Consider the following 50,794-nt stretch of genomic DNA (forward strand, 5'->3'; position numbering starts at 1 on the left):
TTCAGATGTCAAGTGGAGTACTCATCTCCTCTTAAATGCAATGCAAACTACAAAGCAAAGCTTAGTGGCTGGATTGTGGCTTATTTCTCAAGAGACTCTGATAATTACAAGTGAAAAAATCATGGACTGTTCTCATGATAGAAGGTTTTGGAAAGAAATATACCAATGCACAAGTGTTGCCTAGCAACATGGTTTTCATAAGGAAAAGCCAATTTTTGAACCTTTCAGAAAGTCATCACTGAGGATACCATATTCCTATTCCTTTAGTGAAAGGGTGGGAGAATTAGATAGAGGACTAGGTCCTTTTTGACCCCACTCTCAATGCTGAACTAGTGACGCTTACACATGAAGTTCCAATATTTATTTCCTTATGCAATAATTCACATTTTATGGGACATCTGTTACAAACTAAGCATGTACTTCAGTGTGTGATGTCAACCCCTCACCCCACCAGAACATCATCCACTATCTCTTGAAGAAGTAGAAAATTACAAGGAAAATGATCACTATATCAGAGTATTTCCGTATTACTTAATGGTTATAAAGTTGGCAAGGAGAGTAATATTGCAGGGATCATTATTTAAAACACTGACTGGGCTCTCCTGAATAAATAAATAAAACATTTTAAAAAAAAAGGGGGGCGCCTGGGTGGCTCAGATGGTTAAAACACTGACTGGGGAGCCTTTTCTAATTACAAATGCAATGTAATAAATATTAATGAAATATCTACTATATGATTAAAAAAAACTGGGCTAGATGTTGTATTAGATTTTTAACGAAGGTAATACTCAAATGGTGGGAAATAAACATGCATGAGTAGCCATGATACCAGGAGAAAAATGGTAAGTACCATCTCATCAAGCAGAGGGACTCTTCCGAGAGGGTGAAACTATGAAGAGGCTGAGAGTCTAGCATTTCAAAATATAAAAACAGAGCAATGTCCCAAACAAAAGCAAAGGTATATCAAAGCATGGCGTTAAGAGGAAATTAATGAACAACTTGGAGTGTGGTAAGAAATGAATCTGCAAAAGCAGTTTGGGACCAAATCAAAGACTCTTCTGTGAAAGAACTGTACTGAATGAAAAGCAGACAGAGCTAAGTCCTGGTTTCAGAAACCATTAGGCATGTATCCTTGGACATGTTATTTGTTTTCTCCTGTCTTGGGTACCTACCACAAAGAGTTGTGAGAATTAAGTAAGATACTTCATGCAAAGACCAGACTCTATAAGCACCCAGTAATGATAGCCCCGCAGTTTATGTAAATGAGTATGAGAGAGCCACAAGAAAGGATTCAGGACATCTTATTTCAAATGCTATCGTAGGTCACATTTGGTTTGTTTTGTCTTCACATAGACACAATTTGTTAGTGTATTCAATATGTAGACATAGTCTTCTTTCACAAGGAAATATGCTCTTTTGTATTTTTTTAAAACATACAGCCCTCTCTTGGGGCATGTGGGTGGCTCCGTTGGTTAAGCATCTGACTCTTGATTTCGGCTCAGGTCATGACGTGGGCTTTGTGCTCAGTGGGGAGTCTGCTTGAGGATTCTCTCCCTCTCCTTCTGCCTCTCCCCACAGCTCATGCTCTTTTTAGTTAACTGAGTGATGGGAGGGGTTAGACTAAAGCCAGAGGCAAGAAGGGGACAGACACCTGGCATTACTTTGCCAAGGGCAAACCAGTAATCAGTTAGTTTCTATGCTAAAATCAGCACTGGCACGATTGTCTTGGATTATTATTGATTTAATTACTTAACCTGGTAATGCCACTGGAATGTAAGGTCTTTGGGGTCAGGAATCTTCTCGGCCTCATTCACCACTCTGTACCCAGCACTTGCCTGACATAATCAGTTAAAGGGTGTTGACTGATTGGCTCACTGATGCAGAAGTCCTTTCTGACTCACCTGCTCTAGGGTTCTACTCGCATTGTATTTCCTTAATTGGATTCTAAGTATCTTAATGGTGGGAGGTGTTGACTTTTAATTCTTTTGGTTTCCCACAGTTCCTTTGAATACATGTGATACTTTTAAAAGTTCTCAAGAAAGGTGGGTGGCAATTAGTTTAAATTACAGCTTTTCATCTGATAAGGGTGTATTATCAGAATATTTTTAAAGGCCTACTTTTCAGGCATCCAGTTACTTCTGGTTGTACTAGATGCTTAGCCATGGAAAAGACTCCAATTCAATGTTTGAGAATTAATGGCTAAAATTATGTTAAACAATTTCTTTAAAAAAGATAAAAGATTTCCAAAATTAAAGTATTTTATAAGATTTATAACATATAAATAGGTTTTCCTCACCACCAACTTGTAGGAAATTCAACTAAATATTAATGCATGTGACATATTCCTGCCAGCAATTTCATTAATGTGATAGATTGATCCAATTCATCATATCTAGATGTCACACCCACTAATAACCCTTTATGGGTTAGATTACCAGGTGATACACTCTATCTCAGACCACTGTCTAAAAACGAATTCAGCAGAATGACTATCATCTGTTATTCTGGAAACTTCAGTCAGGTCTTCGAGGGCTCCCTTTAGCTTCTCTCCGGCAATCTTCCTATCCAAGCCACTTTATCTATTGTCTTCCTAGTACCTTTCAAGATAGTTCCCAATTCCGCAGTGACTGCTGTGATTCTTTCCACAGTGCCACTGTCTACCAGTGTTGTGGTCAGTCCCTGTATTTCCAGCCCTGACTTTCTCCCTCTCCCATCCTTGGCAAAGAACTTATAACAGATCTTGGGATTCTAAGAGTGGGTTCTACCATCTGGGCAGAGGTTCCCTGGGGTTTCCATCATTGAGTTATTAACACCTGTGATATCTCACCATGTGGAGAAACTGGTCACCTGTGACTGATTCAGAAGCATCCAGGACCTATCACTGAATTTGCAGGAATTCTCAATCAATGCCCTGGCCTTCTTTCGAGAAGTCTTCCAGTCATGAATACTAGTAACCTGCAAAGTCTCCATTTTGAGGAAATTGCAATGCAATATCTTTGTGAAAGTAATAAATATCTTCAATAATACAATAGATGGTGCTCATGAGATAATGCATGTGTATTAAAGTCCATATAAACTGTAAAACGATACAAACATTAAACTTTGTTGAGTATTACTTAAAAGAATTCAAGCTTGAATATCTACTTAATATCTTTCTTAGATCACTAATATAAGTAGAGATATATGTGGGTTATTTTTAAAAACATTGATTTAAACTTGTGTCAATATACTTTCTAATTGTTACTTATCCCTTTTAGGGTAAAGTCTCTGATTTTGTCTTAACTATCTTTCAATCCAAGGTTTGCAATTTCATCTAATTAAAAAGTGTCCAGAAATCTAAAATTTCTTCAGTGGACGTCTAGTGACCTGTGGTTGAACCACGGTTTACTAGGAATTTTGTTCCACTTACTGGGGGGAGAGACAGTGGGCAGTTATATAAAGGAATGGAAACTTTTTGAGATCATTTCAAGCAGGAAGACACGGAATTAGCTGCTTTAATAACTCCCATGTGGGTAATCTCAATACCAAAAGTTTCCAGTATCTGAATCTTGTATCATTAGTGGGTCACAAAATCTATTTATTGATGATCAGTACTTCTTTGAATGATAACTAATAGAATGGGATGGGGTGGGATGAGAGAGGATAGAAAATGGTAGAGTCATCTTACACTTTTTTTTCTGAAAGTTTGGTTCTTAGGAAAGAGTAAGAGAGAGAGAGAAATACAGAGAGAGAAAAGAGAGAGACAAATAAGTTCCAAAGTAAAATGTGTTTCTCTGTATGGGTCAGGGTCACACAAATTTTAAAGCCTCTGCTCTACCAGAATCTTCCTTGGCACCCATTCCTATGGTGTGGACACTCCGCAGTAGAGCTGTTCTGGATACAGTTTTAAAGACTCACATACATAGAGGGAGAAGTAATAAAACTCCTACAGCAAGTGTCCATTTGAATTGTACAGCATTTGAAAACAATTTTCTTCTTTAGCTAGATAAAACTTGTTTCTAATGCACTTAAATACACATGGGGATTTTCTTACTACTACTTTTTTTCTTTTTTAACTGCCCTGTAGGTTGTTTGAGGGTAAGAGCTATCTTCTCATCTTAGTAAACCCAAGGACAGTGAAGTGACCACCACACAGTTGACATTCGGTAAATGTTTATTCACTATCCACTGAAGAAATCTCCATGGTTGAGGACATGTAAATTAAAACTAGTAAAATAATAGCGGATAGAATCTAACATTTATCAGCTGCCTTCCATTACATAGCAAGTGTTTTTTTTTTTTTTTTTTTATGTAATGTCTCCTTTAAATCCTTAGACTAATCCTACCATATAGATGATTTTATCCAATTGTAAAAATGAAGAAATTGAGGAATTGAGGCTAGGATGTGAGTCACCCCAAGTTACCAGCTCATGGGCCAGAAAAAAACTTAAACTAAGTTTAAAGGGAAAAAAAGCTTAAGTAGATTTCTCAAGAATGCGTGGAAACTAAGTGGTGGAATCTTAAGTCATCTTTCTACCACATTCCAACTCAGAGGACACTCAGGCTCTTAGCCTATCAATAAATACCTCTCTCTCGCTCTCTCTGTCTCTATCTGTCTCTATCTCTCTCTCTTTGGTTACTTAGTCTTATTGAATTTATTTTTTTTAAAGATTTATTTATGTGAGAGAGAGACAGAGTGAGTTGGGGGTGGGAGAGGAGGGAGAGGAGGGGCAGAGGAAGAAAGAGAATCTCAAGTAGACTCCACAATGAGCATGGAGCCCAGCAAGAGGCTGGATCTCACAACCCTGAGATCATGACCTGAGATGAAATCAAGAGTCAGGCGCTAAACAAACTGAGCCACCCGGGTGCCCCACTCTATTGGTTTTAGAAAACACTTTTAAAAAAGGGAAACATTTTTATTCTTAATAGAGCTCATGTCAGGGTGCCTGGGGGGCTCAGTGGGTTAAGCATCTGCCTTCAGCTCAGGTCATGATCCCAGGGTCCTGGGATCAAGTGTCACATCAGTCTCTCTGCTCAGTAGGGAGTCTGCTTCTCCCTCTCCCTCTGCCTGCCACTCCCCCTGTCTGTGGCCTCTCTCTCTCTCTCAAATAAATAAAATCTTTTAAAAAAATAGAGCTCATGTCGAGTTTTATTCTTAATAGAGCCCATTTTATATATCAAATACAACATGGTTGTGTACATAAAATGGTTATATATGCAACAGAATAAAAATATAAATAAATATTGAATAGTTATGTGTACCCATTGAAATACAGGGTATCTTTGGAGGTTACGGGGAACAATGGGCAAACTAAATAAATCCTAATTTCTCATAAAAGAATCTGTACAAAATTGGCATATTTCGTGATTTTTAAGGAAATAGAATGAATTTACAATTAATTGACCACAGCTTCACAGTAGCCTGGTACTATGAGCTTGAGCAATTTAGAATTTATCATTATAGACTTTCATTACTTTGTTTCAATATGCAGCAAAAATATTCTGAGCATGACATATGAAAGAACAAAATTAAAATGTTCCATATTCTTAATTTTCTTGCTGGTTCTTTTTGTGTTCCCTCTATAATTATGTAAAATCCAATTACTTAAGTCAATATCATAATAGTTAGAAATCTCTAATTTAGTAGTTATGAGAATTTAGTAGCCAATGGTTTTATTGGGAATGTACTGTATCTTATACAAGAAAGCCTGCTCTTTACTTAGGTCTTCTGCATGAACACTCCTGTTTTTGTGCAAATATGTAAATCTAGGTAGGATCTTTCTCCAACTGTATGTAATACCATCCAATTCTCTAGACTATTTCATATTGTCATTCTTCAATTTGCACCTCACTTGCTCAAATAAATATTCTTAAATATTTCATCATATGTCCTGCCATATCTATTTAGAATTTTTTTAGCATTCATTTACCTTTTGTAGAGATTCATAAAATGAACTTGTGGAAATGCAATTTGTTAATGGCACAGATTCCTAATAACTAAATTCGACATTATCCAGGATCTTTGAAAAAAAGTAGTGCTCACTATTTCCTTGATATCAAATGCTTGGAAACGTTATTAAGTCAAATAGACATTTTATTACCTAGAATATTGTGACAGTGCTCTCTTGTTTATTTATTTATTTTTACTCATTGTGTACGATTATATGATTTTTTTAAAAATAGTTTTAAAAGTAGAACTGAGTTTATAATATAATACTGACTAGCTATGTGATTTTGGACAAATAAACCTCTCTGTACCTGAGATGTCTTATTAAAAAAAACAAACAAATAAAACCAAATACACAACCCAACTCTTTGTACTGCTCTATGGATTATAAAAATACATTGCTATAGCATGTGTAGTTAAAAATAAAAGCCCACAAAATTTTCACAACTGCTTTTAAAAATAACATAAAAGTGAACAGACTGATGATCTCAATTTTCACAACTAATTTTTATTTTTAGGTATAATGATGAATCAGTTGTTAACATTTTATTAAATGATACTCTGAAAGTAACAAATTATGTAGAAGATCACATTCTTGTCTTAAGGGTTCCTTTCAGATAAGCAGGCAAGAGTTGGAAAGTAGGATATAGCCCATAACCACAAAAATATTTCCAGTACCTTCTGGCCAGGATCCCAATGACAAAACAATGAAATAGAAATATCATTGTAAATGAAATATTGACTGAAACATCAAATAAAAGTTCTTATTTAAAAATATGTCTCCCAAAAGCATATTAAATTTAGGTGACAGAAGGAAATTCTAGAATTACTACACAGAAATTTCCACTGTTCTCCAGGTCCTTTCATAATATAATCAAAATTTGTTAGCACAATATCCATGGCCAAATAGCCTTTCTAGTTCAAGCTCTTTTCCAAATGCAAAGGGAAAGGGAGGGTCCTTGCCCTTCCTCAAACAAGTGCTTTGCATACTGTACTTGTCCTACTTCCTTTCCTGTAACTTTACTCTGCCTGTCCAAATGCATTATCCTCAAGGTCTTAACTTGAGCTTTACTTCTTCTGGAAAAGGTCCTCCGATCTTCATTTTTTTTCTCGTGAAACTGCCAGTCTGACTAAAGTTACAGTTAGTTCATAATTTTGATAGACGTGTGTCAATTCCATTACATTGTTGCTTAAACTTGCATCCTCCAGGACTTAACATAAACCCTGTCATGTAGCAGGGACAAATAAATATTTGTTTAATAAACTTGTTTTCTTGTATTTGAAATATGAATCCCTTTGAGCTGATGCTTGTTAGCATGAAATATTTGGTAGACACAGCTGAAGAAGTTCATAGTTAGTGAAGTGCTCATATGATACATTGAAATGTGGTGTTGAGATACTTAGAGAGTGAAACCCGTGATATCAGCTTCAAAGCTTCAAAATGAAGAAATGTAGTTTATGATCAGCTCCATCACTGCTGGTCGATACTAAGAGTTGAAGTCTTTTTTCGTGGAGTACACAGAATGAATCAGATAAATTGAAGGAAGCCCTAAGAATACCCAAAGATATTAAAGCAGAGTCCATAAACCAGAAATTGGTCTTGGTTGGTCTTAATTATCTGAAATATAGTGAGAAGATAATCTAAGTCTTGCTATTTCTCCTTGGTCTGGGATGATCAAAGAGTGAGTATGATCCCAATAGACAACTTAGATGTTCTGCGACTGAGAAATTGGTCACAAAAAGTGTCATTTTTTTTCCCTCTAATTGCAGCTGAACAGGTCATTATAATTATGAATATCATCACAATTACTACATTCATATGCAATAGTGGAATAATATTTACCAAGTAAGTAGCTCAACATTATTTTAGATTTATGAAATTTATTTATTTATTCAGTAGTCATCACTTATAACACCTTATGCATGCTTGGAGTAATGCAGTATTTTATTTTCACTGTCCTATCTCTATCCCAAATAGGGAATAGGTCTGGTGTTCACAGTTAAGAACTATCCCAAGCAGCTCATTCCCCAGATACCCATCTAAATCAGTGGTTCTAAACAAAGAATAATTGTGCCTCTGGTGGACAATTGGTAATGTCTGGCAACATATGTGATTGTCACAAGGGGGATAGGGTGTGTGTGTGTGTGTATGGAGGGGGGGTGGCAGTGTTACTGGCATCTAGTAGAAGGGGCCAGGGAAGCTGCTAAACATCTTACAATGCACAAGACACCCATATCCTGACAAAGAAGTACCCAATGCAAATGATAATAGTTCCAAGAGCTGTGGAAACTATAAAGAGAATGAACGCTTGGTTGAAGTACAGGAAGCAAAGCAGAAAGGTAGAGAATGATAAAAGAAAGGCATGGTAAAAATGGGATGGAGTATGACAAAAGCTAATGAATGAAGCAAACATGAGAAATATGATGACCAGAAATAGCATAAGGTGGGCAAATAGATTAAAAATTATCTCGGGGGTGGGGGTCGGGCGCTTGGGTGGCTCAGTTAGTTAAGTGGCTGACTCTTGGCTTTGGCTGAGGTCATGATCTCAGGGTTGTAGGATGGAGCCCCTCGTTGGTTTCCATGCTCAGTGGGGAGTCTGTGGGAGATTCTCTCTCTCCCTCCCCTCTGCACCCCCACCCCCCGCTCACGTGCTCTCTCACTCTCTAAAATAAATAAATGAATCTTTAAAAGGAAATTTTCTTGGAAACAAATTCCCTGAACATGGCCCTCTGCCCTAATATGTCTCATGCACAGCTAGGCCAAAGTTGTGTTCCTAGCAGGACTGCACTGGAGAGATCATTAGAAGAAAAGAAATTGTTCTTATGAACACACATAGACACGTATTAAGAGGTTTCCATATCCCAGTGAGCAATTATGAAACTGCTAGAAATCTCTCTTACAAATTAGACTTAAGAATATGAAAAATGATCTAAAAAAAATATGAAAATAATTTTATGAACTGAGAGGAAGATTACTTACAAGTAAAATTTTAATTTACTCTTGCTTAAAGTCTTATGCACTAATTTATACTGTATATGTTATGAAATAGATACCCTCAGCCCAGATTTTCAAGAGAACGGAGATTGTGGTAGATAATTTTTATGTGTCAACTGGACTAGGTTATGGTGCCCAGTTGTTTGGTCAAATACTAGTTTTGTGTTGTTGTGAACACATTTTGTAGATTTAATTATCATTTACAATCAGTTTACTTTTAAAGAGATTGTTCTAGATAATGTGGGTGGGTCTTGTCCAATCAGTTAAGGCCTTAAGAGCAAGAACAAAGGTTTCTCCTAGAGGAAGAAATTCTGCCTCAAGATGGTAAAGATAGCAAGAGGGGAAGAATGAAGGGGGGGAATAGGAGGGGGAGACGAACCATGAGAGACTATGGACTCTGAGAAACAAGCTGAGGGTTCTAGAGGGGAGGGGGTGGGAGGATGGGTTAGCCTGGTGATGGGTATTAAAGAGGGCACACTCTGCATGGAGCACTGGGTGTTATACACAAACAATGAATCGTGAAACACTACATCAAAAACTAATGATATAATGTATGGTGATTAACATAACATAATAAAAAAAAAGGGTAAAAAAAAAAAAAAAGAAACCCTGCCTGAGTTTTCAGCCCCCTGGACTGCCCTAGGAGTTTTGGACTTGCCAGACCTCACAGTCATGTGAGCCAATTCCTTAAATCTCTGTGTGTGTGTGTCTCTCTCTTTGTCCATATGTATCTCTCTTTCTCTAGTCACATCCTGAAGAGAAGATGTGGCCACACTGTTTTATAGTTTTTGAGAACGTTTCCACCATCAAGAGAAGCTTAGACATTCATAAGGGGGAGAAGTTTACTCTCAAATAGTTCATTCTGGTAGAAGGGTATCAACCCCCCACCCCCTTCACAACACGCACACACACATACAGTGCTTCTCCTTTCTTGTGAAGGGAGGGAAAGTCATGAGGACCATGCACGGACAGTGTGGTGGCTGGCCAGAAGTGGTGACAGTAATCTTATCCTATACAATAGGAACATTTTATATAATAGGAGCTCAACAAATGTTTGTTCAATGAATGCTTAACTGAAAACAAAAATTTTTGAAGCAATTAGATGAATAAATGCACTTCTGAGAGAATATAAATCTCTCAAACAGGAGCTATGTCATATATTTCAACTCTTATTTAACCTTTCTTCTTTTTGTCCAGAAAAAAAAAATATATATATATGAAACAAAGAAAACAAATAATGTTGACCCAGTGAAGACTTTTGAAAGTACAGGATGCATTCACTAAACGTGTCATGTTAATAAAAGGAATGGAATATCTGTGGGATTTTGTGCCCTAGTGTCACTGAGGAGACAATGCAGAAGATTATCTATGTTTCTTAGAGGCTGTGAGTTAGGGTGACTAGTATTCTCTGTTCCTCTCTTAAAAAGCTGCAGTGAGTCATTAGCATTGGCTGAGTGAAAGGAAGCAGCTCTAGGAGCAAACGCTGCTTCCATGGATAGGCAGCTAGTGTTTGTGTTTCCTCTGGACCAAGAGGTCTGTCTCTAGAGCAAATGGATGCTAGCAGAAGAAAGCTGGATGGGGTGTAGCCCTGATGGTGGGTAGGAACTGAGGGTGAGAAACTAACGAGAAGTTGTGGAAGAGTGTGCTGTCAGGTGAATGGTTCAGTGCAGAAAATTCCAGGGAGTTGGGTGGGGTGATAACAAGATGGTTTCTGGAAAACACACCACAGTCTCCACTAGGGAGAGAGCCAGTACTCAGACACCTGTGAAAACTGAGGATATTCAGCAGCAAAGGCAGAATCACAAGTAGCACTAGCTAATTGAAGACTTTTATGTCCCCCTGAACACCTTAGAGTATCACCAATCTGTTACTTAAGCAAAATGAAGTATAGCCGAACTTCTTGCAGTGAGGGGCAGACACCAGGAGAGTTTTAGCTGTGATTCCAAAGAGAGGTGTTAAAAGTGAGATTCCGGGTTCAAATGGTGTCAAGGCAGGAAATTGATTGGGACTGGGCAAACTTATTACATGATACTTTAGGACTAGTCAGCATAGCAAAGAGAACATACTGATAACAAGCCTCTCGATAAGCAAATGGTTGCTTACTTTGGGCTCTGTTTTTCCATGTCTACAGACCATTTTCTCCAAAAACCTAGTCCATAGGCGTTTCCTGAAGCATACAGTGAAATGGTTCGTTGGTTTAATCTCATCTTTTCCTAGGAAAAGTTTCCTGAAACAAAGAAGTCACATTGACACAGGGAGTCTAAACCGTACTGAGACAGATGACCTGAGTTCTCATTTTCTTTCCTCTTGTTCTTTCTCTCTGGTTTGAACAGGAGAAGTCAGAAGCAGCACTTTGATGGAAGACAAGGTAGAGCAAGGAAGTTAAATCAAATGATCATGCCACCAGTGGCCTGCCGAATTACATGACAGGCCTAAATTAAGGGAAAAGGGAGAAGCCTTGATGTAGCTGTAAGGCTGGTTTTTAATTTCTACTGGATTGGAATTAACTACTAATGTGAGATAAAGATGTTTCTTAATATCTTAATGTGATCATAGATCTGCCCATGGAATTGTTCAGAGATCCAGGCTAGTTAGAGCCCTCAGGTCAAGTGTGAAATTGAATAGCAGGAGAAAGATGAAGCAATTTCCTAATTATGCCCTACTGGGTCCAGCATGTTTAATACATTAGTTATATTTAAAATCAAAGATGACCATCCAACAATTCTCAATTCCTTTTCATATTCAGCTGTAGAGTTAGAGTTTCACTCACTGAGTCCTAGATAGGGTTTGTTACAGTAATTAATTTTTTGATCAAACTAAGTAAAAAAAAAAGATACTGAACTTAATTCATGAAAAAATCCATCTTTTCATTTATCGTTTCACCATTTATCGTAAATCAGAATGAACATCATGGAAGCTATGAAAACATAGCTCTCACACCTCCCTCTGCTGGGAACATGATTGACTGACATCTCCAGCCACCAGTCTCTGAATCTACCACCGCGTTCATGCCGACGTCATAACATGCCCTCTTCTTGGCCAGTTACTGAGCTTGGCAGGGATACTAAGGCAGGCCCATCTCTGTGAGACACTGAACTCCTTTGATGGGTAACTTGGAACTGCCCTGAAGAAGGTTATTCCAACCCAACATCCCTTCTTTGCTTCTCTCTTTTCTTCACTGAATTCAGATCTGCATCATGGTCTGATGACCCTCCCAGAATTCTCCAGCTACCTCTCCATTTTCCCTGACAGGCATTTTCTCCAATAAATTTCTTTTAGGTCAAACCCTGTTTGGTAGCTATTTCTCAAAGGACTATAACTGACACATTAGATCAACAAGAGTTATTTTTTTAATATGAAATGTAATTTTTTGGATTGTCAGTAATGAGTTTTATGCGATTTCCTCACACTTTTTTTCCCCTCACACTTTTTTTGAAGTCCCTGTTCTTTGTATTCCTATTGAAACTTTAAATTTTTGTCCCCATTTTTGTGCTTGCTGCATGATGGTAAGTTAGAATTGTATGTGTGTGAACTTCATGAAGGCAGGGTATTTATGCCTTTGTTCAGCACAATGCCTTTTCTATAATCAAAACTCAGTAGGGACGCCTGGGTGGCTCAGTAGGTTAAGCGGCTGCCTTTGGCTCAGATCATGATCCCAGGGTCCTAGGACTGAGTCCCTCATCGGGCTTGCTACACAGGGAGTCTGCTTCTCCCTCTGCCTGCAGCTCCCCCTGCTTGTGCTTGCTCTCTGTCTTTCTCTCCCCCTCTCTCTGACAAATAAATAAATAAAATCATAAAAAAACCTCAATAAATATTTTGCAGTGAATGCCTAACTAAAAACAAAATTTTCTAAAGCAGTTAAATAAACAAATTCATCTATCAGTGTACATAAATCCTTAACCTGTAAGATATATCACATTTTTTTAGTGTATGTGCTGCCGAAGTGAGCACAAGATATATCACATTTTTAATTATCCTTTAAATTCCTTGTTTTCTATTCAGTAACATATTAATAAAACCTATGAAACAAACAAAACAAAACAAAAAGGTGCTTACCCAATGAAGACTGTTGAAGGTGCTGGATACATTCAACAAATGTATTATATGAATAAGAAAAATGGAATGCCATAATTCATGGTAGAGAAAAGTTTATTTTAAATGTCAATTCTATTTGAAATACACTTAAGTGAAAGAATCCTAGGAGAAAAATAAGAGAAAAATCTTAGAGAGTAACGAAAGGGACTCTGAGCATTGACATAAAAATGAACATTCAAGGCTTATCTCATATGTCTGATTTAGAAAAGGTCACAGGCCAAGGTTACTTTGTCCACAATGAATCACGTACTTCTGGGAGAGATGGTGATGGCGAGTCTTGGTGATGCAGATCATCAGCAATCGCAGATATTGACAGACTACATGTTAAGGTTTCATAAGGTACAGACATAACGGTGAGATAATGGGGAATATTCAGCAAGTTGATCTAAAAAAGCGAGAGCTAAAGGCTGGTTGGTAACAAGTTGACTGGCAGCTCCTAGAAGAAAAGTAAGTTGGACGACTGAAGCTGGACCCACAGCCCAGAGATTGGAAACCAGTGCTTCCATAACCAAAAGGCCCAAGGCCAATATTTCCAAATCCCAGAGACCCCATGTAATTTGTTTGGCAGGGACTGAAGAAGAAGGAATTCTTTGGGTGGAAGCAGGATGTCTGGTAGGGTCTGGCCCCAGCACTGGATGTCCCGCAGCTGGTGGGTTCATAGCAGGTCTCCTGATAGCCATCAAAGACAGAGGAACCCAGCTGGTAGGTGCTGGGAGAGTAGATTTCATTGCTGGGGTAGAAAGAATCATAGGGGGAACCTGGGTACCCCAGGTAACCTCCAAGAGAGCAGGAGGAGAAGTTTCCAGGGCGGCGATTGTAATGCATGTCGACTTCTGAGTTCAGCTGAGTTGCAGAGAGGTTTGGTGAGTGTGACTGTTACCTTCTACTGGACGCTTATATACCCTAGCAATGAGTTAGTAGCATGTGCCCATCTTAATAAGAATGCTTAATTAGTCTCCAGTCAAAATGAAATACATTAACCTTCAAAGGCTTTTTTTTTTTTTACAAAAGCAAACTTTTAAATGAAAGAATTTCATTAGGTTTTCAAAGCAATTGTTTATGAGTAAAGATGTCATCTCTCATTCAACTAGCTTGGGTAGATGAATATAATTGTATGGTGATTGTCCCTATAAGACTGGTGTTTTATTCATCCTATCCCTGAATTGAATCTGAATGGATAATACAGTGAGAATTGAATCTGAATGGATAATACAATGAGAATTTTGCTCCGTTTAAAGTTCTAAAAAAATACTTTGTTGTCTGGAGGGCATATTTATTTTGTTCCAAGTTTAGGAACCCAGTTGAGAACAGAAAAAATAAAAAAACCCACAGTCCTTATTATCTGTTTCATCTCCCACATCTTGTGGACCTTATAGAAGAAATAACCCACTAAGAACTCTTAATTGGTAGAAAAGCTAAGTGAGTGTCCTACACATTTGGATTTTGGTTTTCTTACAGCACAAGTACCCAAGCTGCTTTTGTGTGTATAAGTTTTTGATTTAAGAATGAAGGGCCTAGGGCGCCTGGGTGGCTCAGTCGTTAAGCGTCTGCCTTCTGCTCAGGTCATGATCCCAGGGTCCTGGAATCGAGCCCCACATCGGGCTCCCTGCTCCGCGGGAAGCCTGCTTCTCCTTCTCCCACTCCCCCCTGCTTGTGTTCCTGCTCTCGCTATCTCTCTGTCAAATAAATAAATAAAATCTTTAAAAAAAAAAAAAAGAATGAAGGGTCCAGGGGCTCCTGGGTGGTTCAGTCAGTTAAGCATCTGCCTTCAGCTCAGGTCATGATCCCAGAGTCCTGGGATTGAGCCCCTGCGTGGGGCTCCCTGCTCTGCAGGGAGTTTGCTTCTCCCTCTCCCTCTGCTGCTCCCCCTGCTTCTGCTCTTTCGTTTGTGCGCTCTCTCTCTGAAATAAATAAATAAAATAAAATAAAAAAATGAAGGATCCAGGGGTGCCTGGGTGGCTCAGGCAGTTAAGCGTCTGCCTTCTGCTCAGGTTGTGATCTCGGTTCCTGGGATAGAGTCCTGTGTGGAGCTCCCTGCTCAGTGGTGAGTCTGCTTCTCCCTCTCCCCCTGTCCCTCCTCCTTACCTGCTCATGCTCTCGCTCTCTCTCAAATAAATAAAATCTTAAAAAAAAAAAAAAGAAGAAGAAAGTGTCCAATATTTGCAGGAGTACCTTGAAGATTACATTGTAAAAATACTGAAGTCAAGGAATCCTTGCCCTGAACTTGACTTGCTTTTTGATAGAAGTCATTGATAAATTATCAAGCTTAATCCCCATAAAGTTTAAGTAAATTTTTGGTAGGGTTGATGTTTTGAGAACAAAAGAATAAGCACTGCACATTAAAAATGGGCCTTTGTTCTCTTAGTTTCCATTCATAGGGTAGTAATTTTACTGCAGAAGGTAAATAAAATCAAGAAATTAAGGAAGTGTCTACCCCATGTAGACTTCAAGGAACGATCAAGTGTTGGAAGAATTCATAGTTACAAATGATCTTTATAAGTTGATATGGGATGGGAGGGAATAAGAACAGATGATAATGTGAAATAAAGAGTGAATGCCATTGGGACCTCTGATGTGACACATGTGTCAGGTGACATATATATTCTGCCTAGAGGACTAGTATCCTAAGTATTTTTCTAGACTCTCCCATCAAGTGCATCATTGACAACCACAAGCAGAGTAGTGCATGGGTGCAGGAAACGGCTTAAAATAACCTGTGGGAATGGGCAAACCTCATAAGACACCCATCTTCAAAAATTGATATGTTGTTTAACGGAAATGAGCTGAGACTTATTCTAGAAAGAACTGAGATTACTAGGTGGCAGTTTTAAGGGAAGATTCAGCTAAAAATCTAAGATAAGCCACTTTTGTAGGTAATGAGATGTCCATCTTGAGGGCACTGGGAATACCTTGTCAGGATATTGTAAATGGGATTCCAGTCTGGTAGGGGACTGGAGATTATTGCTAAACTCCCAAATTGTAAACTTTATGGGTCTGAACATTTTGAGTAGACAAATTGTTTTTCAAGCATGTTTCATTTATCACTTAAATATAGTTTGTCCTCTGTTTCTAAAATAAACGATTCTTATTTATTAGGCTTCTTAATTATGAATAGCAAAAAGCATTCTACTAGATCCCAAACCTTCCCATTTTACTTGTGAATAAAATATTGAACATCAAAACATGCATATAGGTATTCAACTCACCTAAATTGAATTTGCTTGTTTGCTTCAATGTCATCCACTCTTAGATCAGCTATTTCTACGAAAGAATATTCTATGAGTCAGATATTCGGTAATTTTTGAACATTCTTTTCTCAACCAAATGGAGGATTTTACACTCCAACCCTTTTGTTCAGGAGTGGAAGGGAAATGCTTTAGTGTGAAAGGAACGAATCAAACATCACAGAAGCCACAGCAAGATAAACCTTCTCAATCTCTCCTCTTCCTCAAGGTATCAATCTTCATTAGCCTACTACATAGAAGTGGAATACAAGCCATAGAACAAGAAAAAAAAAATGACCATTATTTTAGAAATTTTGTAATACTTGTCAGAAACACCTGAAAACAATTTAAGTCAAAGTGATGTATGTTGCTTTCTGAGGCAAGGAAGAATCTCCTTAAGATGGTTCCTTTGGTCTAATACTTCAAGGCAATTACCTTATAAACTTTCTTTAGAACAAGAACATTTTCCAGGTTCTGGGGAATTTTTTTAGTGATAAACACTGCCTCTGATTAGAGATAGAAATACATGGGGGTGTTTTTGCCACATTTTTGTGATTTTTTAATGCTTTTTCAGCATCTTAGATGAATCACCTCTAACATTCCAAAATAATATAAAGCGATTTTAATATTTAACTTATGCCACCATAAACACACACACAAAAGAAAGAAAAACTAAGATCAACTCCTATTAGTCTGCCCACAGTTTAAGCAGGAACATGGGAAATAAGGGAACCTCAGTTAATATTTCACCGAAGCTGTTCAAATTGAGATCTGATTTAAAAAAAAAAAATCCTCATACATCTTGCATATTACCCCTGCTGCTTCCTGACACTATTCATTAAGTAAACTTGCTTGACAACAATCAATGTGTGTTTTTGTTTAAAAGAAATGACTATGAATAGATCAGTTAGTTAGCAAATTTGCTATCCAGATGGCAACAATTTTGAGACAGATTGTGAAAGGGGTATCAATTATTTTTAGTTAAGCCAGCTTTCCTCATCCCAGACACTGTCTACCTCTGAAGCAGTTCTCTGAGTGATCTGCTGGGTGACCTTTGGCAGAGGTTGATGACTAATAGCTTTGAAGATTCAACACTATTACCTGAATTCAAAGGCACAAACATTCCTGCACTTTCCAGTTGTAAAACCACAAACACTACATATGTTTGATTATGATGATCTTTTCAATTCAATTAAAAGCAGAAGGTAACCTGTTTTTATGTGTCATGTGGCTGGCACACCCAATGATAAGGGTATATAAATGCCCCAGTCCAAGAAGTGGCATTCAAACTCAGAACCTTCTCTTTGTACAGCACATCTCCTCTCACCATGTCCTACAACTGCTGCTCTGGAAACTTCCCCTCCCAGTCCCTTGGGCAACACCTGCGCTACCCAGGATCCTTCTGTGGCTCATCCTACCCCAGCAACCTCTTCTGCAGCACCAACCTCCGCTCTCCCAGCACCTGTCAGCTGGGCTCCTCCCTCTCCAGTGGCTGTCAGGAGACCTGCTGTGAGCCCACCAGCTGCCCGACGTCCTACCCGGTGTCCAAACCCTGCCAGATGTCCTGCTACCCGTTGAGGACCTCCACGCTCTTCAGTCCCTGCCAGACGAATTACACCGGGTCTCTGGGCTTTGGCTCCAACGGCTTTCAATCTTCGGGTTGTGGCTCTCCCTCTCTGGGCTTTGGATTGGGTGCTTTCCAATCAGTGGGCTATGGTCCCAGTGCTTTTTCATCCCTGGGGTGTAGATCCAGCTTTTACCGTCCACTCCACTCTTCTAGAAGCTGCCAGTCTGCTTTCTACCAACCAACTTGTGGATCTGGCTTCTACTAATCTTATGTTTGAGCATAATACCTACTATGTCTAGAAATTTACCACAATACCAGCTATGTCAAGATCCATGCTATCTATCGATCTCTGTCCTAACATTAGCTTACAAATTTGACTTGTATTGTTACCTATTATGGTTTAGCAATAATTTGAATTCTGGTAATCGGAAAACACATTCACTGAAGAAAGATGTCAGAACAGCTTTCTTGTAGTTATATAAACATGCAATATTGAAACATGTTTCTTTCTTAATATCTTTCTTAATATCTCCTAGTTATCTCTCCTAGTGCATTTATTTAAAAATTTACAAAATGGAAAAATGTAAGCATAAATAAAAATATGTTACATGGCACTCGCATATATGTTTTTATATGATCTGTTTACTCTGTGTCTTCAAAACTACTTCTAAATATCTGACTGGATATTTCTGTATTTGTATTTATCATTCAAAAATTTTTTACTTAAGGGGTGCCTGGGTGGCTCAGTCGGTTGAGCATCTAGCTCTTGATTTCAGTTCAGGTCATGATCTCAGGGTTGTGGGATAGAGCCCCACATCGGGCTCTGTGCTCAGCACAGAGTCGGCTTCTCCTTCTCCCACTGCTCCTCCCTACTCATGCTCTCTCTCTCTCTCTCTCTCTAAAATAAATAAATAAATAAATAAATATATTTTCTTTTACCTTAAAAAATAAAATCATCAACTGTCTTTTTGGTTTGAAAGAAATTATTTCATCTTTAATGTCCACTCCATACCTTCATATGATAAAATCTAGAAACACATTTTTAAGACTACAAACCATTGTGGCCTTTTGTTCTCTATGGAGTTCGAAATTTCAGTGTTTTTATATAAAATAATTACAAATTGTAATGGATATTAAATACACTACATAATTTTGGAAAGGAGGTTACTCTAATAAAATATATCCTAAAGTACATGCAAAAGTGGAGTTAAGCTCTCCAGTAGGAAGTTAGACGTTCCAGTCCAGTCACCCCACTCAACTGACATAAGAAACCAAGTCTCAAGTGTTGAATCACTATATGGTACACCTGAAACTAATATAACACTGTATGTTACCTACACTGGAATTAAAATAAAAACTAAATAATAATAATAATGAAAAAAAATCAAGTCTCTAAATGAAATATCTAATACATTCCAACATTTATTAGTAAGTAGGCCCAATATCGTCAGTCCTGTAGGTCTGATAAAGTCCCAACTTGCTCCTGCTTTTCGGTTGTTCGGTTACTAACACTTGTTTGAAAACAACAGCAACAAAACAAAACTCAAGACCAAGGCAAATATTCTATTGTCACAGCATTCAGCTAAACATCCAGGCAGCTGATAACCCGGGAATCAGCAGTTCTGCCCCGGACTTTTATCCACTGAGTCAAGGACAACATTACTAAAGGCATAGATAACTAGATTCTTACCCATAGGGTAACCATATGTCTTTGTTCATTCTGTTTGTCTCAGCGTCCAGTCTCATTTGGTAATGGTCTTAGATTTTTTTTTACAATGAGTGTTAATTGAATTAGCATAAGTGAGATTGGTTTGGGAGACTTCCACTTTGGTCATGCTTTTAGCTCTTGAAGTATAAGATGCATGCATAGTGAGCAGAGTTTTTACTTTAATCAACATTAAATCTGAAAGAAGATAAGCCTTCTCCTATCCTTTCCTTTGTTCATTCTTTTTTGAGTAAAAGAGAACTATAGCTTTTCTTTCAAAGACAGTGTGCAGAGGGATCACTGAAAGACAAATTACATTCAGATACAAGCGGTAGGACCGCTCATACATTCAAATCGTGGTGGAGAGTCATTTTTTTTCTAACCTAGCCAGTAAGTACTACTATGGCTCTTTCCATAGGCCTCAGGAGGCAATAATATACACCAAGTTACCAGTAGGTGGAGATAATGAGAAATTTGGGAATTACCGATGGGTTGTACATGAAATACAGCATGAAATTGAGGCTGCCACGCAGCATATAAAGAATAATTTACATGCTCTTGCTGGGGTGGCTTGACCATATATTGTTTAAATCTGCAACTATTCTTTTTGTCTGAGAACGTCTTTCTTCTTTAAATTTTGCAAAAAATTATTTTTAGGAGCAATGAGCTAAAATTGAAAGTTCATCTTCAATGAAAAAAGTGATTATAGAATTTCTATTCCTAAAGCAAGTTGACAGTGAATATTTAATTTGTATAACAATTTGACGCCATTTACTATCCCCCATGGGGGTCAGCAATGTCACTGACCACATGAAAAGTTAGAGACAATTTTGCTGAAGAAGCATCAATGAGGGCGCCTGGGTGGCTCAGTTGGTTAAGCAACTGCCTTCGGCTCAGGTCATGATCCTGGAGACCCCGGATCGAGTCCCGCATCGGGCTCCCTGCTCAGCAGGGAGTCTGCTTCTCCCTCTCCCGCTCCCCCCTCTTGTGCTCTCTCTCTCTCTCTCAAATAAATAAATAAAATCTTTAAAAAAAAAAAAAAAAAAAGAAGCATCAATGACTACTTCAAAAGAAAGTAGAAGTGTTCTGTGAGGTTTTGTGTGTGTGTGTATTTATTTATTTATGTAAGTGAGTACGTAAGTAATCTTTACACCCAATGTGGGGCTCAAACTCATGACCTGGAAATCAAGAGTCACATGCTCTTCCGACTGAGCCAGTCATGCTCCTCCAAAGTAGAAGTTTTTTTAAGATGATTGTGATGAGAGAAATACTCTCTAAAGGCCTGATATACAAAAGAAGCCATTTTAGACTTCTAAGTCAGCATGACTGTACATAAACTTTGTTCAACCAGAAGCCTGATTTATGGCCCACCATGCATGTATTGCACATCTGCTTTGTGAATGAGTAGCCTAAAGGAAAACCATCTTGTCCTTGAGAAATTGATCAGTGCTCCTACTCCCCGAATTCCTTGATGTTAAAACTTGGGATTTCTGCCTATATGCTCATCTACAATTTTTTTGAGCTTTTCCAAGATGTAGAAAAGCCTATGATCCTGTAAAGACTGTTCATTTTCTGGAGCATTTTCTTTCTCCTGAAGATCCTGTTTCCTGGGCAGCTGTCCTAACTGGGGCTCGAATAAGACTCTATTTTCTTTCTGTATTTGAGTTCTCTTTCTGGTAAATTTGCATCACCAGTTGCTTCCAAAGATGATAATTTATTGTTAGCAGTTGCAAAAGATGTGTTAATAGATCACTGGGATGCATATATTTTCATTGAGGTCAAATAGCTATTCTAAATGATTTTCACTCACGTTAAACCCTAAGTTTTCCTGTGCATGCAAAACAACACACACACAAAAGCAATAGCTGTTGGTGTGCTCTTCTATTAGCAGCAGTAAAACTTCACTAAGGATTAGATGAAGGCAGTTTTATGTCTGTATTTGTCAAATGCTTCACGTAGAAAATGAACAAATTCCAATAATGGTTTGATTTCTTCATTCATTTGAAGGGGAGCAAAATCTGCCACCTCAAAATATTCCTCCTTGTCATGTCAATTATTTTAAGCTGGTTATTTTTAAGAAAATGCAGGCACAAAAGAAGATCTGAAAATTGAGTAGAAATTACCCTTTTATAAGATAGATTTATATTCATAAGGGAAACCTCTGTTTGTAAGATGTCTCCCACCCTGTGCCAGGAAAAGGGGAAGGACTCAACAGTCTAAGAACTCTTGTCAGTGGAGAAGGTGAGGACCTCAATCTGCATAATAACTTCCGCCTTGTTTACTGAGCTTTTCCTGGTCACCTCAATAACTGACTCCCTACCCCCAATATCTTCCTTTGTCTTTAGCTGAAGATGGTATTTAAGGTGATGGCTTTGGCCATTTCAAGGGGTTACTCGCCACCTTAGAGTTATAAAGTTATTAAACTTTTGTTTTACTTCTGTTCATCTGTTTTAAATCAATTTAATTATTAGACCAGCCGAAGAACCTCAAGCGTAGAAGTAAAATGTTCTTCTCTCCAGCACAGTATGAAGTATCCAAGTAAAGTTCATAATGTTCTGATTGACAATGTTAATGTCAAGTTATTTAAAAAGGTCAACATTGAAGATAAAATTATTGGTTGCCTCAGTAATAATAAAAAAAAAAGCAAATCTGGTAAAGGACAACATCTTGGTAAAGACAAGTAAGATTCCTATGGAGAAGAAATAACAGTTTTTAAGTATTGTAAACAAATAACTCATAATTGTATCCAAACAAACTGCAATATTCTGCTAATGAAAGTGGAGGCAGTAGTTTTAAAACTTTAAAAGCAGTCATGTGTACCCACAGTAAGTTAGTTTGGCAATCAATGCTTTTCCTTACCTCATCAATCACCTCTGTTGTATTATTATCCTTGTGCCTTTGTGTTGCTGTTTTTTAGGCTGTTAGTATGCTATTTTACATAATAAAGCACACACAAGAGATTTTCTTCTGTTTCTTGCTTGGGCTACTATTCTGCCAAACTAGATTCTAAATCTCCCCCACTCCCCCCCCCAGCCCCACATACCTATGCTACTTCTGAACCAACAGTACTCCTTTTCTCTACTCAAGGACTTCCCCATTTTACTCAGATTGCCTCCACTCCTTCAACCTGACTCACCAAGATGGGAATGCAGTTTACAGTTTCTGGGAGATGTCACAAGATTTTGGCAATTTTACTTTTTTTTTTTTTTAATTTTCAGAGAAAAGCTTCTAGGAGCAGCAGTGTTTGTTGGGGCATTTGAAGGGAAATTAAGAAATCTGTCAAGTTACATAAGAATCATCTTTATCTTCTTATTTAGTTTATTTTTTTAAATTTTTAACAAGAAGCTGATCATCTCTAATTTTTGGTTGCTGATATTGAACTTGAATATACCAAGTGAGACGTGAGAGGGTTTTTTTTTTTTTTTTTAAGTTATTTTTGTTCATAGTGTTAGGTATTGAGGAAGGGAACATCATGATGTGACACTAATAATAATAATTAAAGTGAAGAATATAAGATTTGTCACAGGACTCAGGATTTCCAGAGATCTCTTCCTGAGAGGTAGTCAAATATTTCTCTCTCAGTCTTTTATTAGGTATTATAGTTAATACAAATATTTTCAAATGAAATTAGCTCACCATTCCTTCATGCTTTTCTCCTAAACTCTAATTTTTTTTTCATTTTTACTCTTTATTCTGGATACTATTCATGAGGCTAATGAAATGAGATCCCATAGGAGTTGAAGCCTATTCATATAAAGGAATTTCTGTAGTACCAGAGGTAGTCAGGTACTCTTTGGTTAAAGAATGAGTTGCATATTAAAAAAATCCAGAAAGAACAATAAAAAATAGATTCAAGAGGTCAGATTCTACAAGATCTTTGATTTATAAAGTTTGACAAGCTTCTAATCCTTTTGAGTTTTTATTCCCTTATGTCTGGAAAGGTCTATAGGACATAATGTTTATCTTTCTCACAGGGATGTTTGAGCATTAAATGAAAGCGGTATATCTTTTTTTTTTTTTTTTTTAAAGATTTCATTTATTTATTTGACTGAGAGAGACACAGTGAGAGAGGGAACACAAGCAGGGGGAGTGGGAGAGGGAGAATCAGGCTTTCTGCTGAGCAGGGAGCCTGATGCGGGGCTCAATCCCAGGACCCTGGGATGATGACCTGAGCCTAAGGCAGACGCTTAATGAAGGAGCACCCAGGTGCCCTGAAAGTGGTATATCTGATACCCCTTGTGCCCTCCCTTATATCCTCATTCTCTCAGCAGATCCCAGGCACAGCTACAATGAACAATTTCAAGCAGACTTCAACTCTCTTTGCAAGACAGTTTTTTCTCCTCCCAAACACAGCATTTCTTTCACTCTATACCTGAGCTTCTCTTAGGTCACAGCCAGGAAAACAAATGGAGCCCATGATAATCCTCCTTTGCACACTGAATGAAGTTCCAGGAAGTTAACATACATCTGGGACAACATTGAACCAATGAGAGAGATGGATAAATGCTGATAAAAGCTGATGGATAAATGCTTCTGCCTGTTGATCAGATCTTGGGGTAAATAATTCTAAGAGTCATTCTATAAGTTCTTAAAAAGGCCCAGAAGGATTGAGTTCCCATTGCCCACTGTAATATTAACTAAAAAATATATCCCTTCATGAGATTTTCCTCTCTGATTTTTTTAACCTTCCATGATCTCCCAAACTTGATCCCTGGGATCTTGTACCAAGTAAACCTTCTGCACCCAAGTTCTTGACTTCAGTTCTATTTTGGGGAGATGGGGATAGAGGCTAAGACTAATGAACATAAATGTTGTCAACACTGCTCAGCTCAGGTGTGTTGTTCTTAGCTTGAAATGTTGAACCTTGGAGAAGCACCAGGAGGTTATTCACACTTCCTTAACCCAGTTACTCCCTACCTAAGATTATTTTGAAACTCACATGTGTTTATAGGTAAGGCTCAGGAACACATCACCTGTGGTAGGCAGGGATCATGGCACGTAGGCTAACCAACAAAGAGCATATATAACATCTGTCCTGGGAGTTAAAGCTCATCTTTTTCTGCTGAAAATCCACACTCAGATGCTAAACTTTGAGGTACATGTCTATTGATATATAACCTCACCTTATAAATTATATTATATTCTTGTTGTCTGCATTTCTAGTTTATGTACCAATTTCTTTGTTTTTCTTTATCAGCAAAAATTCATGACCCTTATTATCAGCCAGTGTCACTGACATTGAGACATGCAAAATATGGACCTCCAGGAAATGAACACTCCCGACAGGAAACATAGCCAATGTCAACAGACACTTGCTCAAATCTATCATATTGTATGTGCCTAAACCCAGTCTCAGAGTCCTATTCCCAAATCCATAAAATATAAAAACTACAGGCAAATAATTATAATAAAAAGAAGATGAACAATATATTTGAGTGCCAGATTACAAAAATTTATTAGATTAAAATTTTCATTTTCAATTGCTTTTCAGTGAAAATCCAATAGCATATATTATATCAATAGTACAGAATTTAGGACTTCATTTGAGATTACTCATTAAGTTCAGTTGGCCAAAAGTAAGTGCTACAAGCAACTGATGATTTAGGAATAAAAGAAGAGTAGTAATTGGTGGAAATGAAAACAATGGCTGTACTGAGTAGAGACTTTGACATCAATACTCAAAAGCATCTGAACCCTCAACAAGTTGCTCTATAGAAGCCAGATCCACAGGGTGGTCTGTAACACAATGACTGGTAGCTCCTAGAGGTGAAGTAGGATGGGTGGCAGAATCTAGATCCATAGCTCAGAGAAGGAAAACCATAGAATCTAAAACCCAAGGGTCCGAAGCCCTGGGATCCACAGCCCAGTGAGTAGCAGCTTCTGGATCCATAGCCCAGGGAGCAACAGCTGCGGGACCCAATGCCCATAGACCCAGGGTAAGCAGTCCAGCAGGGACTGCAGAGCGTGGAGGTCCTCTGGCGGTAGCAGGACATCTGGCAGGGGCTGGACACCACACGGGATGTCTGGCAGCTGGTGGGCTCACAGCAGGTCTCCTGACAGCCACTGGAGAGGGAGGAGCCCAGCTGGTAGGTGCTGGGAGAGCAGAGGTCAGTGCGGTAGACCAGGTTGCTGGGGTAAGAGCCGCAGGAGGAGCCTGGGTAGCGCAGGTAGCCCCCAAGGGAGCGGGAGGAGAAGTTTCCAGAGCAGCAGCTGTAGGACATGTTGGCAGGAGATGTGAGTGTGACTGAGTGACAGTGAGAAGATTCTGAGGTTGCATTTCATCTCTGGACTGGGGTGTTTATATACTCTCAGCAATAGGTGTGGTAACCTTCACGGTCATCCTTGACATATCTGTGCGCCCTCACATACATGTGGGTAACTCAGTAATCTCTGTAATTGCAGTTGAATAATTTCCCACATTTGGATTTATGGATGCTATAATTTTGGTGTTACAGCCAAAGCCAATGAACTGCTCCTCTGTCAGAAATGCCATGAATGTTTGACATTTATGTTCATCCCATCATGATGAGGAAAACACCACAGCCAGGACAGCCTTTTCTTGGGCTTATGCTACCTACATCTGCTTCCTGTGGATCAACATATGGTTTTTCTGATGGATGCTTTCCTCCTAAGAGTGGGGAATGAAATCACATCATTTTTTTTTTCCTGGTACAATGGATCAGAGGCAGTGTTTCTACCTGGATGGAGCCTTCCAGGAATGATCCACCTTTTCACTATACTCCACATGCTCCAGAATTACTTGGTAGTAATTTGTTAGAGAGAAAGAATGCATGGAGTAGTGGTTACCCAGTGGGTCCCTTGTCCAATGAAGAGAGACCAAAAATGGGTAAAACAAAGACAGAGATGGCTAGACACTGGCAGACACCTTGCCACATATCTAAAGATAAGGTGACAACACAAGGGCTCAGTGAAGCAATCCCAAGGAAGATCAATCTAGGCCCACCTCTAGGCAGTCAAGAGGAAAACGCTAGTCTGATGAGGGCGCCTGAAGGAGGAACAGAGAAAGCTCAGAGATTTCAGCCTTTTTTCTAGTGCACTCTTAAAAAATGATCTGTTCCATCCCAATGTCTTTAGAATTAGAACCTTTCAAATTTACTATATTTTATGAACGTTGATGTATTATCCATGTTATCATCTACATTTATAAATATCCAGGGCTTCTAATGTCTTAGAATGTCTTAGCTTTTCACTTCACAGGTTTTGAATGATTTTCTGGCACTCGCACAGGCTGGTACCACCCGCATTCTCCTGCCTAAATGTTTCTTTTCCAGGTCCCTTTTCCTCTGGAGATACATGAATCAATCTCTCTCCTCTCTTCTCTTTCTGTCTCCCCAACTTTATCTGTCCCCCCACCATTTTTAATTCTTATATTTTTTTCTGTGTTTAAGTTTGGTTTTCTCTATTTTCCTTGTTCTGTTATTTTTGCCATTGCTTAACTGTAGATTCAAATTTTTTTAAAAGTTTGATAATTTATCATATTCTTAGAGTGTAACTGGCTGCTTTCTAAGTTCAATGTTAAAATAAAATCAGTTAAAAAATAAATAAAATAGGGGGGCAAGGATGGTGCAGTTGGTTAAGTGTCTGATTCTTGGTTTCAGCTCAGGTCATGATCTCAGGGTCTTGGGATTGAGCCCCATGTCAGGCTCCACCCTAGGCATGGAGACTGCTTAAGATTCTCTCTCTCTGTCTCCCTCTGTCCCACCCTCCCTCTCTAAAAATAAATAAATAAATAAATAAATTAATTAATTAATTAAAATCAGTTAAATGATATTCTAGGCCCAAGAGAATGTATTATCATGGTTGATGGCAAAGTTTAATTTTACTAATAAAATTGTAATAAACTCACAACAATAATATTTAATGTATTTCAAAATGTGCCACATGCAATATTAAAGCACATTTGTCTCTGTAATATATTCTTGGCATTTCTCCCTAGGGATCATTTCATTTAAATTTTATAAGGTGGAGGGACGCCTGGGTGGCTCAGTCGTTAAGCGTCTGCCTTCGGCTCAGGTCATGATCCCAGGGTCGTGGGATCGAGCCCCGCATCGGGCTCCCTGCTCAGCGGGAAGCCTGCTTCTCCCTCTCCCACTCCCCCTGCTTGTGTTCCCTCTCTCGCTGTGTCTCTCTCTGTCAAATAAATAAATAAAATCTTTAAAAAAAATAAATTTTATAAGGTGGAGAAACATTGAAGATTTCTCAATAAACATATCAGTGAGGTATCCAAGTATGTATTTTTTTCTATAAATTATCCAAAAACAGTGGTTGAGAACATGAGCTCAAATGCAAGTTGTTTATTTTGGAGAGGATACCAGTAATTACCTGCAGGAGTATGAGAAATGTGGCAGACAATGGAAGGAAGGCAATGTGGCGTGCGTTACTAAGCCAGGCACCACTGTAGACAACTGAAACCCAATCCTAGTGGAGAATTCCCCACACAGGGCTCAGCAAGTCCTTGTGGAGTAAAAAAGTCCTTGAGCAGAGTTTTATAGATACCCCCAGTAATCAGTACACTTCAGAGTTTAAAGATGATTATCCAGGGGATGTAGGCAGGGTGTGACAGCTTCTGTTGGGAATGAGGTGTCACTAGAAAAGCAGAGATACAATAAATATGGAAAAGAATAAGATAAGATCTGGAAGGATCTGGAAGGATAAAATCGGATAAGAAGAGCAGAAGGGTGTGAAGTCACATGGTGAATTCAGCTCATATTGCGAATTACAAAGTAAAGCATATATGGTGTGGAAATGGGAGACAGGGTTGGAAAGAAAGGCTGAATACCCACAATTGTAGCATTTGAATTTCCTGAAATTTGGTAGGTGTCATCTTTTACCAGTGAAACTACTCTAATAGGACTTTTAAATGGCCACCTTCACTGTAGATCCTCAGTTATTTGAAGCATTCCCTTGTATTTTAAAAATAAGTAAGTCATTCAAAATTATGTAAAATTAGCAAGTTAACATTTCTTAAAACATTGAACCCTTCTTCTCAATGAGAATAGAAAATCTGTGAAAATACATCATCATCATCATCTCTGTTTGAAAACTTCAGAGAAATACCTGAGTATTCCAGAGTCCCAGAGGTACTATATGGGCCAGAACTGAAGTAAATAAATAAGTAAATAAATAAATAAATAAGCCTACATCTGGAGTTGCTATTCTCTTAAAATTATATGTTGATTTTGAAAGTAGTAACCGAGAGGCTAAGAGAATTCCATAAACTCACTGGGCTTAAGAAATAAAATTGGAATTCAGCGTCTATTGGAATTGAGATCATGGCAAATATCCCAGACCTTAGAGAGCCAAATCCTAGAAGTAAAATTGAAGTGCTAATAAATAGCTCTTCATAAGGACTGAAGCCCAGGTTTGAATTATCTCAATCCTTGATTGGATAAAATGATCTAGGATGCTGGTGACCTTATCCTAACAGCCTGCCTGAAACATAAGTAAATTCTTTCTGGAGGAAGCTAAATTATTCTGGGATGTATATGTGTGTATTTCATATATATATGTATATATATATATATATCTCAAAATATAATAGGAATATGAGAAGAAAAGACTAAAACAAAAGAGAACACCAGAACATAGAATCTGAAATACATAGTGCATGTGCCAAAATCAGACATTAAGTTACCAATGTGAAGAATTTAACAGGAAATAGAAAGATATTATCAAGGAATTATTATATTTAAAGAAGTAAAGATATGATTGAGAATTTTGGCAGAAAACTAAAAGCCATGCAACAGAACCTCATTGAAATTTTGGAAATTTACAATATACTAACTGATCTGTAAAACTTAATTGATGTGTTTTATCAGGAGATGAAACAAAGATGAACAGACAATTAATGAATTGGGAGATGGGATAGAAAGAAATTCCCAAAGTTAAGTATAAAGAGAGAAAAAGAATGAAAAGAATGAAAAAGAAAAGAGTATAGGAGGCATTTGTAACATAGTTTAATAGTGTATTTTGCTTATAATTAGAATCTCAGAAAAAGGGAGGTAAGAATGAGACAGAAACAATATTTGAAGAGAATATGGTTGAGAATTTACTAAAAATGATGAAGGGCATGAATAGAGCTGGCTTGACACCGAGATGGAATTAAAGGCACACGGATTTCATTTGGGAAATGTCTTTGAGAGAAGAGTTAGAGGAGGGGGTGAAGAAGGAGAGGAGAGCCATCAGACCTGGTACGAGTCTGCCCACGGTGCCTGAGGCAGCCGCACAGACTAGGCATAACTGCCTGAGGCCACTGGGAATCCTCAGTCATTGGCCATCAGAGAAGTCCCATGTGTCCCAGGACAGAGCTTATCTAATATCTCTGCCGCACTGTATCACATGGGGCCCTTGGTCAACTCAGCCTCCTGCAGTGGAAGATCTGAGAAGGAAAGTCTCAGGGTTGATATGCATATGGATGAGAATCTGTTAGGATTACAGGACTCATATCAGACACACTGAACCTAAAACCCAATTATTTCTTCCCTCATTTCAATATTGCTTAGCTCTTCGATTCTCCTCCTAAGACCCCCATTTGATCTGCACTTGTGACTCTGTCTTGATTCTGTCCTTCACTGTAACCATGTCTTGAAGTAAATGTCCAGGTTTCTCTCTGGCTTTAACTATCAATGATATTTAATTTGTATTGGCTGACATTTTCCCCCCTTTCCATTGCATCTGAGACATACTGTGTAATAGAATGTGGATATGGATGGACAATAATTTTGGAAAATGAGAAAACATGGTGACAAATAAGGTCAGTATTTAATCTGTTCCTATTAAAGCCAAAATTATACCTCTGATCAATTGACAAAGCAGAAAAATAGTTATATGTTATTTCCTGCCATTTAAGAAAAGTATGTGCCCATTATTGCCAGGAATAAAACACATGAAGGTTATGGCAAGAGCAAAGGAAGTGCTTTCCCGGCTGAGATGGGATGAACATTAATGTCAAACAGTCACGGTATTTCTGACATAGGAGCAGTTCACTGGCTATGGTTGTAACACCAAAATTATAGCATCCATAAATCCAAATGTGGGAAATTATTCAACTGCAATTACAGAGATTACTGAGTTACCCACATGTAAATGAGGACGCACGGATATGTCAAGGATGACCGTGAAGGTTACCACACCTATTGCTGAGAGTATATAAACACCCCAGTCCAGAGATGAAATGCAACCTCAGAATCTTCTCACTGTCACTCAGTCACACTCACATCTCCTGCCAACATGTCCTACAGCTGCTGCTCTGGAATCTTCTCCTCCCGCTCCCTTGGGGGCTACCTGCGCTACCCAGGCTCCTCCTGCGGCTCTTACCCCAGCAACCTGGTCTACCGCACTGACCTCTGCTCTCCCAGCACCTGCCAACTGGGCTCCTCCCTTTCCAGTGGCTGTCAGGAGACCTGCTGTGAGCCCACCAGCTGCCAGACATCCCGTGTGGTGTCCAGCCCCTGCCAGATGTCCTGCTACCGCCAGAGGACCTCCACGCTCTGCAGTCCCTGCTGGACTGCTTACCCTGGGTCTATGGGCATTGGGTCCAGCAGCTGTTGCTCCCTGGGCTATGGATCCAGAAGCTGCTACTCACTGGGCTGTGGATCCCAGGGCTTCAGACCCCTGGGTTTTAGAGTCTATGGCTTCCCTTCCCTGAGTTATGGATCCAGTTTCTGTCACCCAATCTATTTTCCTTCCAGGAGTTTCCATTCATCTTGTTACTGGCCACGCTGTAGATCTGACTTCTACTGATTAGAGTGTTGAAGAGCAAAATCCATTCGAAAAATGCAGATTCTGTCCTGAGATTATCTATTATCTTAATTTCTTCCATTAAAAAGCATCTAATATTCCCTGATCACTAGTAACTTTACCTCACCAGCCCTCAAACGCTGGCTGATAGAAGAACTCTGTCAAACCACAAGATTAACGAGTAATTCAAATTGCATTGTTGAAAGAATTTATGGTTTGCGTTTCTCCCAAAAATAGGTGGAAAGTCAAATGATTTCATTTTAATAAAATCTTTATTCTGCTATCCAAATATGTTGTTAATGTTGTTATTTACTAGTATTGTGTCAACTGGGATTTGTGTTATCAGTGCTTTTGTTAATGGGCTTTGGAAAGTTCAGATTTTAACGGCTGTGCACTAATTTTGGTTGGGTTTGAGTATTTCCCCGTTTAAGCAGTTCCTTGGATGCCCACAGTTTCTAGGTACAGCCTTTTTCTCAATGAAATCTCAGGGGTTTGAATATCTTTTTTTTTTTTTTTTTTAATTTTATTTATTTATTTGCCAGAGAGAGACACAGCGAGAGAGGGAACACAGGCAGAGGGAGCGGGAGAGGGAGAAGCAGGCTTCCCGCTGAGCAGGGAGCCCAATGCAGGGCTCGATCCCAGGACCCTGGGACCATGACCTGAGCCGAAGGCAGACGCTTAACGACTGAGCTACCCAGGCGCCCCTCAGGGGTTTGAATATCTTGTTCACACAATGAATATAGCCTATGCACACAAAGACATAATAAAGACATTATGTATTAAAGAAATTTGAGGAGTGTAGGAACAAAGTTTAGATTTACATGATGAGGCCTGTGCATGCGGGTTATTCAAATGGAAGACTAGTGTGTGGGTGTAACATTTTAGAAAAAGAGTACCTATGAGCTTCAGCTAATCACAGTGAAGGGATGCCACATATTTTTTTTTCTAATTGACTAAGTCCCTGTACTCCAATTACTATTTTCAATTTGCTCAAATTATCCCCATTTGTATAAGAACAACTTAGATGAGAACAAACTTAGCTGGGAAGGAACTAGGCTCAGCAGGTGTGAAGTTGCACCTGGGTTCTTTGCCAACATATACACTGAATCTAACTAAATGAGAATCTAATCTAAACGAGAAACCTTTAATATCATTGAAAATGACTGTTTCTGCTGTATATTGAAATAAAATTGAAATAAAATTTATTTACACCATTCTTCTCTCCTACATCCAAGTGTTATAAATGTAAGGTACTAACAGGTAACATAGAAACTAACCATGTAGTAGATAATACAGATACCATAACATACTAACATAGCATGATAACAACTGGAGACGTGATGTTCATATAGAGCAAGCAGTGTTTAAATATTTTTTCCCCAGTCTTTATTTTATAAGATCCTCAAACATCCCTGAAATTAGGAAATGGAATGCAGAGTACTCAAAGGTTGGAAAAAAAACCGAGTCTTCTAAATTTATCCTGGTACATCTCACCATGCTTTCTTTATTTCCTCCTTAACTACTGACATAATAATAAAATCTGAAATATAAAAAGAGTGGTAGGGGCCATTAATTCAATCTACTTAGTCCACAGAGGTGGAAACTGAAAGATAGAAGAGCTAGATAGAATTTTACAAGATTACACAGCAAGTTATTATAGAGTTATTAATAGAATTGCTTTATTCTGTGCATTCTCGCCAACCTCTCTCTTCCCTCATATGCTCCCTCTCTTCCTCATCTTTCATTCCCTCCTCCTCCTCCTCCTTCACTATGTTTAGAAAATAGTCATGACACTTACATAGCTAGAGGAAAACATAAAGGAATAATGAATGGAGATTTGGGGAAAAATTTCATCAGTGTTACAAAATTTAAAATATTAAACTCCTCTGTAAACAGTCCTGCTCATGAATTTTAATGATCCAAGTTGGTCTCATGCCCATTATCTTCAACCAAGAGAAAGAATCCAATTTTGTACCCCAAAACATAAGCAATGACAGAGCAGTCATGAGGAGCACCTGGAGCTTTTTGGCCAAGCTGAGGCCTCGTCTGTTACTGTCTCCAGCTTTTAGATGTCAGAGTGGAAAATTTTCTGGCTTTCAGAAATATACTAGTGTCTTAGTTTTCCTATTATTGCTAAAACAAATTACATCAAAGTCAGTGGTTTAAACAATACAAATTTATTATCTTACAGTTCAATGGGTAAAAAGTCAGATACAGTCTCATTGGGCTAAAAGCAACACGCTGACAGGGCTATATTCCTTTCCAGAGGCTCTAGGGGAAAATCTACTTTCTTGTCTTTTTTAGCTTCTGGAGGCCAGCTGCATTTCTTAGCCCATGCTCCCCTTCCTCTACCTTCAGAGCCAGCAATGGTAGGTCAAGTCGATCTTACTTTATATCACTCTGACCTACTCTTCTACCTCTTTTTAAGGATGCTTAAGATTATGTTGTGTCCCCCTGCTAATCTCCCTATTTTAAGGTCAACTGATTCACAACTTTAATTCCATCTGCTACTTTAATAACCCTTTCAACATAAAGTAACATATTCATAAATTCTGAGGTTTAGGATATGGGTATGTTTGAGGAACCATTATTCTGCCTACCAACACTAGTAAACAAGCAAATTTACTAAAAAACAAACAAAAAACCCAAACCAAACCAAACAAAAAAACTTCAACGACTGATTGACTGTAATTAGATAGCCATGTGATGAAGTGCTCACAAACAAAGCAAAATTCAATGGTGAGGACAGCAAACTTGCAATACCACAGCTACACCTGAAGTTACAATATCCCATTTCACGTTGATAGTCAAGATAAGAAAACTGTAATATTTTACAAGAAACATAACTCCTGAGTTGATGTCTTGCCGTGTTCATTTAAGAAACTGCCCCTTCATCCATTCCATGTCTCTGGCACATACTAAATTTCCCAGAGTATAGACTTTCTATATTTCAGTACAGTGAATTGTGGTCTTCCAGTTTTCACCAAATTAATCCCACTCCACACAATGAGCAGGAGACCAGCTTGTACTTGTCTGGCTTCCTCCTGCCATATTGTTTGACAGATGCCTAATACCTCAAATTTTGAACCTAGGGGTTTAGGTCCCAAGCTTCTGCCGCCCTGCAACTATAATTCCAGAAACTGCTGATCATCTGTCTGCCAACTGGTTCCCAATTCTGACTTCCAAGAGTAAGTGTAACCAGTTTCCCAGGAAATACTCCAATGAATCATTCCTAGGCACTTGATCTCAACAATTTCTGTTTATTAATGTTTATCTCATTGGTGATTACAGAGAGCAGCTTTTTCCTTGCCAACTCCCCGCCCTCATGTTTGTTTTTTTTTTCTAATTAGTCATGCTTCAGAACACATTGTCAAACATTTTGTTAATACCATTAATTTTCACATTTTCACTGCGCCTTTACCACAAGTCAGAATCCATGGAATGGAAATGTGTTATTGAATATATTTTTTAAAATAAGATTATATTTGTGTATTACTCCATAATTTAAAATATATTAAGGAAATGTGTGGGGTCTCTGTTCTACCCAGTCTGAAAGTCAAAGAGAGAAAGCAAGTACTAAATAAATAATTATTTAATTACAAAATAATGAGCTATGAATGAGTTTTTGATACTAAAATAACATCAAGAGAAATTCACCAAGTCTTAGAGATCAAGAAAAGTTTCCCAGAGGAATAGCTTTTGAAATAGGTTGGAAGAGTAAGTAGAGAATGGATTGGTAGGCCTTGGAGAAGAAGTATTTTTAGGACCCAAGTCTTGAGATGTGCATTATATAACTGAAAGGCATTTTGTCTTGTCAGTGAGGGAAAATGAAAAAAAAAAATGACTTGAAATTAGGTCAGAAAGATTTGGGGGCCATTCTTTGCAGGTCTACAGTGGTCTGGCTCAGAACTGTACTTCCTTCTGATAGCAATGAGGGCCATTAAATGGTTTTAGGCAGAGGTATAAGATTGTCTGCTTTGTTAGTTTTTAAAATAATCTTTGTTATTCAGTTAATATTTACACAAAATGAAATGAACAGATTTTAAGGGTAGAGTTTGATGTTTTTGACAAATATATACACCTATGTTACAACTACCTGATCAAGATATAGAACATTTTCCCACCTCAGAAAGTATCCTCATGCTCCTTTAATCTCTGCCAACTTGAGCCAACTACTATAATGATTTCTATCATCGTAAAATGATTTTGCCTCTAGAATTTCATAAAAGTTAGACCATACAGTATGTTCTTAGGTGTATCCAGCTTTTCTGCTGTTCAACACAATGTTCTTGAGATTCTCCATGGTGCTTATGTTTTATTCATTTTATTTCTGTGCAGTGGTCCCTTGTGGGAATAGATGACAATGTGTTTATTCCTTCACCTGTGGATGGTTATTGAATTGTTTCAAGATTAAAGAAAACTTTTTTTAATCAATAAATCTGCAATTGAACATTGATTGTTCCAGTCTTTTTGTGGACATATGTTGTCAGTGTTTTTGTGTTTGTTTGTTTGTTTGTTTGTTTTTTGAGAAAAACCTTCAAATGGAATTTCTGGGTCATAGAGTGAGCATAAGCTTAACTTCATTAGAAATCGCTGAAATTTTCAAAGTTGGTTTTATCATTTAACTCTACCACCAGCAATGCCCTAGATTTCTAGAGACTCCACATTCTCATCAACATTGACATCATCTTTCTCTTAACCATTTACTGGAGGAGAGTGGTATCTCATTGTGATTTTAAGTTTCTTTTTTTGTGTGTGACTTTAAGTTTCATTTACTTGGTGAATAATGATTTTGAGCAGCTCTTCTCATGCTCATTGGTTATTCTCTTGACTTCTTTTGTGCAGTGTTTATTCATGTTATTCATGAATTCAATGTTATTCACATTAAATTTTTTTTTGCTAATATGTTGGAATTCTTTATCTACTCTGGAAATAAGTCCATTGTTAGATTTATGTATTGCTAGTAATTTTATATTTGTGACTTGCCTCCTTATCTTAATGATGACATTGGATAAGCAAACTTTCATTTTGAGGAAATCAAATTTATCAGTTATTTTTCTTTTGTTGTACTTTTTTTGTATTCTCCAAGAAAAGTTTTGCCTCCCACTAGGTTGGAAAGATATTCTCTTATTTTCGTCCTAGAAACTTTAAAATTTCAGCTTTTACATATAAGTCTATGGCATGTATCAACATATATTTATATATATATCTTTAAGTTCTTTACATGTATCCATTAATTCAAATGCCATGTGTTGAAAAGATATTTCTCCCCACTTGAGTTGATTTGACATCTTTGTAAAAAAAATTTGACAGTATACATAGGAGTCTATTCTAGAACTTGATACTGTTTCATTGATTATCTATACTTATTTCAGTTCAATATCTAAATATACCTTCATATTAAGTCCTGAAATGAGACAATGAAAGTCTTCCAACTTTACTTCTGTTTCAAGATTATTCTTGCCCCCTCACATAATATAAATTTTAGAATTTATAAATATAAATTTAGAAACAGTTTTTTAATTTTTATAAAAATGCCTCCTGGCATTTTTGTTCAGACTGTGTTGAATCTATAAATAGGCATAGTAAACATCTTTCAATCCAAGATGTTTCTCTATTTATTTGGGTCTTATTTCATTTCTTTCTGCAATATTTTATAGTATTAAATATGAGAATCTTGAAATATATTCCTTAGGTTATATGTTTTGTTGTTATTATAACATAGTTTAGATTTGATTTTTCACATATTTTTTATTATTACATAGGAATGAAATAGATTTTTTAATGGAAGTTTTATAGCTTCGTTGGATTTTTTTATGTCATTCTACCTGTGAATACAGAAATCTTTCCTGTTCCCTTGCTCATACTTATGCCTTTTATTTGTTTTTATTGCCTATTTCTCTGGCTAAAACCTGTAGTGCAATGATGACTAGAAATGTGGGGATATGTTAATGTGGTTGATTTTATGTGCATATGTTTGAGTGTGTAGTGAGCTACCTTCTCTGCTCACATTAAGAGATATGTATCTTTTTAGTTTTAAGAGCTTGTTGTTTATGGTATCAAATTATACACAACCATGGAAATGGGGAGAAATTGATTATTAACTGAATTAATTTAGAGGACATTTGCAACAAAATCCTTGCCTTCTCATTCCCAGTGCTCCTGGGAACTCTGTTTTCAAACTCCCCTCAGATCAGGAAATGGGAACTTTACACATAGCAATTTACTAACTGAATTTCTTCTAGTTCAAGATCGGCATACTCACTATACCATCCCATTCCTATCACCTCCCTCTCTAAATTTTATTGTAATACAGTTTAGCCCAATTTCAGAAGATTGGAAGATAACCTTTATTTGGTGAGGGAAGCAATATAAATGAAATGGAATTTAAAAATGAATCTAAAAGCTGGGACGTTCTTAAATATCAAAGACACGAGAATTATGAGAAGAGATAAGGGGAAGTATAGGAAGATGACCTGAAATGACCAAAGCAGAGTGGAAAAATACATCCTGTGTGTTCAGGGAAGAATTGAGGTTCCATTGGTTTACAGTAAAAGGAGGGTTTATGTAGAAATTGGGAGACAGATTAAAAAAAAAAAGAAGAGCAAGCCAGGATGTGTACATGTGGATATGCTATTGGACCTCATTATCACAGATTTTCTCATTCTCACTCAAATTAGTGTAATCATCTTTTAATTGGATGTCCTTGCTCCAGGTTCTACCTTGATCAAGCTATATTTGCTCATTCTCCAGCTGTAGCTTGTAAACTACTTTCTCTGGGAAGCTTTGTTGACTTCTAAGACTGTTAAGATCTCATTGTTAAATGTTAAACATAAACTTATATGTTGAGGATTTGCTTGTTTACAGCTTTAATCACTGCTGCAATTAAGTAATTATTTGGTTAACCTTGCTAGATGGTAAGTTCAAAGAAACAGGAACCACATTTTTAAATAATATTGTTTTAAAATTTTCTCACTATGTAGTAGCAGATGAATGAATGCATTTTCTTTGAAAAAAAATATCATGGAACATTTGTTCATCATGCATTCCCTATGAGCAGAGCCGAATGAATATTATTTTGAGAACTGACTAGTATTGACAAGATGTTTGACAACATACTATGAGGCATGACTAATAAAAAATATGGGAGTCAAGGTTGAAGGGGAACAAAGCTGTTATCTGTAATCACTAATGTGACAAGAATAAATAAATAGGAATTGGTGAAATCAATTGCATAGAAATGACTCATGATGAGTTTCCTGGGAAACTGAATACATCAATCCCTAGAAATCAGAACCACATGCTGGCTGGTAAAAAGATGACTGGCAACTCCTGGAAATAGAGTTGCTTAGGCAGCAGGAGCTTGGGAACTGAATTCCTGAGTTCAAAATTTACAGAGCCAGTGAGTGTAACAGAAAGCCAAGAAAAACAGCATGACAAAGTTGGAAGTCTGGTAGGGACAGGACCTATGGGAGATCTAGTAGGAATCTGGTAGAGAGCAGGGCTGCCTTTGTAGGAAACAAGACCCAGAATCACTGTTGCTGGAATATAGAGGGAACTTTACCTTGATCCTGGTAAACTCAGAATGTTGCTAAAGACTTGGGGGTTATGTGTTGACTGTTTCTAGAGCAGATTTTATATGGGATTGAGACAATTTCTTGAGATTTAATGGTAGTTTTTATACTTTAATGCTGATATCCTTAAACAAGACATTGCATCTAATGTAAGTATGTTGTGATATTACAAATTTACTGTCTCCAACATTGTAATTGGGAATTGTGTGTATTTCTTTACATTGTGGTGTAATGACTATTGAATCAATCCCTGATTTGGCTTTAAAAGGTTGTTTGCTTTTTTAACTAGAGTATTTCCTGGGGCCAGAGAACCACTTTTACATTTTTAATCAGATAACTCTTTTAATCATCAGAGACAGCTCCGATTCAGCCAAAAAGTATTTTTCAATTTTAATGCTATTTTGTCTATGTTCCGGATCTCTAAGACGACTGGCCCACACATGGAAATGTGCATGTGAGGATCATTTGTGTTATTCTATTTTCAAAAATCATGGAAATTATGAACAAAATAAGAATAAGTTCAGAGGAGTACTGAGCATTGCCATTTCTATTCCTGTCAGTGAAAGCCAAATGAAATATCTGTATTTTCTCTCATACTTTCAATTGCCTTTAGATTTCCCAGTAACAGTCTAGAAATCATGATAATTTCTCAAGCAATCTAGTGGTGATGATGATGAGTTTTTCAACTCTTCTACTCCACTTTCCTCAACATGATGACTTTGAGTCTTATGTTTGTTGCCTTATGGTCTTGAACGATTACAACATTGACCAAAATGGGTGAGCTGACTTGTGCCGCCCACCCCAACATTCTTAAGTTGGAGTCCTAACCCCCAATACCTCAGAATGTGACTGAAGTTGGAGATGGGACGTTTAAAGAGGTAATTAAGGTAAAATGAAGTTATATGGGTGGGCTCTAATCTAACATGGCTGGTGTCCTTATAAGAGGAGATTAAGACCCAGAAACTCATGATGGTAATGGGGAGCAGAAGGAAGACGGATGACTGAAGGAGAGAGAAGATGAGATCACATGGCACAATTGAAATTGCATTAAAATGAAACTTAGGAACCAGGGGTCTATCCTTAGCTTTACCATTAACTCTCTCTGAGACCTAGAAACTAACTCTTCTAGGTCTCGAGATCCATGCCTATACAATAAGTTAAGTTTAACTTGGTGATTTTGTAGTCATTTACGTCTCTCATATTTAATGCATTTAGGAAGTGAGTGGGACATTTTTATTTCCTTAAAGAAATGGCACCTTTGGAAAATCTATGATTCTCTTTGAGCTTCTATTTTCTCATATGCTAAAAGGACCTTAGAGTGTAATGAGTGAATTCCACACTGGTATGCTTGTGAGTATGATGAAACAATGCATAGAAAGTTTCTTTAAGTATTCCCTGGCTTTACACAAAGGTATCATTTTATTTTTGTGTTTGGCTCATTTGCAGTAAGTCCTATTTTTAGCAGCTTATCATTTCCTGAAATATTGTATTTATAAAAGTTTAGAAAGGAACCATAAAAAAATCAATGAAGGGCCGCATGGGTGGCTCAGTCATTAAGCGTCTGCGTTTGGCTCAGGTCATGATCCCAGGGTCCTGGAATCGAGCCCCGCATTGGGCTCCCTGCTCCGCGGGAAGGCTGCTTCTCCCTCTCCCACTCCCCCTGCTTGTGTTCTCTCTCACTGTCTCTCTCTGTCAAATAAATAAATAAAATCTTTAAAAAAAATCAAAGAATATCCAATTTCATATTGAGATACAATTGAAACAGACATATAGGCTGCTTTAAAAGCTCATTTGGGAAGGCACCAAGATGGAACCCACGCCTTCTGAACCTGGACCCTTCCCACCTAGCTTCAGTGGTTACCTTACCTTACACACAGAGAAATGAATCAGGCTAGAAACTGGTTATTGGAATGCAAAATTTAGACATTTTTAACCAAAATGAGGTATATTTAATTCCAGTTAAAGCTATAGGCATTCTTCTCTTAATTTTACAAACACATAGTAATTTTCTATTTACTTTCTTTTTTCAATGGACCAAACCATATAAACTAACTTATTTCCTTGCTTTCTATATTCCTGGTATATGTGTCAGCTTCTTCATTCCATCATTCTGTCAGCACAGACACATGTTCCATTGTTTACTGAGTGAATTCCACTCTGCTCTGCTCCTGAGACTTATTGTCAGAGATACTTGCACCTTCAAACTATGAACTTCCAAGAAATTACTGCTCTAAGAGAATTAAAACTTTAAAGATATCTGTTAAGACCTTGCACACACAAGCTTTCAAAGCCCATTCACAGAAAAATATAATCTTTCATTTTAATTTCACAAATATACAACAAACCAAGAGTAAAAAATAAACACAACAAACCACTACATTATTTTTGGATTAAGGAGCTTATTACAGGGGTGCTTGGGTGGCTCACCTCGGTTAACCATCTGCATTCAGCTCAGGTCATGATCCCAAGGTCCTGGGATTGAGTCCCATGTTGGGATCCCTACTCAGTGGGGAGTCTGCTTCTCCCTCTCCCTCTGCCCCTCCCCCTGCACATGCTTTCTTTCTCTCTCTTTCTCCTGCTCTCTCCCTCAAGTAAATAAAATATTAAAAAAAAAAGGAGCTTATTACATTTAAATCATGTGAATTTCATTTTGAGGAGAAAATCTATTGAAATAAATTCTATCACAAAGGCCAGCATTAGACTTTAAATTTGGGTTATTCAGTTCAGTGCTGGCAATATGTATTTAAAAAATAAAACATCAGTAGATATAAGATAGAGATAAATTACAAAATTTTAACTTAAAAAAAACCAAAAACCTCATAGCAGGGCACCTGGGTGGCTCAGTCGGTTAAGTGTCTGCCTTTGGCTCAAGTCATGACCCTGGAGTCCTGGGATTGAGCCCCATGTCAAGCTCCCTGCTCAGCAGGGAGTCCTCTTCTGCCTCCCCTTCCCTCCCCCACTCCTGCTCTCTCACTCACTCTCTCTCTCAAATAAATAAGTAAAATAATAAAATATTAAAAAACCTCATATGATTATAAATTAATCAATACCATTCATTATTATCCAAATATCAAAGAAAAGAAAGACCCAATGGAAATTGGGAAATATTTTGAAATGCATAATAATGATGATACAACTCAGTAAAATCAGGGAGATGCAGCTGTTTGGAAGGAAAAGTTTACATTTTAATGTATATATGAAAATCCAAGAAAGCTTGAAATAAAAGTTTTATTCCTCTATATGAGGAAGCTTAAAAAAGGAAGAGCAGTTTAAACCAAAAGGAATTTTAGGATAGGAAATTATAAAGATAAAAATAGAAATAAATGAAATAGAAATCAAACACAAAACAGAGAAAACCAACAAGGTCACAAACTTTGGATTTTGTGAAAATCAATAAAATCAATTATTTCATTTAAAAAAATCGTACAGGAAAATAGGTGACCAATAGCTTCAGAAAATTTATATAATCATTTGGAAAAATATTTATTTTCATATATTCCAAAGCAGAATTTATTTTTCCTTCATTTCCTCCAGCAAGTACGGTGTCTTTGTCTTACAAATACTTTTTCAAAATAGCCATGACAAACTTAGAAGTCACTAACAAGATAAATAGGCTGCAGAACTACTCTTAGACAAAACAGGAAGTTAATAAATATGTTTTCAAGGAGTACCAAATCCTAATTCATATCCTCTGCATCAATCAAAGAGGTTTGTGATCTCATTCTCTTCCAGCAAATTCTCATCTCTAATTCTACATTTGTATAAGGGTGAATGATGGGAGTCTACTTGAAGGAGACTTCCCATTTGCTCAGATCCTGGTCTGCCCAGCCCAAACTTGTATATTGGTCAGGACTGAACACTCTAGACCTCCAAGGGTAGTTTTTTTAAAAAAGAAAAAAAAAAACCTTAAATTATTTGTCAACATTATACAACCGGACAGTTTCAAAATATGCTGTTTACTATGGAAATACTGACTTGCATTTTTTGTTTGTAGGTCTGCATTCTTGAGATATGGGTTCAATTGTTTCTGATCTGAGCAGTGTCATCCCTAGATTTTAGTACCTACTTTTCAAATGCACACACTTCTAGAAATTTTTTATCAAATCGGCCAGGGTCGAACTAATGATTTTGTAGATAATTTTTTGAGGATACAAATTTTCTGAACATATTTTTATTTTTATTTCTTTTTTGAAGGGTATTTTGAACTGATGTAAAATTCTAGGAGGCTGAATTTTTTTTTTTTCTTTTCAGCCTTTTAAAAATATCGTTCTGTTTTCTTCTGGTGTTAAGAACATTAGCTGTATTTCTTATTACTGTTCCCCATATGTAATGTCTCTTTTTTCCTCTAGCTACTTTAAGGTTTTCTTTTTAACTTTGCTTTTAATCAATTAAGATTTTCTTTTTATCTTTGCTTTTAATCAATTCACTACAATGTGCCTAAATGTGGATTTCTTCTGATTCAAGTATCCTAAGATTCTTGGATTTTTGAGTTGGAGGTTTTATTGATTTGTTTGATCTTGGCTTTTTGTTGTTGTAAATCAAATGTGCAAAAGTTTTTACTGTTTTTTTTTTTTCTTTTCTGCTCAATTATTTTTTTCTGGGACTTCTCTTACATTGTTTTTAGATTGCTTGATGTTTTTCAACAAGTTTCCAAATCTTTACTCTGTCTCTTTATTCAGTCATTATTTCTCCAAGTACCTTGAATTGGGTGATATATTTTCTTAAAAATCTATTTTCAAGGGGCTCCTGGGTGGCTCAGTCATTAAGCGTCTGCCTTCGACTCAAGTCATGATCCCAGGGTCCTGGAATCGAGCCCCGCATCAGGCTCCCTGCTCTGTGGGAAGCCTGCTTCTCCTTCTCCCACTCCCTCTGCTTGTGTTCCTGTTCTCACTGTGTCTCTCTCAAATAAATAAATAAAATCTTTAAAAAAAATCTATTTTCAAGTTCACTTATCCTTGCTTCTGTTTTGTCAAATATTCTCTTAATCTAATTTTAATTTTAAATCTTTAACTTAATTTTAAGTCTTTAACTTTCTGTTTAAGGATATCCACTAGTTTTTTTTCCAATTATTTCCATCTCTTAAAATTCCCCATATACTTATTAATTATACCCATCTTTTTCTGAAATTATTCACATGTTCATCATAGTCCCTTTAAAGTCTGTGCCAACTAATTCTAATATTTGTAATAAATGTAAATTTGCTTCTATTGATTGTTTTGATTGGGTAACATCTACATGCTCTTTGAAATATTTTATAATGTTTTATTACATTATAGATAGTGTAAATAAAAGACTAGTGGATTTTGAAGTATAAATATTTATATTTATATAGAGTTACAATTGTATTTGTAAACTCTTATGATTATATGATCAATACACATATACACACAAAAATATATGTATGCAAATATATTGATTTATCATTTTCCAGAGAATGTAAATACTTCCTTCTGCATGTTAGAAAGGCAAAGAGCTTAACAGTAAGATTCCTGAAAGAATTGAGTTAAGCAGACTGTCCTTCCCCAGTTTAAATCAGCTTGAATGCATCGCACCGTTGCCTATACTCCCACCAGGTATATTGGCACTCTGATCTGAGCTCATTAGTATATTCTATATCTCAGTTGAGGGGGAGGCTAGCCCATAGTCTTAGACTCTTTCAGTTTGTCTTCAATTCAAATGAGGTTCCTTCATTTCAGTTATTGTATTTTACAATTTTAGTATTTTCATGTTCACTTTTATATATTCTAGTACTCTTGTTAAAATTCTTAAACTTTGTGTTTAATTTCTTAAGAATAATAATCACAATTATTTTTCTGAACATTTCCAATATGTACATTATCTGGATATCCTGTAGGTTTGTTTGTGCTCTATGTTGTCTCTTAGTTTGGTTTGGTTTTGCCTTTTGGTAGCATTGGTAATTTGAATCAATTATCATAGGTAATTTGAGTCTCTGAATGGGTCTATTTGCAGAGGAATTTACTTTGGTTGTACCCAGCTGAGGTAAGATTACTAACACTTTCAATATGAAGAATTATACAGTTCAGAGGTTGACTTCAGTTCCTATGAAACATATTCTATGTTTGCTTCTTCATAAAATTCTAATAGAGTCTTTAAAAGCCTAGAATGTTTACCTGTACTCCAAGATCCTAAAAAAAAAAAAGGCCCTGGAATCTGATTCTATTCATTTGTACCAGGAGCCCATTAACATTTTTGGAATCAGTGGAAAACTCAGGAAGAAAGTAGCCCAAATACCGACATTTATTTTTACTTGTCCTAATTTTGATTTAGCAGTTCTTAGCTGATAGTGCTCCAGAGTTTGTGCATTATCAAGGTTTACTAAGGTTCTTATTCATGAGAGTGATTTAAACTATCCAGTCTGATGCTGTCAAAAGTTATATTTGATATAAATATCATGTTGTTTCTTTTTTTTTTTTTTAAAGATTTTGTTTATTTATTTGACAGAGAGAGACACAGCAAGAGAGGGAACACAAGCAGGGGGAGTGGAAGAGGGAGAAGCAGGCTTCCCATGGAGCAGGGAACCTGGTGTGGGGCTCTATCCCAGGACCCTGGGATCATGACCTGAGCCGAAGGCAGCCGCTTTACCAACTGAGCCACCCAGGTGCCCCTCATGTTAAGTTTCTATATATGAGGATGGTTGGTAAGAATATTTATTCTGTGATAAATGCAAAATTATTTAGAACAGACAAGAAACCTGGAGGATTATCACTAGAAATCTGTTCCAATAAATTTAATAGGTGAATATGAAATCATTCAAAACTCAGACTTTAAAATGGTGGGGTAATGTGCAGCCATTATTAATAACTAGCGCTGTTTGCCAAATAAACCCTCCATTTGTTGTAAATTAACTGCCCAAATGTTCCCTAACCATACCAGCTAACTTTCTGCTTTGTTCATTCCATTTTATCTTCCCAAACTTCCTCTATTCCATCCTATACGATTTCTGTTTTTGTTTTTCATAGTAGCTTCTATCAGGAGATTGTGAACATTGATTTCTCTATAAAACTGGGATCTTTGGCCAGACTTTGACTCACTTTGAGCTTCCACTGCCTCATGTTTAAAAGAAATTTAGCACATAGGGGCGCCTGGGTGGCTCAGTCGTTAAGCGTCTGCCTTTGGCTCAGGTCATGATCCCAGGGTCCTGGGATCGAGCCCCGCATCGGGCTCCCTGCTCCACGGGAAGCCAGCTTCTCCCTCTCCCACTCCCCTTGCTTGTGTTCCCTCTCTCGCTGTGTCTCTCTCTGTCCGATGAATAAATAAAATCTTTAAAAAAAAAAAAAAAAAAGAAATTTAGCACATAAAATATATCTCCCCCTCCAAGTGCTGCTTAAGATTCTAAAGAAATAATGACTTGAAAATCTATTTGAACATTTATTTAGCTCAACACAAAGATAATTCTTTTTTTTAAAGATTTTATTTTTATTTATTTGACAGAGAGAGACACAGCAAGAAAGGGAACACAAGCAGGGAGAGTGGGAGAGGGAGAAGCAGGCCCCTGCTGAGCAGGGAGCCTGATGCGGGGCTCTATCCCAGGATCACAGGACCACAACCCGAGCTAAAGGCAGCCACCCAACAACTGAGCCACCCAGGCACCCCAAAGATAATTCTTTTTTATTATTAGATTTGTCTCTTTATCAAACTGTGTCTCACATAGCAACATATTGTTTTCTGGAATACATGGCCTTTAAAAGATTAACACATATCTATAAAAAATAAAAATAATGGATCTCCACTTTTTGCTGACATAAAGGCTGTGGTTCTCAGCCATATGTCATTTGAGTTATTGGAAAACGTAGAGGCAAATACATATCCTGAACCAAAAATCTTTACATCAAGCATAACTGGCTTCCTACTTATATTACCATAAAGAAATGAATTCCATTGATTTCTGGGATTCAAAGATTTCAATACTTTTCTCAACCAACATTGGATGAGTTTAATGGAAGTTATTCAAGCTTTATATTTAGTATTTTCTGAAAATATGAAGCCACAAGTTAGATTTATATTTAATTTTTGTTTCATGTGGAAACCTACCAATATATCTAAATTTTATTCTTTCTCTCTACATTTCATATGTATACACCAAATTTTGTACTTTTCTTTCTCCTATGAAAAGAGATACAAGGACTTACATGGCTTAAAGAATTAGGCTTTCCTAATTCTTGAGATATTTATTTATACAAGGTTCCTATAAAAAGGAAAAAAATCTAAATATGAAAATTTTATTTCAAATTCTCCAAATTCTCTGATTTCAAAGCTTACTTTGTGAAGCAAATTAATCTTATATTAATCTTTACATACATATATTATGTCTATATTTTTGTATATTAATTAATATACCCAATAACACTAAAAGAAATTCCTACTCAATAAATACGTAATAAATAATAATAAAAACAACTTATGTGGATGCCAGGATAAATGTGTTTATTTACTCAAAATAATTAGTTCTTTTTAATTTTTGAAGGATGTGTAATAATTATGATTTCCATCACTAACGCAGCTATATGATTTAAAACTTAGGCTTATTGTTTAGTTTTACATTCTGCAAGAACCCATCTGAAAGCTAGACTGGGTGGCCGTAGAGTGGGTGAGCAATTAGTCTTTGGAGACCATAAAGAGAGTTGTTTCTTTTGAGAATAAAATAGCTAACATTCTGCAAAAAGATCTGGACATTCAACAAGTTAATCTGTAGAAGCCAGGTCCATAGATTGGTTTGTAGCAAAATGGCTGGAGATTATGAAAACCAAAATAAGTTGGGTAGCAGAATCTGGATCCACAGCCCAAGGTGGGGAAGCCACAGACTCCATAACCCAGGGGTCTGCAATCACTGGACCTACAGCCCAGTGAGTAGCAGCTTCTGGATCCATAGCCTAGAGGACAGCGGCTGCTAGACCCAAAGCTGGGCCCAAGGTAAGTCATCCAGCAGGGATTGCAGAGCGTGGAGGTCCTCCGGTGATAGCAGGACATCTGGCAGGGGCTGGACACCACCCAGGATGTCTGGAAGCTGGTGGGCTCACAGCAGGTCTCCTGACAGCCACTGGGGAGGGAGGAGCCCAGCTGGCAGGTGCTGGGAGAGCAGAGGTCAGTGCGGTAGACCAGGTTGCTGGGGTAAGAGCCACAGGAAGAGCCTGGGTAGCGCAGGTAGCCCCCAAGGGAGCGGGAGGAGAAGTTTCCAGAGCAGCAGCTGTAGGACATGTTCATAGGAGATGTGAGCTCTGCTGAGAAAACACTGTGAATACTGAATTCACAGAGAATATTCAGAGAGAATATTCTGAGGTTTATTCTACCTCCTGGACTGTGGCATTTATACATTCTCAGCTGTAGGTGTCGAAAGTGACAAAAGCTTCATCCCTATATTTGTACTCCTTCATTTGCATAGTATTAACTAATCATTTCTGTAATTGCAGCTGCATAGTTTCCTACCTATTGTATTTATGAGGGCTATAATAAATTTCGTTATAACACAAAGCCAAGGAAAAATTCTTACATCAGAAATGCTATGACTGTTTTGCATTAATGGCCATGTCAACTTGGCCAGGAATGTCCCTCCTTTTCTTCCTGGTATATGCTGTACATGTATCTGATCCTAGCTTTGCTGGGGTGTGAGTTCCTTCTAAGGGTGGAGATGAAAATGACATCACCTTTCTTTCTTTCTTTCTTTCTTTTTCTTTCTTCTCTTTTCCTTTCTTTCTCTTTTTCTTTCTTTCTCTTTTTGTCTTTCTTTCTTTCTTTCTTTCTTTCTTTTTCTTTCTTTCTTTCAATTTGGTTACAGGCATAGCTTCAGCTTTGCCAAAAAGCCTTCTAAAGATTGAAAACTACTTGTGACCATTCAGTTTTATCCAAAACTTATTTTCCAAGTATTAAATATTAATGCAGAGTATCTCATACCCAATGGAAAAGGCCCAACAATGTTACAAACTGAATGGAGAAAGGTTAGGAACGGAAGGAACCCTAGACAAGTATTGGGAAGCAAGATGCAAGAATAGTACATTGACAGAGTTGCAAATGGAGACCAGTTTGGCCAGTTTGAGCCCCTCAAAGAGTGTTTATCAATTGAGATGAGGGGAAGAACTAAGTGACAGAGAACATAGTGAGACATTCAGGTTTCTCCTCTACCTTATTTTAAACTTCTAATTTGTTGAATATAAATGTTGTTCAAATCAAAACAATTCCAAATGGATGAATTTTTAAATACATTGTGCCTTTTTACCATCTGTCTTTATAGTTATCCAGACATCTCACTCTTCTAGAATAGCCCTAGTTGGGCATTGCAGTTCCATCAAGTTTTCTCTCACATTTTTCTCACTTATTGTCAAGCATCTTCTTTTTTCCCTAGACCACCTCCTTGAGATTAGTACTCTAGTGCAGGATACCTAAATGCTTACCTCTAATGAGCTCTCTAAATTAAATACTATAAGACTCTCTTTAGGTACAAACAAAATATTCTCAGAAATATGGAAGTGCAGGAAGAAATATAAGGTAAATGTGTGGGTAAATATAAATTACATTTGAATACAAATTTATAAAACAATAATTGAAATGATTTTTGGCTTTAAAATATATGTATTTAAAATGCACAAGAGTAATAATGCTTAAAAAGAGAGGGATTTGATATAAGGCATTATAAGGTTTTAGCATTATTGGGGAAATTGTAAAATAATAGTTTATATTTAAGCAGAAATAAATCAAGAATGTACATTGAAATTTCTAAGAAATTCTAAAATCAGTAAAACAATGCAAATATTACACTTAAATGGGGGAAATGAGAGTACTAAGGTTTTTTTTGTTTTGTTTTTAAATAATTGTTTTTTGTTAGATTTTTAAAAATTTATTTATTTGACAGAGAGAGACACAGAGAGAGAGGGAACACAAGCAGGGGGAGTGGGAGAAGGAGAAGCAGGCTTCCCACCAAGCAGGGCGCCTGATGCGGGGCTCGATCCCAGAACCCTGGGATCATGACCTGAGCCGGAGGCAGGCACTTAACGACTGAGCCACCCAGGCACCCTGAGAATATTAAGGTTTTTGAACTAATATTAAAAAAGCAGAAAAGGAAAGCAAAAGTAATTAAAAGACCAAATAATAAGAAAATTATACATTGATAGATATAAACATTGGTAGATATAAACTCATATATATATATAAACATACATACATACACGTATATGTATGTGTATACATATATACATATGAATATATATAAAACATGAAAGGACTAAGAGGTCCAATACAAAGACTTGGAATGCCAGATTGAGGTACAGATAGAAGAACCATAATATCCCACTTTTAAGAGTAAGCAATAAAGGGGTGCCAGGGTAGGGGGTGCTCAGTTGGTTAAGCTTCCAACTCTTGATTTTGGCTCATGTCCTGACCTCAGGTTTGTAAGATCTAGCCCTGCATTGAGCTCTTCACTGAGAGTGGAGCGTACTTAAGACTCTCTTTCTCCCTCTCCTTCTGTCCCTCTCCCCTACTTGTGTGCTCTCTCTTTCTCTCAAATATGTGTATGTATATATGGAGATTTTATATTAAAATGTTGCCTCTGAGTTGTGGAATAATGGCTTCCAAATATGTATTTGATTCCTATCTCTGTTTTTTACCTAATTTTTTCAGATCTGTGGTTTGTGGAACTAACAGATTTCCATTATCTATTTTAGATCCTACTTTTGCCACCCATCTAATTATTCTATGGGAGTTGCTGTTCAGCTTGTTACTGACCATCCAGAAGATTCAACTTTGATTGGTCATCTTAACAAGTAGCCAGTTACTTAAAAACCATGACTTGGAATATTAAGATTGATGGCATCAGGTAATTGTTGTCTATTTGTTATCGAGAAAGTGTTTCTATTATATTTGCCCAATGTAGACTAAGGGTTACTTGTATACGTCCCCTGGGAAGTCATACCATGACCAAGAAAGTATACAGTCTTAAG

The 50,794-nt window shown here is 37.3% G+C and overlaps 5 protein-coding genes across 5 annotated transcripts; 2 read left to right on the forward strand and 3 right to left on the reverse strand.

Moving 5' to 3' along the window:
• Positions 1-13,388: 13,388 nt before the first annotated feature.
• On the reverse strand, positions 13,389-13,841 carry KRTAP15-1 (keratin associated protein 15-1). The gene has a single exon (XM_036101105.2). It carries the CDS (start codon positions 13,839-13,841, stop codon positions 13,389-13,391), a length of 453 nt encoding a protein of 150 aa, XP_035956998.1.
• Positions 13,842-17,568: 3,727 nt separating this feature from the next.
• On the forward strand, positions 17,569-18,072 carry LOC118541482 (keratin-associated protein 14-like). The gene has a single exon (XM_036101101.2). It carries the CDS (start codon positions 17,569-17,571, stop codon positions 18,070-18,072), a length of 504 nt encoding a protein of 167 aa, XP_035956994.1.
• A 7,136-nt stretch (positions 18,073-25,208) lies between these two features.
• Positions 25,209-25,733, reverse strand: LOC118541481 (keratin-associated protein 13-1-like). The gene has a single exon (XM_036101100.2). It carries the CDS (start codon positions 25,731-25,733, stop codon positions 25,209-25,211), a length of 525 nt encoding a protein of 174 aa, XP_035956993.1.
• A 5,029-nt stretch (positions 25,734-30,762) lies between these two features.
• LOC118541479 (keratin-associated protein 13-1-like) lies at positions 30,763-31,275 on the forward strand. Its single transcript, XM_036101099.2, has one exon. The coding sequence runs from the start codon at positions 30,763-30,765 to the stop codon at positions 31,273-31,275; it is 513 nt and encodes a 170-aa protein (XP_035956992.2).
• Positions 31,276-47,039: 15,764 nt separating this feature from the next.
• Positions 47,040-48,062, reverse strand: KRTAP23-1 (keratin associated protein 23-1). Its single transcript, XM_036101098.2, is given in 3 exon segments — positions 47,040-47,052; positions 47,885-47,951; positions 47,954-48,062. Coding segments are annotated over 3 exon segments (189 nt in total).
• Between the last annotated feature and the right edge of the window lie 2,732 nt (positions 48,063-50,794).

This window comes from Halichoerus grypus, chromosome 1, assembly GCF_964656455.1.
Source record: "Halichoerus grypus chromosome 1, mHalGry1.hap1.1, whole genome shotgun sequence".
NCBI classification, from domain to species: domain Eukaryota; kingdom Metazoa; phylum Chordata; class Mammalia; order Carnivora; family Phocidae; genus Halichoerus; species Halichoerus grypus.

Bases quoted from the DNA above. Each gene is read 5' to 3' on its own strand.
- LOC118541482 (XM_036101101.2), top strand. From the start codon at position 17,569: ATGTCCTACAACTGCTGCTCTGGAAACTTCCCCTCCCAGTCCCTTGGG.
- LOC118541481 (XM_036101100.2), bottom strand. From the start codon at position 25,733: ATGTCCTACAGCTGCTGCTCTGGAAACTTCTCCTCCCGCTCCCTTGGG.
- LOC118541479 (XM_036101099.2), top strand. From the start codon at position 30,763: ATGTCCTACAGCTGCTGCTCTGGAATCTTCTCCTCCCGCTCCCTTGGG.
- KRTAP15-1 (XM_036101105.2), bottom strand. From the start codon at position 13,841: ATGCATTACAATCGCCGCCCTGGAAACTTCTCCTCCTGCTCTCTTGGA.